The sequence below is a fragment of the Electrona antarctica genome, assembly GCF_951216825.1.
Source record: "Electrona antarctica genome assembly, chromosome: 9".
Classification (NCBI taxonomy): Eukaryota; Metazoa; Chordata; class Actinopteri; order Myctophiformes; family Myctophidae; genus Electrona; species Electrona antarctica.
In genome coordinates, this window is record NC_136790.1 from 7,721,965 (window position 1) to 7,782,912 (window position 60,948).

At 42.9% G+C, this 60,948-nt stretch overlaps 2 protein-coding genes across 5 annotated transcripts in view; one reads left to right on the forward strand and one right to left on the reverse strand.

The window, feature by feature from the left end:
- The window catches only part of LOC306930108 (uncharacterized protein), a 77,616-nt gene extending 58,686 nt beyond the window's left edge, over positions 1-18,930 (forward strand). For all 4 annotated transcript variants that reach the window (XM_079510852.1, XM_079510853.1, XM_079510855.1 and 1 more), the window contains 5 exons: positions 4,223-4,260; positions 6,261-6,324; positions 9,440-9,643; positions 16,511-16,633; positions 17,640-18,930. In XM_079510852.1, coding sequence (XP_079366978.1) covers positions 4,223-4,260; positions 6,261-6,324; positions 9,440-9,643; positions 16,511-16,633; positions 17,640-17,794 — 584 coding nt within the window. In that variant the 3' untranslated portion in view covers positions 17,795-18,930. The remainder of the gene's footprint in view (positions 1-4,222; positions 4,261-6,260; positions 6,325-9,439; positions 9,644-16,510; positions 16,634-17,639) is intronic.
- An 8,748-nt stretch (positions 18,931-27,678) lies between these two features.
- Positions 27,679-60,453, reverse strand: LOC306930107 (dual specificity calcium/calmodulin-dependent 3',5'-cyclic nucleotide phosphodiesterase 1B-like). Its single transcript, XM_079510851.1, has 14 exons — positions 60,305-60,453; positions 54,178-54,291; positions 52,157-52,342; positions 50,770-50,836; positions 50,018-50,134; positions 48,358-48,498; positions 45,891-45,991; positions 42,362-42,487; positions 38,158-38,259; positions 36,809-36,929; positions 34,869-34,950; positions 34,585-34,702; positions 32,870-33,006; positions 27,679-27,941 (listed from the first exon to the last, which is right to left on the reverse strand). The coding sequence occupies exons 1-14, from the start codon at positions 60,355-60,357 to the stop codon at positions 27,844-27,846; spliced, it is 1,563 nt and encodes a 520-aa protein (XP_079366977.1). The 5' UTR covers positions 60,358-60,453; the 3' UTR covers positions 27,679-27,843.
- Between the last annotated feature and the right edge of the window lie 495 nt (positions 60,454-60,948).

A 60,948-nucleotide genomic window follows, 5' to 3' on the forward strand; every position in this document is an offset into this window, starting at 1 on the left:
GTTGGCTATGGATCGTCTGTTATAAGGACAGATGGTTGGCTATGGATCGTCTGTTGTTATAAGGACAGATGGTTGGCTATGGATCGTCTGTTGTTATAAGGACAGATGGTTGGCTATGGACCGTCTGTTGTTATAAGGACAGATGGTTGGCTATGGATCGTCTGTTGTTATAAGGACAGATGGCAAGGCAGAAGTTGCAGATGCTATCTGCTTTTTTCCCCTCTGTACTATGTGCATAACATGGTGCATAGTCTAATCTTGTTTATGTCTGTGTTTTTCTTTGAAATAATATATTCCAGTGGTACATCAGTGGTACATGACTTAAAGGACCACTTCACCACTTTTCAACTTCTCTTCCTATAATTGGTCCTAACTAATGTTCATGATAAAAACGGCAGGCTTTCTTTTCCTGAAAAGTTGCAATGCAAAAGTTGAAGCCATCGTTCTCACGATAATAAAAATCTAAATATATTTTAAAACAAATCTTAAAAAAAAAAAACTCTGCCTAATGATGATGTCACTGGTGGACGGGTGCCCGAACTGCCCAAAGCCCTCCTATGAGACACAGACTGAGTAGGACAAAATGGTGGTGTTATATCATGAACATTAGTGAGGACCAATTATATGAAGAGATGTTGAAAAGTGGTGAAGTGGTCCTTTAATACTTCCAGGAGGCATTAGTTTTTTACAGTGTGTCTGGTCTGGTCTGGACAGATGTTAATAACACAGCAATCAAATTTGTTTGGTCACAACAGAGGAAGAGCTACTATAACACAACACGTCATGCTCTGGATCTCTTTTCATAACATTGCTGTCGGGCAGAAAGCTTCATTTGCTTCTCCGTATTTCAATGTTTTGGGGGAAATGAATGCCCTACCTCGATCATTGTACAAATAAAAGCAGCAAAATTGCCAATCTACAAACTTGCGAATGATGCTCCGCCATGTTGTGTAGCTTGTATTTATTGCTATTTATTTATCGGTATCACAATGAAAACACAACTTTTGTGACATGAAAACAATGACATTTCCTGAAAATTATATATTTTTCCTACATGCTTGCGACGCGTTGTGAGCTGTTGTAGATCGTCTGTTTTCAGCAAAGATATTTAGTGTAGAGCGAAAACAGTAGTGAGTTGAGTTAGGTTTTTGGGGGCTAATAAGCGGGGCCATCTTGATTCCTTCCGCATTTCCATCGCCAACTGCCTGGCCATAGGCTGGTTTACGTCTATTTAATAGTCCAGCTGGTGCAGTACAACAGTGGACACGTTATTAGTGTCCAATTTGTTCCAATTTAATAAGAGGGCGGCTGGCTGGGAATGAGGTATATGTGGTAGTTTTTTGTGCTAATAATGAAGGGGAATGTCATCTTGCCCCCTGCCTGCCAATGTTACACAATTTATTTAGGATTCCTATTAGCTGGCCCAATGCAACAGATAGTCTCCCTGGGGTCCTTGACATAATACAAACATGACAAAGGTTCGGCTGAATACGGTGACCTGCAGGAACTGAATGCTGAACTCAATTAACAACATTCTCTCATATAATGTGTTCTCATTTGACACCAGAATGATACTCTTTTCTCATAATTAGCCACATATAGATCTATCTGCTATAGGCCTGCTGCATCGGATATGGCTTGCCTTAACGCAAGAATATTTCTTACAGATTTAATTTTCAGTTGGAATCCAATCCAATCATAATCCTGTGACTGGAGATGTAACAGAGAGGTTCAAAGCTCCTCCTGCAGCACCAGCAATGTTCAATTTAGAATGAGGAAAGACAGAGTGGCATTACGACGCACCACCATTACGACTATGTGGCTTCCACGCAGTGTTGATTCCGTCGACTGCATACTATAACGAAATATGTTCGTCGACTGTATACATTTTTGACTGACGAAAACTAAATGTAAACTAAATGAAAATAAGATATGAAGACTAAATATATTGACAATTGCATCAACAAATAGCCAATCTACAAAATAGCTGATCTACAAGCTTGGTTTTGGTTAATAGTAAGATTTATTACTGAATTAATTACTTCATTAGTTGAATAATGACTTTGTTATTATTCACTGAATGTTGGGTATATGATTCTTCATAGCCTCTATCCATTACAGTATACTGTGCCTTTCAGATATGCTGTGGTGTGATATGACCCTATAAGGTAAAAACCCTCCTGGCCCACTGCCAGAGCTCCCATACAAGCCTTTTAACAGTTGTCCATCTCTAAATGACACATTTATAGCCCTATCCTATACTATGGGCTGCTTCCACTTATACTTGAAATGCAGTCCAAAAGTGGTCCGTTTTACTGACTAATCTTAGAATTCTGAGCTTGAATGGGCATTGTGACCTCGTGGAATTAAAGCCAATGATGCTGCCGTTAAAATGAAACACAACAGGTGTTACACACCACTCAGATTGTGTTTGGTGCGCAGGGATGATAATGAACAGGCATTTTCAAGAGGCTTGGCGCACATGCACTCTTTAGTGCGTGCGTGCGTGCGTGCGTGCGTGCGTGCGTGCGTGCGTGCGTGCGTGCGTGCGTGCGTGCGTGCGTGCGTGCGTGCGTGCGTGCGTGCGTGCGTGCGTGCGTGTGTGTGTGTGCGTGTGCACACTGCACATTGACACTGTGATACCAGGGGAAATATAGGTTGCCAAGCAACAAGGTGGTGTCCTAGAAAAAAAGTTCAGGCTGAGCACACAGAGTTGGTTCAACAAATGCGCTATTGATCACATTTAATGGATCCATTGTAATTGACTGTTTAGTTTCTCAGCCCCTAAATCCAAACCACACACAGTGCAGAACAGGACACTCTGATAAATGTAGACCACCCCGGTGTGATGTCGTGTCAGGTGTTGTTTTAGTTATATTGTATTATTTCTTGGACAAAGTTTTGATTCTCAGTGAGTTATGATTTATTTTATCTGAATTATTTAATTTCCTTTTGTTTCTGTGTTTGATTTTCACCGAGGAGAACCACTTCTACCATCAACCTTAATGAAATCAAATGGGTCCAATCAATCAATCTGATATGCTCTGGCCAAGTGGGGGGTTCCATCTTGGCACTGACACTGACATTTGTGCTGCAGAATGCCATCTGGTCTGAGGTCACCTTATATCCAATTCCACTCTACTCTGCCCTGATGAACTCAATCTAGTTGCATTAGACGCCCACGTGTCTGAAGCCCAATTGTCCTTTTATACCAAACATCCAGAGTGCATATACTGTACCGTGTCATCATGACATCCACGCATGTGGAAAAAGACACCCTTTGGTTGTACAGCTGTACAGCCAGCCTGTAAATGAGATAAGAGAAACCCAACAGTTTGTGAAACAGTTTGTGAAACAAACTGTTGGGACCCTGACGAAGGCTGAGTGCCGAAACGCGTTGGTCCTTTTTGTAATGTTCTTTGCCATGCCTTAAAGGAGCATTCAGTGATTTGGGTGATTTGGAGAACCACCCAGTCCGCCCCGGTAACAAAATGTGCACATGCACGCTCTACAGTAGGGGGAAGTGCAACAGGCCAACAGCATGTGCACCAAGGCCCGCCCCCACTCCCGCCCCCACTCAATCATGATTGGAGGAAGGCCCCTCTCATCCTGATTGGATGAAGGCTTTGCCACCCGCCACCAAAACTGAAACTAGGGTTGTTTGACCCCAGGGGCTCACTGGGGACAGGGAGGAACTCCTTATATGGTCAGCACACTCTATAGTAGGGAGAATTATCCAGAAAAAAAGAAAAAATAAGTGATATTTGAATTAAGTCAAATCACTGAATATACCTTTAAACCCAATAAAAAAGGCTTTCTTTCACCTCACTGCCTTGGATCCTCTTCTTTTATGTTATTATCTAACCTCGCCAACGAGCACCTGTATTCAGTTCAACAAACAACGGACCACGGCAGCGCTCCCCTCTTCTTCTATTCAAAGTTTGTGAAACAAGCTTCTAAATTATCTGAAACCCCTTGTACTTTTTGTGGTAAAACGCTCAAACTTTCTTCTTTCCTTCCTTGATCTCCTTACCCCCCCCCCCCCCCGCCCCCCCCCCCCCACCCACACTTTCTTCCTTTTCTTGTATTTCTTTGAAAAAATGACACAATGGGAACTATGCACAAAAACTCATTTCACCCACTTTTTTTTTAATTTGATGTGTAACAGACAGACGTACAGCACACCCAATAACTCTTGATCTTTTCTTTATGTCTCTTCCAGAAATAGATGAAGATCGTCTCCCAAACCAGCTATACAAGGTAATCATCTCTATTCAAATACACAGCTCAATGGTAACACTTGAAACAAGGACCACAGATCTAGAATTCTAAGAGTCTAAATGATTTAATTCCGGCTCCCGATCCCGGGTGGCACAGAGGTAAACGATCATTGCCCACCACTTCTGAGATGAAGGGTTTGCATCCGCCATGGTGCCTCTAGTTTGGCCCGAGCGGGACACCTACGTTGGTCCGACGTACTAACAGTCCAACAAGTCCGACGGTTAATACTCACCCGTGGCTCCCGACATTGCTGTTCCAGGGACCCCACAGAAGCAAAGACTTCAGTTAAAAACGTTCGCTGTGACAGAATATTTATTCAAAGATTTGAGCCACATTTTCATGATTTTTCAAAAATAGCAGATCTACAAGCTTGTAGCACAGCACTCGGTGCCGCGCTATGAGCTTGTAGATCTGCTATTTTTCAATAGCTAAAGTGTAACATGGCTTCCGTGTGCGGTTAGGGTTACGTTAGGGTTTGGGGTAGGGTGTCAGACCAAAGATATATGAACAATCGCCCGTGTTCATGGGAGGGAAGTCAGGCTAAGAGGGTGATCTCCGTCGCTCGCTGCAGTAGCGACTCCTTACATGTTAATCAGGGCACAGTCAGAAAAACAGACTTGATGTTACGTGTTAATGTTATAGAGGACACAACATGGTGTTTTGGAGGACACATAATTGTATGTGCTCTCCCTAGAACCAACTGTTATAGTTAGCAGTGACGAGGTATTGGAATACATGGGTGTCCGGATCGCTCGCCTACTGGTACGGGCACCTAGGCTCCAATGCAACCTGACAGCGTGGCACGTGTTCAAATCCCAATCCCTGGTGATGCTAGCGACCTAAGATAGCATCTCGCAGAGCCACAAAAACGGGAAGAATTATTATTATTATTTATTTTTTATCCCACGATTTTGTAACGCATTTTTTCACCCAGTGTCAATAGAGCATCGCAGTCCCGCCCCCTCGAGAGACCCGGAAAAGAAATCCCTGTTCATTTTCCTCATAGTCTTTTCAGAAAGTATTTATTTAAAGACGTTTACGCCGCGGACAAAGACAACTCTTGTCGTGACAAATCATGACAACAAACACAATTTTTCGGGCTGAACAAATAATTAGAAAGAAGAAGAAAACGGCAGGTTACAACACTTTTTTTTGTTGTTTTTCTTCTTTGTAATTATTTGTTTGGTACAAAATATTGTGTTTGTTGTCATGATTTGTCACGAGTCTCACGACAAGAGTTGGCTTTGTACGACGCTTCTTCAAAGCGTCTTTAAATAAACGCTTTGAAATGTCTATGGGAAAAATGCATTGGAAACTATTTCCTGGGCCTGGCGTCGTCATGAAAGGGGGGGACTGAGCGACTGCGACGCTCTATTATCTAATGTAATCGGCTCTACACTCCCTCTGCCAACCTGGGGAGAGCAACGGACTGACCTCATGCTTCCTTCAATGCATGAGGAGTCCAAGCCACTTCTTTTCGCCTGACAAGGGGAGTTTCCCCGGTTGGACGTAGCGCGTGGAAGGAACACGTTATTACAACCAGTTTCGTTCCCCTCCATCAGGCGCCCCGGGGGCTGGCCAGGGGGAGGTAGTTAGAAAGGGGAGAATTATGTCAAAATAATAATAATCTAAACAATAAGGTTCCAGTTCTGTGGGGCATATATCACTGTTTTTCACTGTTCCCTGCTGATGAGCTTTGTGTTTTGTAGGCAGCTTTGTTGAATTCTCCTTTAATCTTTATCTGTGTTTTGTAGGCAGCTTTGTTGAATTCTCCTTTAATCTTTATCTGTGTTTTGTAGGCAGCTTTGTTGAATTCTCCTTTAATCTTTATCTGTGTTTTGTAGGCAGCTTTGTTGAATTCTCCTTTAATCTTTATCTGTGTTTTGTAGGCAGCTTTGTTGAATTCTCCTTTAATCTTTATCTGTGTTTTGTAGGCAGCTTTGTTGAATTCTCCTTTAATCTTTATCTGTGTTTTGTAGGCAGCTTTGTTGAATTCTCCTCGACAGCGGAGGAAAGGGCAGAAAGGAACACCTACCATGAAAGGTGAGTGTTGTCATGGGAATATCACAATTTTATACATTTGTGATGCACTGTGTAGCACTGAGCTCCTTTTAACACCTCAAATGAGTCCCAGTGTGTAGCACTTGTTCTCAGCGAGGGGTCCTTGGGGGGGGGGTTCCAAGGGGTCTCCAGCTAAATAACACATAGTAATAGGATCCAATTGTACTGTGACTGTGAACTGTATGTCTGTAACTTTGAGAGTTAATTTAACTGGGGTCCCAGAGAATCAAATCTTATCAAATGTTGTTACCAATTTTGACCTTTGCTGAACAGTTGCCTCAAAAAGAACACAATGCTCTGCTATACACACGACAAAGACAAACACTACAGCTTCTATTATATTTAACATAGCAAAAAGAACACAATGCTCTGCTATACACACAACAAAGACAAACACTACAGCTTCTATTATATTTAACATAGCAAAAAGAACACAATGCTCTGCTATACACACGACAAAGACAAACACTACAGCTTCTATTATATTTAACATAGCAAAAAGAACACAATGCTCTGCTATACACACGACAAAGACAAACACTACAGCTTCTATTATATTTAACATAGCAAAAAGAACACAATGCTCTGCTATACACACGACAAAGTAAACACTACAGCTTCTATTATATTTAACATAGCAAAAAGAACACAATGCTCTGCTATACACACGACAAAGACAAACACTACAGCTTCTATTATATTTAACATAGCAAAAAGAACACAATGCTCTGCTATACACACGACAAAGACAAACACTACAGCTTCTATTATATTTAACATAGCAAAAAGAACACAATGCTCTGCTATACACACGACAAAGACAAACACTACAGCTTCTATTATATTTAACATAGCAAAAAGAACACAATGCTCTGCTATACACACGACAAAGACAAACACTACAGCTTCTATTATATTTAACATAGCAAAAAGAACAGTGGCGTGCACAGACATTTAGAGGGGCAGGTGCTCAAGTTAAAAAAGGGCACCTTGTGCAGCGCGTGGAACCGGCCGGTTGCCTTAATCCATTTTGGGCGGGAACCCCTTTTGGTGTTAGCATTATGTTATGCTTTAGCTATTGAAAAATAGCAGATCTACAAGCTCATAGCGCGCCACCGAGTGGCGCGCTACGAGCTTGTAGGTCTGCTATTCTTTTTTCAAAAGGGCACATTGCCAAAAGGGCAGGGGGTGCTCTAGCACCCCCTAGTGTCTATCTGTGCACGCCACTGAAAAAGAACAAAACACACAATCACACTGTTACACACTGCACCTCATTATGTAATGCCAGTTATCTTTGGCCCCGCCCATTTACACTGGCAGCCAAATCCAGCCTGAATCAGATCTGAGCCGCATCCAGATTGGAATCTGATTTGTTTAAATGAGTCATGTGACCATTTAAACCAATCAGATTTCAATCTTGATGTGGCACAGATCTGATTCAGGCTAGATTTGCCTGCCAGTGTAAATGGGGCCTTAGTTTCTGCCCCGATCAGAGCCCCATTGACTTTCATTATACAATTAAAATTAAAAACGTATGAAACACTGTCTGTCAACATAAGGTCCCTTTGTGCTCAGAGATAAAATAACTTAAACTGGGTGTCCTAGAAATTGAAGGTTTAGAATCACAGGTGTAAAGTAACCAAGCATATTTTACTCAAGTACTGTACTTTAAAATACCAATTTTCAATACTCTTACTTCTACCCCACTATATCTCAGAGGCAAATAGTTGCCGTTTACTCCACTACAATTATTTGAAAACTTTAGTTACTAGTTCTTTTGAATATTATTACAAAACATTATATTAACCACTTCAGCCCTATAGCCTATACATTTTCTGCCATTTGAAAATAGCCTATTTTCAAAAGATTGTTCTACATCTGAAAACTTGAAATGGGACATTCTGCCTAAAAAGTACTTTCTACTTCTGGTACTTTTAAACTGTATATTTTTATACCAATACTTTTACTCACATATATTTTAAACACGGGACTTACTTGCAACAGAGTACATCTACATTGCAGTATTGATGATTGATTGATGATTACTTTGGGCCCCACCATAAATTTGACATTTCTCAAGATTTGTTTTATATTTTTAGGTTCCCCAGTGTATTTTGAACACTCAGACCTTCATTGAGAATTCTGTGCTTTTCTGAATGGGCGTGCCTGAATGGGCCCTCTCATATTCTTCCCTTGAGTGACGTATGTGCCACAAACCAACATCGACCACCATTGTTTTCACTTGCACGTGAATTCAGTAGTAAAATGGCAAAAACTTTTCAAACGAAAACATTAAAACCCTTTTTCCACCACTGCCTATTGGGCCTGAATGGGCTGTATCAAGGGGCCAGTGAGGCTATTCAACGTTGAAGCACTGGGCCCTAGTGGTAGGAGGAGGGACTACAAGCGGACCCGTGGATTCATGACTGGGAAACCCTGTGCAGCTGGGCTTTAACATTGAGCGCTCGGTTGCACTTCCGCATTTGACCACCAAAATGTGGTGGTCAAATGCGGAAGTAGACGTTCTGAGACGGTACTTCCGGCAGTCTTCCGGGTGCTTCAAAACGCCACTGAGCAACTTCCACTGACATGAATAGCTGGGGGGGCGGAGCTTCGCGCCAGTTCAGTCTCTATCCTTTTATATACTCTATGGGCTCTATGCACACAGAATAACGCTTCCTACTTTCGGGCCGCTTCCCTACGTCCTTCAGAGGTGTTACCAATGATACTAATTAAGGCTCTGTTCCATTTAGTGTGCAGTGGTTCTCAAACGTTTTAATTTCAACGACCTCCATATTCATAACTCTGAGAGTGTAGAAATGGAACGGGTCCATTTGGCCAGACTTACACACCCGCACAGGGGCATTTGGAACCCACTCAAGGACACTTTCAGACCCACTGGTGTAGCAGTGTTCCAGTGAGCCAACACGCACAATAGCAGCACCCTGACTCTGTTTGGCCAGAATTGAACAGAGCCTTCATTAGTATCATCAGTAACACATGTGAAGGAAGTAGGGAAGGGGCCCAAGTTCTTTCCAAAATGGCGTGCGTGCATATAGCCCATTGGTCTCTCTCTCCCCCCATCCTCCTCCTTCAGAGCTGCAGTTCATGGTAGAGCACCACCTGTACAAGCAGCAGCAGCAGGGAGCGGGCGGCGGGGACGAGGTCTCCTCAGAGAGCTGCCTGTCCGACCGGCACAGTCCCGACACCGTCCCCGCTGTGGACGAGCTCCCGCACGACGACGATGACGACGAGGAGGACACCGCCGAAGCCTTCGAAAAGCTGCGCTGCCAAATGGAGGGTACGTATACTGTATACGTATACTCTTATGAGGGAGAAGTAGCAGTAAGTAAGTCTTATGTAGACAGATATGTAGCAGAGTGGCTCAGAGCCTCTGCCTGATGGCCTCAAAAAGTCTAATATCTCCCCTGGTCCAGAGGGATATCCCTTTGGTCTAGTGGTTAAGATGTTGGACTTTCACACGGGAGGCCCGAGTTCGAATCCCGGGCGTTACACATAGCACTCTATAGTTTATACTTATAGCTTTACTGTAGCCTTCTACTGTTAGACAGATGCTAGGTTCTTACAGTAGCGTCCTTATGATTCTTGATGACTATTTTTATGTATTTGATATATTACCATGTGTTGTTCTTGCTTACTGTAAATCGCTCTGGATTAAGAGTGCCTGCTAAATGCCTAAATTGTAAGTAGCTTTGGGATACAGTGGTTCCCATGGTTCCCCATAGGGCACAAGCCTTTCTCCTGCTTCTGTAGCGTGAAGGTTAGCTTGTGATGTGCAAAATACACCCTGTGGACATCCGGTACACCTAATCCAACCGTTCAGTGCCAAGCAGGGAGGCACTGGGTATACCATTTTCATAGTCTTTGGTATGACCCGGTAGAGGGGGATCAACTTTAACAACCATCCGACAGGAGTTTTCGTTGCAATGCACGGGTCAAACTACAGTACGGTGATTACTGTTATTGCCATCACATGGGTGGTTGAGTGGTGTAACTTTCCAGACGTTAAAGGTATATTCAGTGATTTCGCTTCATTCAAATATCACTTATTCTTTATTTTTATTTGGATAATCCTCCCTACTATAGAGTGTGCTGACCATATAAGGAGTTCCTCCCTGTCCCCAGTGAGCCCCTGGGGTCAAAAAACCCTAGTTTCAGTTTTGGTGGCGGGTGGCAAAGCCTTCATCCAATCAGGATGAAAGGGGCCTTCCTCCAATCATGTGTGGGGGCGGGCCTTGGTGCACATGCTGTTGCACTTCCCCCCACTGTAGAGCGTGTGCATGTGCACATTTTGTTACTGGGGTGGACTGGGTGGTTTTCCAAATCACCCAAATCACTGAATGCTCCTTTAAGCTGTGTACTGTATGTGTTCAACAACACAGCCATGCAAAATGACAGCTATGAGGTGACGCAAGTTTACCCAGCATAGCGGTTGCTAACCTATTTGGATTGGCATTGGACAATCGCTTTTTGGGGTGGGGTTTATCGAAGGGCTAATTAGGTGATTTACAATACCAATACAAAAAGTAAGAATAAAATAAAATTGATACGGCGGCTGGGATGAGGATCAGCATCTCCAACTCTGAGGCCATGGTTCTGGGATGAGGATCAGCATCTCCAACTCTGAGGCCATGGTTCTCAGCAGGAAGGATGAGGATCAGCATCTCCAACTCTGAGGCCATGGTTCTGGGATGAGGATCAGCATCTCCAACGCTGAGGCCATGGTTCTGGGATGAGGATCAGCATCTCCAACTCTGAGGCCATGGTTCTCAGCAGGATGAGGATCAGCATCTCCAACTCTGAGGCCATGGTTCTCAGCAGGAAACCCATGGATTGTGCAGTCCAAGTAGCGTCATCGGTCATTCAAAACCCCGATAGGGTTGCGTAAAGACCTGCCCCCACCTGCCTCTTTGCTCCGTGGTTACTACCAGACAGTCCTCTAAGGCAGGGGTTCTCAACGTTTTTGGCCGGGGACCCCCGGAAATGCTTTGGCAATGTCTCGGGACCCCCTCCCCGCCCCCTCCCGACCCCCAATATAAATTGACTGCTACAATAACCTTAAACCATTTTGGGCGGGAACCCCTTTTGGTGTTTTAAGCATTGTTATAATTTAGCTATTGAAAAATAGCAGATCTACAAGCTCATAGCGCGCCACAGAGTGGCGCGCTACGAGCTTGTAGGTCTGCTATTTTTGAAAAATCGTGAAAATAAAATTTAAAAAGAAATCTTTTTTTTTCTTTCTTTTTTGAAAATAATTTGGGGACCCCCTAAAATAATTTGGCGACCCCCCGAGGGGTCGCGACCCACGGGTTGAGAACCCCTGCTCTAAGGTGGAAAGTCTAGTGACACTGTCACTGTCACTGATGCGACATATTGCTCTGTGTTGGCTCTTAATTGTGCCTGACCAACCAAACATGAAACATAATGGTTACATTATGATTGTGCCTGACCAACCAAACATGAAACATAATGGTTACATTATGATTGTGCCTGACCAACCAAACATGAAACATAATGGTTACATTATGATTGTGCCTGACCAAAAGACATTTACAAAAAGCAAGCTCCCATACTCTTAATTCGTATAAATTATACGAACACAATTATTTTTACAACTTAAGCATGACTCAATGTAACATTGCGGAAACTGCTACTCTCACCTACTGTATGGTCATGAAGTGTGGGTCATGACCGAAAGGCGAAAGAATAAGGTCGCAAATACAAGCGGCCGAAATGAGTTTTCTCCGACGGGTGGCTGGCATCTCAGAGTGAGAAGTTCAGTCACACGAGAGAGACTCTGAGTAGAGTCGCTGCTTCTCCGCCTGGAAAGGATCCAGCTTAGGTGGTTCGGGCATCTGGTTAGGATGTCTCTCGAGCATCTCAGGAGGAAGTTACTAATGTTGCTCTGGAGAGGGAAGTCCCCCATGACCAGACTACGGATAAGCGGTTGAAGATGGATGGATGAAAATAAAATTAACAATACACTCTGTACATATAAATGTGCATTTAAAAAAATGCAAGGTTGATTAGGCTTCTCTGAGGCTTATATGAGGCTGTTCCGGGGGCTAGGGTGTGTGCGCCTGTGTGTGTGTCTGTGGGGGGATGTAGACTCATAGGGCTCCAATTTTGTCGCATCCTTTACCCGCAGCGCGGCCCGCAATTCAGCCGCTGCCCGAGAATTACGAATATAGGAGCTTTCTCTGTCCCTTAATGGTATTTTCGTCCCGCGTCACCCGCTATATCTTTAGTGGGGGAACACCCTTTCCCCACTCCTAAAACCCCAAATAGTGGCTTTAGAGAGATGAGACAAAAATGGAGCCCATAGTAGACTTTAGGGCTTGCTGCATGGCTGCAGTTAAATGACGACAGAAATAACATAAGAGATAATGCAGGACAGACACAATCTAGATCTAGATCTAGATCTAGATCTAGATCTAGATCTAAAAACAGGAGCGATGAGATAAAAGGGGACAATAGAACTATGAAGTGGAGACGAGCGTTGGAGGAAGGCGGGGTAGGATACGGGGGGATGCAGACACATAAAGAGTGTGTGTGTGTGTGTGTGTGTGTGTGTGTGTGTGTGTGTGTGTGTGTGTGTGTGTGTGTGTGTGTGTGTGTGTGTGTGTGTGTGTGTGTGTGTGTGTGTGTGTGTGTGTGTGTGTGTGTGTGTGTGTGTGTGTGTGTGTGTGTGTGTGTGGCACTGCGTGCGTGCGCGTGAGAGATTGAAGGACTTTACAGAGGAGAGGGAGTGATGGAGAAGGATGCTAGATGACAGATAAGGAGGTCACTGCAGAGATGAAAACACAAAGTGCATGAGGAGAGAGAGAGAGAGAGAGAGAGAGGGGGAGAGAGGGAGAGAGAGAGAGAGAGAGAGAGAGAGGGGGGGGAGAGGGGGAGAGAGGGAGAGAGAGATGGAGGATTAAAATACCTCTTTTCATATCTTTGGCCACATAGACAATTTCTCCGTTAAATAATTAGCTCTGATTTTAGATGAAGCGTTTGTTTACATTTTCTCCAAAGTAATTAAAAAGCTACTGAACTGAAGAATAATTGAGTTCAACAGCATTGCATGAGGATTAATAATAAAGCATGGGCATTTGGGGAATATTTTTCAGCTAGACCCTTTTTTAAAATTAGCAATCAATCAACACTTTGAAATAACACAAAGGGACTATTTATATCAAGGAAAAGAAGATCACAAAAGGCAAAAAATAAAAGGAGGAGAGAGAGGGGGAGGAAGGATGAAAAAATAATAGAGGGCATGCAGGCATGTATAATGTATGCGTAATGCAATGTAACGGGGTCGGGATATATAGGGGAGGATCAGCGGTGATAAAAGGAGTTGAGGAAAAGACTAAAGGAGTGAAAATGGGATTGCTGACGTGGAGATGCTTAAACCTGGCCAACAAAGTGCCACCTTGGCACTTCCTCACTCGTCCCTGACAGATTCATTACATTTAGCAACGGGAAAAAAAAGAACACACAGCTCAGCACCAGGGCTTTGACCAAGTGATTCCCTTTTAGTGCTACAGAACATGGAGAACATGCGGGTCTTCACATGTACTGTACTGTACTGTACTGTACTGTACTGTACTGTACTGTACTGTACTGTACTGTACTGTACTGTACTGTACTGTACTGTACTGTACTGTACTGTACTGTACTGTGGGCACCTTATTCAGCAGTTGGAGCTGCTGAATGATGCAACAATAATGAAACTAATCAAAAGTGAGCAATGATGCAACAATAATGAAACTAATCAAAAGTGATTTTCTTGGTTAAAATAAGGGATATATTCTGATAACTCAGAAGTTCTCATTGTTATAGTATTTATTCAGTATTAAGAATCTCCACGTCTCTCCTCTCTCCTCGCTCTTTATTAAATAAAGAATGCATTTTCAGGTTGGAATACCAACTCTCCTGATTGGCTGAACATTTATTTTCAGTTTATTAAAGAGCTGGAGAGATGAACACTCTATACAGAAATGATTACCAGAACCTACCTTTTAACAAACGTTTTTGTTTTAACCAAATAATATCATTTTGCTACCTTTAATTGATTATAAAAAAAATTAACTATACTAATAAAATAATCAAAACTCAATTATTTGTTTATTTGGAAAAGTAATTGACAGAATAATCACAAACTAGAAAAAGTGCCCTTCTGGGCACAGGTCTCCACCAGGAGGATATAGGAGTGTGTGTGATGTTTGGCAAAACATACTCTCTCCCCATGCCTTCGGCCTGGTGGAGACAACAATATACAGTTGGAGGCCATCGATATTGTCCTTTTCTTTTTGCTGAGGTTTGCGTGATCTGCGCAAAAGGACAGTCAACCCATTTTGGGCGGGAACCCCTTTTTGTGTTTTAAACATTGTTATAATTTAGCTATTGAAAAATAGCAGATCTACAAGCTCATAGCGCGCCACCGAGTGGCGCGCTACGAGCTTGTAGGTCTGCTATTTTTGAAAAATCATGAAAATATTTATTTCAGAAAACTGGAGGATTTAGAAGGATTTTTTAAAATGTTGAGGTCAGGCCTAAATGGGTCAAATGATAAGGGACAATATCGGTGGCACTGTATATGATAATTTTAAGCAATTTCTTTGAACATAGCCAGCGGCAGCTTCTGAGAAAGCCCCACAGCCCCTTTGATTGCAGGGTCACAAAATGAAGGCTGTGTTGTTTATTTAACTTAAAGGTTACAAATGTAGAGCCACACATTTCGATCCACACGAAAAGAGCAAGCCAGCTAGGTCAAAACAGCAATCAATGGTAATTAACACCTGTGTGGCCGACCATGCACGGTTTCATTTTGTAGACCAGCTTCAGCAGGAAAGTAACATACTGGATGTCTATAAATGTCAAACGCAATCGATTGATGGGATGGAGTGGGCTGGATCGGTCAATACATTAAAAAGGGAAAGTCGTGGAACACCTGGTGACTGGGTGGCTTTGCCTATGAGGGAAAGAAAAGAGGAAAAACTAGAAAAAGTGCCCTTCTGGGCACAGGTCTCCACCAGGAGGATAGGACTGTGTGAGATGTTTGGCAAAATGTTTAGGAGTAATATAAATAAGTAATATGTTTGCCTTTGATGGCAATTGGATGATTTGAGGCATTTTGTTCCAAAAATGTGTTTTGCAAAAATCAACCTGTTGGTGGCGCTATAACAGGCCAATGTGAAAAGGGTGGGATATATTCCTCAGCCTAGTAAGAAAATGTGTGAAAGATTTGACGTAAATTGCATGCTGCGTTCATGATTTGAGGCTTTTGTTCAAAACGGGGCAATCTTGCAAACTGTGAAAGCCAATTATAGCCAATTAGGATGGAATATGAAATATCGGACAGATCCGACTTGAGCACATGACCATAGAGATACTGTGTAACGATTTTTGAGATTTTTGGACAGAATCTGGAGGAGTAATATCCAAAAATGTGTTTTACAAAATTCGGCCTCCTGGTGGCGCTATAAAAGGCAGATGTGGAAAATGCAGGTCAAAGGTTTGTCCTTGGCCTCTAGGGAGTGTGCATGCATGCAACGTTTCACGCAGATCGGTGCAGTTTTAGGTAAACAATGTGAAAAGCTGCCTCATGGTGGCGCTATAACAGGCCGTTCTGGAAAATGCGGGGCAGAGGTTCATCGTTGGCATCCGGGGAGTGTGTGTGCAAAGTTTGGCATCGACCGGGTTAACGGTGCCGGAGATTAGCTGGTAACGGACGGACGGAAGGACGGACGGACGGACACACACACACACGGACGGAGTGCAAAACATACTCTCTCCCCATGCCTTCGGCCTGGTGGAGACAATGACAAAAACTACAAAATGTTTTTTATGCTAAATGTGGCATAATAATCCAGGTCCCCCTGCATTAAAAAGGCTTTAATCAGTGGGCTACAGTATAGTACACGATTAAAAATACACACTCGTGCATATCGGCTTATAGCTCTGGTCTCGCCAACACTCACTTACTTACTCTGGACCAGAGCTAATTTGGGCACAGCCTCCCTCAGGCTGTCTTTGCCTTTGATGTTATCGTCATTCATTCTGCCACAGCCTATCTCAATGTGACCGTCTCTCTATCTTATATCCCTCTCACTGTCACTCTAATTATTTCTTTCTGCTCTCCTCGCCTGACCTCCGACAGAGTTTTCACGGGAGAGCCTTTTAGAAGGCGGACTGGAGTGCCCGCTCTCCAAAGAGGAGGTGGGATGTTCCAACCTCCCCGTGGTAGCAGAGTCCTCGTCGCAACCGAATAGCACTCGAGCAGGTACAGTACTATGCCCATGATTAACCCATTGAGACCATGAGACCAGATTCTACAATTGTCTTTTTGACAGTTTTCTGAAGAACCTATGTTTCTACGATATGTCAGTCGTTCTTAAACTATTTCATGTCAAGGATCCAAAAATGTATTTAATTATTTGGCCGCCGATGCCCATCTGAAAAAAATATGTTGTTTCAGGCACCCCCCCCCCCCCAGAAGCAAAGATTTGAGTTAAAACATTCACTGTGAAAGAATATATATTCAAAGATTTGCACCACATTTTTACAATTTTTCAAAAATAGCAGTTCTACAAGCTTGTAGATATGCTATTTTTCAATAGCTAAACAATAAAATAATGGTTAAAAGTGGTTAAATGCTAAGGTAACATAGATGTGTTCCAGGTATTAATTTAAGCAGAGAAACCCTGTTCAGTACACATCCACATTCACTTCAAGGCCCAAGCCCACAGGGGACCGGCCAGTCATTATTTCACCGTGCTACATTTATTAAGGCCGGTTAAATAGTTCAATGCTTGACGTGAACTCATGTAATCATGGCAAGTCAACAAACATCTGCGGCGGGCTTTGATCTGCACTTCAAAGAGCACGCAAATGAGTGAAATATACCCCGGGAGGCTTCCACATGTGAAAGTGAAGAGATGGAAGCGGCCGGGACGGGACGGGACATACATATACCACTGAGCCCTGCATTCAAAGATTACAGTTTCCCTTTCAAATTATCTGCTCTCAACGTGATCCTTCAAACATCTTTCAAACATATATTTTATTCAATTCAATTTGACTATAGTGCCAAATAGCTGTCTCAAGAGACTTTACATGTACAGTAGAGCAAGCAGAAAGCTCAAACCTGACTCTGGGTGGGCTGTATTCTCTGGGGTGGTCTTTCTTTCCTCTATTTACTCTGTGACGCTGTGCCAATCTGGACAGATTTGCTCAATTGCCACTTCCCTCACCCTGCACCTTTCCCCATCTGTTGTGTGTCATTACAGACACAACAGTGGCAGTGGCAACAGTGGCAGTGGCAACAGCATCGAGTGCGAGTCAGACGCAAGGAGAAGCACTCTGGTCTGCGGACGGGGAAATAGACAAGTCTTCAGGACGCCACAACGCAGCCCAATCTGAGCCAGCCAAATGTAGTGACTGACTGAAGACCCACAGTTTTTCGTAATAGGTACAGGAACATCAGGGTATCTATAGTTCTCTACAGTCAGGCCTTAGCGACACCTTGGCGACAACGTGAAGGTTTCTATACTTAATATGTGTCAAACTTCGTAAGCAAAGGGATGGATGTTCAATTGTAATAGATTTGTTTTCTATATTTTAAAAATATCTGAAAAAGATAGATTAGATATTTCAGCCACCTATAACTGTAGTATGCTTTTTTGAAAATCTAGCCCTGGTTATGAAAGGTCACACGGCACTGGGTTTACAATAACAGTCCTCTCTGAGACCAGGACGCTTATACGGTGCTTTGTTTTCAATGAGAAATAGTATAGTAACCTAGCAACCCTATTCTGGGCATGTCATAATAGGTGAACTTCCGGCGAGAAAAGGCAAGCGTTTGCCGAAAATTGCAAATCTACAAGCTCACCATGTCACAATGTGAAACACTGTTGGCTTGCAGATCGGGTATTTTTGGCAAAGAGGAAAAATATGACCAAGTATAGATCCTGGTCAAAAAGTATATGGGGTTTAAATAGTTCGTTGTGTACAATAAATTAAATAAATACAAAAATCTGTTTTTGAAATGATATAAGTAATAGACACACATTTTAATTATTTTCCTTAAATTATAATTTTGTAAGTCCGACAAGCTGTCATTGTAAACTCATTTTAACTTTTGTCACATTATATATTCCCGTCATTTGTATCACTGAAGTGTTATTATGTGGTTATGAGACAATCCTTTCAAAACTAGAGAAAATAATGAATGGATGTGTCCGCCTTCAGGTTAATTTAATTATTTTTTGAAGGCTTTCTAGTTTTATTTTGTCTGCCACAACACAATTAAAATCCTAGCTGCCAACAAATACTTACATTTATAGTTTGTTGTTCACTATGAACAAAATAACAGCATTCCTGTGTGATCTCGTTTGTTCTTTTGTGGTGTATTTATATACGTAGTAGCCTATGTGGCGTTTGTTCTGTTTTTAATGGTAATCAATGTACAGTATAGGAAATACATCTGGGTTATTTTGGTTCAATTTATTTGGTTAATTTGAATTGATTAATGGTTACACCTGTAATCTAAATTTGTTTGATACAATAAAAATATTTAAATTGGAAGTGTTCCTTTGCACAGATCTTTCTTTCTTTCCTTCCTTCTAGTGTCCAGGCCTCGCGTTAATGTTTTCATTGACACCATGTCCATGTTTGGTAAATACTCCCAGAGAGTCATCTATTTTTAGAAAACCATCACCTTGACTGTGCAGGGAGGAGCAGGCTGGAGGCTGCCTTCACCAAGGGTATATGATGCTTAATTTACACACCACTGTAAGGTGGTATTGTGAAAAATAGCAGATCTACAAGCTTGTAGTTTGCCTGCACCGTCGTATGACAAAGTAGGGTTCTCTCTACTGATTGGATAAAATTGTTATCCCTTCCTGAAGATGTACTTTCTGATTACTAAAGAGATTGACAAACAGGGAGACATACCCCTGTTACTGTGGTTTCCAGCCTGATTCGTTTCATTCCGTGATTTGTTTTGTCACTTCGCTACTCATGTGGTGTACACACGAGGACGTATTTTGAGTTACCTGGGCAAGTAATTAGCCGATCTGCCCTTTCAGTCTGCAGAGTCCCCTATCTACAAGGTAGGCGGGACATGCCAGATTGCTCTGTTTTGCGGGTTGGGACAAAAACACCAGTTTGACACATAAATGCGCAGCTACTGCTGTTGCCCTGCAATGTCCCCTAATCATTCACTAAACTCACCACACACAGCCGGCAGTACTACTGTTTACTTTTTAAGGGGCGCTAGCCCCTCCTATGCCCAGCTTTGGCATAGGAGCTCTGTTTGTGTGAACACAAACACGATGATTGGATTGGCTGATCACCCTATAGCAGTGATTTGATTGGCTGAGCAAAGTACATATTGAGGATAAAAAGTGAGGGCAGAAAAGAGAAGACGCCAAAAGTGATTGGCTGGAATGACATTTGTGAGGATTTGATTGGCTGAGCACGGAATGTGATGTATGATGATAAGAGCACCCCTCACTTCACACAAGTGTGATTTTTACCGTAGGTTTTACTCTTGAGTCTCGAGAGTGAGTAGCGAAGTGACAAAACAAATGACGGAACACAGTGAATCAGGCTGGAAACCAAACCATGGAGGCTACCTGTTACCGAACAAACATTCTATATCAATGATTAAATGGAATGTATATCACTGACACCCCCTTGAAGTGAACAGATGTGATCTTAGAACTGAGATCGTTTTGGGAAACACAATCCAGTACACTGTAAAATCTTGACTTTATTTAATTGTGAATGTGTACCTAACACATGGGGTACAAACAAATGAGTTACATTTCAATATCCATAACTGTTAATAAAGCCATTTCTCAGATGACATAAAGAGAGATGTTCTATTGAGATAAAAAGAGAGGTTCTATTGAGATATCTCTTGGAAATGTATAGCCAGGAGGAGGCTTGAAAAACAACAAGTGAAAGGACTCTGGCTGACATGATTGTACCATTACTCATGTGTAGCGTTGAGGTAGACTTCAACTATTCTCTTAAAATAGCCACCATATCCATAAATTATTCAGTGGACCACCAGGAGGCATGAGCATAAAATTACATTCATATTTCATAAAAGGGCCCCGTTTTCCCCAAATGCATTTTGTAATACTGCAGCAGTGTATAGTAGCCTATGTCTGAAAGACATAAACCTTTGTCTTGTTTAATCTGTTCATTAGATTTTTGCCATAATTCAGAACATAGAGAACATACGGATAGTAACATTATGGAATCTATTTTAAATGATCATTAACACAGCTACCGGTACATAAATACTGTCATGAAAACATAAAACAATTAAGCCCAACAAGTTTAAAAATCGAGTTCCAGAATTTAGATACAATTTGGGCATTTTATTTATTTATTTATTTATTTGACAGGGACAAAGCTCATTAATCAACATGTCAGTTTTCACCTCAATGTAAATAGGCCAGAGTTAGCCAAAGCTAAATTTCATCTGTAGTCCCTGGGCAGGCTCTTAAAAAATGAATGATAAAAAGAAAGACAGAGTGTGTAGTGTGCCAGCACACAGCACCATGCGTTGATGCCATGTGTGCATGTGTGCCAGCACCCAACACCATGTCCATACAAAAACACAATACAATACAGATAAAAGAAAGACAGAGTGTGTAGTGTGCCAGCACACAGCACCATGCGTTGATGCCATGTGTGCATATGTGCCAGCACCCAACACCATGTCCATACAAAAATACAATACAATACAGATAAAAGAAAGACAGAGTGTGTAGTGTGCCAGCACACAGCACCATGCGTTGATGCCATGTGTGCATATGTGCCAGCACCCAACACCATGTCCATACAAAAATACAATACAATACAGATAAAAGAAAGACAGAGTGTGTAGTGTGCCAGCACACAGCACCATGCGTTGATGCCATGTGTGCATATGTGCCAGCACCCAACACCATGTCCATACAAAAACACAATACAATACAGATAAAAGAAAGACAGAGTGTGTAGTGTGCCAGCACACAGCACCATGCGTTGATGCCATGTGTGCATGTGTGCCAGCACCCAACACCATGTCCATACAAAAACACAATACAATACAGATAAAAGAAAGACAGCGTGTGTAGTGTGCCAGCACACAGCACCATGCGTTGATGCCATGTGTGCATGTGTGCCAGCACCCAACACCATGTCCATACAAAAACACAATACAATACAGATAAAAGAAAGACAGAGTGTGTAGTGTGCCAGCACACAGCACCATGCGTTGATGCCATGTGTGCATGTGTGCCAGCACCCAACACCATGTCCATACAAAAACACAATACAATACAGATAAAAGAAAGACAGAGTGTGTAGTGTGCCAGCACACAGCACCATGCGTCATAACCACCAACCAGAACATGTGGCCCAGAGTGGCAGGAAAGTCCTTACAAGGCTTGCACATGGGGGTCCACGTCAGACATCAGGATATATTCTGGAGAGTCCTTGAGGGATGAAGACGATACAACACCTTGAACTGTTTAAGACAAGCATTGTCCTCAGTTGATAAAGCAAGAAGAGGTTATCTTGGGTGAAACTTTATAGTGATTTAAAAGGAGGCTGAGCAGTTTGGAAAATGGGTCACTGCTGCAGTCTGAGCTTTTATTGGCAATAAAATCAGTCAGCTCAATCTCATCGTAACTCATGCTGCTTCTTACAGATTGTGCTAGAAAATACAGCTATTATGTCGGCAGGGTTCCAAAACCTCATTCTAGAAACCTTAAAGGATCCCCAAATGAATATGTATAGCTATACCTGCAAACCCACATCAGAAAATATTTTATCCCAGCCAGGGACCCCCATACAAGTGAGGGGCGCAGCGAGGGCAGTATTTACCGTATATCAGTCTTGTCTTACGTTGTCATTTAATGCCCTAAACAAACATTAAAGTCCATAGACTTGGCTGCCCCGACGTAATTTCGGAAACAATTTACAATTTACAATTTAGGCATTTAGCACTTAGCAGACGCTCTTAATCCAGAGCAATTTACATTAGGCAAGAACAAAAGTATGGGAATACATCACATATATAAAATGCATTTATCAAGAAACATGCGTAAGCTAAAAACGTAACTAGAACATATCTATATAATGACACTATACATATTAACTATACATATATACTATACTATGCTATACATATGTACTATGATGTGCTATGCCTACATACAATGCAATTATTGTGCTGTCTACATGACATGCTATAAGTCTGTTTCAAATGCTATCTAAGTCTAAAAAGTGCTATCTAAGGGGGTAGGATAAGTGCTATGGGCCATGGAGTCTGAAAAGGTGGGTCTTCAGACTACGGCGGAAGATTGGGAGTGATGCTGCAGTTCTGATTGCAACGGGGAGTGCATTCCACAGTTTCACAGTTCCACAGTTCCACAGAAAGCCATGCTTGGAGGGGCTAGCGCCTATTTCTTTCAAGATCTTTTGAAAATACAAGCTCACAACATGTTTAATCTATAAAGGGGTTAAAGTGGTTAAACTGATTTTGATGATCACTCATTGTGCTGGGGATCCCCTGGAACCTACTCAAGGACCCCTGGGGGTCCCCAGAACCCACTTTGAGAATGACTGCCACCTCCCCACCCCAGGCATTCAGTAGTTTCATTTGACTTATTTTACCATCCTTCTCAGGATCCCTATTGAAACTTTTTGATCTAAAAATAAGGATGATGATGAAGAAGCTATTCTTGGTAATAAGTGGGATACTATATTAAACAGGCTACTGAATACTTTATAAATTGCACAGTTCTGTTTTACAATACCTGAAATTTCTCCCTTGGATGTTACTCCAGCATTTTAAAGCCATTCCTCGCATACATCTCTTTACTGCCTTTTAGCCGGTCTACTCGGGAACGATGGAAGTCGTGAACAATGCAAGGGGGTAATGCATATACCCATTGTTCATGTTGTCATGGTAGCCATATTACCCGTCTGTCTGTCTGTGTTCGTTTATGCCCATGCATAAAGGGTTGCTGCCCTGTCTCCAGTCTCCCAATCGCATACAGCCAGAGAGATTAGGAAGAATGTAGATGGAAATGGCATGTGAGCTATAGTGTAAAGCTCCCTGGCCTGATGTCATGCCCATTAATGGGCATGTCGATATCTCCACATTATGCCTACGTTTTATGGCCATATATTATGCATGGAGATCCCTGATGTCGACTCATACGTATATATGCCCAATTGCCCATTATATGGGCATGCATATCAGCCGGTTCTAGACAACTCGATCTCCATAATATATGGGCTTATTGGTTGGGCACGGCCAATAAGCCGTGCCCAACTACCTCACCCCATCTACCTCATTCACAGTATTCCTTTTTTTTAAATTATATTATAGTAGCCAATTTTTTTTTTACCGCCAATAGATCCCTCCCCATACACATTTCTGTGATTTCACTGCTGTACCCAGCACCCTGCACTGCCAGTGAGGAGCCCCCAGGAGGACCGTACTAGGGCTTTCGTTCTAAAAAAGCTGACAAGTCCCTGTTTTTATGGGGCCTGTCGGTAAATGCTGAGAGAGTGGTTGGGAGCAGGCAGAGCAGAGCCATGGCTCCACCACGCACCACCTATCCTTTTATTACTCTATGGAGCCGAGCAGGTGGAGGAGTAATGATAATGTGTCCAATCACCTTGATACCTGCGACCTGCCAGGCTGTCAGTCAGGAGCAGGAGTCGCGATGATGTCAGTTGCCCCGCCCCTTTCAGTAAGAAAAAAATAAATAAAAGAAAAAAGCGCGAGTAGATGAAAGTTTTGATGAAAGTTGACACAAAAAGTGAGCTATAGCTAATAGTAGTATCATCATGTAACATGTTCAAGCAAGCCCAAACATAAAAGCGGTGCGAAAAAGAGGAAGGAAAGAAAGGAGCAGGATGAGTGTAAAGCTAAAGTTACAAAAATTAGACACGTTTTTGTTTGTTTTTTACAACCCAGGCTAAAGCTAGCAGCGTCGGTACCTCTACAAATGAAGCACCAGCCCCACCAGAAGCTATACCCTACTACCCTGGCTTTTATTACTCTAATGTCCCCTGGCCCCTGGAAGTTCTTCCCCGCAGAACAGTCGGAGTCGGGCAGTCGGCCAACGAGTCCGACCAAACCGCCCGTCGCTTCTTCTCCAGGCGGCGAGAAGGAGACTTCCCTCTCCAGAAGGTCCTCGCCACGCCACGGAGGTCAGAGTCGGCGGACTCGGTGACTGTCACTGTCGCGTGGCCATTGTTTGCACTGCATTTGCATTAATGTTACATCTCACCATACCTGGCTGTCACTGTCGCTAGTGCAAAGCGCTCATTCTCCAAGTTCCAGTTGATAAAGACCTTTTTAAGGAGCAGCATGTGCATGGGACAAGAAGACTCGTGGACTGGCTAAGAGGACCTTCTAATGAGTGAGTAACAGCCACATCCATTCATTAATGCTGTGTTTTTGTAAGGCTGCGGCTGATTTTTCCTGATGGTTATGCTTATAGACATTCTGTGGAAGTGGAATATATATTTGTGTAGCTTTAAAAAGTGTCGGCTGTATTTGAATGTTTGATAGTTTGGAGACATCATCAGGCTGTGGTAGTTTGAGCCCAGGTCAGGGCAGGCTGTACTACAACAGCAGTGGCACATGTGATGTTATGTATAATTTCATATATTCCACAATACACAGCCATATAACTAGTAGCCTCGGTCCCAGGCTCACTTAACTGCGAAAAAGAAGAGCCTGGTCACAACCTAGGACAAATAAGCTATCTAAGGCAGGACTTCCGCCGTGTAACCCCCCCCGGAAGTTAACGTTTTTTGACCAATCGCCGCGTTGTGTTCCCGAAAATGTATTCCCGCTGAAATGATCATTGGGTGGGGACTAGTAAACACAGCCGCACCGCGTGACGTAGTTATCTTACACGCAACACTTCCGCCACTTCCGCTGATAGTCTTTTCAGGGTAGGTCTTGCCCAGGGTGTATAACTAGCCACAAAACGGCCTGGCCAATCAGCAGCAGCTATCCCGCCTCTAGCTGCTGCTGATTGGCCAGGCCGTTTTGTGGCCGGACATCAAGTCTGCCTGAGAGTTCCCAGATGGGAGCAGGAGGGGGGACTCTCTGCTGCCCCATCTGGTGGAGTTAGGTTAGGGCCAATGACAGCTGGATTGAATTTACCAAAACCTCCTCTGATCACCACAAACATCACAGGGAAGCACAAATGTTTCGGGCACACAATTGACAGGTGCACTTTGAATGGTGCTGGGTAATTAATACTAGTCCTACACACTTTCACTTCAAAACTCAAACTTGGACATGTTCAGCTGTGGAATCGTGCTGAATCTCATGAATATTTGAAATATTTTGTAGTTTTTCAGGAATATTTAACTTTCACCTGTCACAGTCACCTGTAATGTTAGCCTATACCATTATGGTGACAATAGCAGTTCTCTCGAATGGCCAAGTGTGTGTGTCTGTCACTGGGGCCCATCACCAGGTCCGTACGCCACAATGTTTTCTATGTTTAGTTTGTTTACCTATTTTCTATAAATAATATTGTGGCTGCTGTTATTGTGGATGCTGTTCACTAGGTGTCTATAGTTGTCTCTTTACTGCTTCATAATTCCATGGAATTATGACACAATACACAGCCATACACAATTCCATGGAATTATGACAGCGTTTGGCGTGTTTCTTATCCGAATCTTTCCCTTTTGGCATGGAAGAACTTTTAAAGGGTAGATTTGTGATTTGTGTATGGCTTGTAACAACACACTTGGTTAACGCCTGACTGGTCGCTTGAACTTGACACTTTCCATAGACCAGTGGTTCCCAAACTTTTTAGCCCGTGACTCAAAAGAGAAATTAGTCTTTGCCCGGGACTCAAACTAGTGAAACTAGATCTAGGCCTACAAGATCTACAAACTATCTACAGTTTGTAGATCGTCTATTTTCACTACTTCTTAACATTTGTTTTCTAATTTCTTAATTGAATTTGAATTCATGAAAAACCTAGCTTTTTCGGGAATGTTTTTTGAAAATGTTTTGAAATAATAATTTGAAACAAAATGTGGGAAACACAAAATAAGGGGACCCATAACAATTATGTCCGCGATCCACAAATAGGTCCCGACCCAGTGTTTGGGAACCAGTGCTATAGACGTTCTGGCCCTGCCACTGGTACAGTATATGGTGTGTTACTGTACATACTGTAGCACATGTATAATGGACCCTGCTCTGAGGGAATAATCCTGGCGCTCTAAACATTTACACAATGGTCATGCTTCAAACTTCAGTCTATACAAATATATACACAGAAGGCACTTTCACTCAGGATATGAACAATAACATAGATTATGAACAAAGGTGACATTTATTTAGCAGATCTAAGCACTTTGACGTGTTTCAGTTTGACTTGCAATATAAATCTGCTTACATGTTAGAACTGATAGAAATCTACAGAATACCACATCCTACAGTGAATAAGGCCAGCCTTAGTGCAGGTGAACTGTAAACTACTCTAGTGTCGTATACATAGTACAGTCAGTACACTTTGAAAATCTTTTTCCTTTTAAACATTTGATATTATGATTAAATGACTGATGTACAATGGGTAACATGTTACTTAGGTTTGATCACGTGGTAAATTAAATTACATGACATCTACAGTACTTCAACATGGCCAGCATGTAGACTTTGTATTTAAATTACCATGGTATATATATTCTACATCACATACGACATGAAGACATGACAGTGACGGCAGCGTTCTGTCTTGTGATTGAAACCTTCAACCACCCCTCCTACAGTATGCTACTTCTAAAGGCTCATTCATAGTCTGGATTTCCGGTGGTGAGGTGACCACCGCTCCGGTGGTGAGGTGACCACCGGAGCTGAAATAATGTTGAGCGGTGGTGAGTAAAAACAGAGAGAAGGGCTGGGGCGGTGGCGGTGGTTTGCTCTTCACCGCGGCTCCTGACGTCATGTTGTAGTTCGGTGGTCACCTCACCACCGAAAATCCAGACTATGAATGAGCCTTAACTTTCTAATGTTCTCTCTCTCTGAAAGTGCGTCCACACAGGAGGAGAAGATATATGTTGCTCAAGTTGAGATATTGAGTGAAGACGGGGAAGAGGTGCGAATTGCACGCATTAAGTAATATAATCGCCAGGTTTGCCTCAGGTCAATTCGTGTCTGTCTGTGCGTTTACTTTGTAAGTTTGTACGTAACCGCGCCGCACACAAATATCTTCGCTATATGTGTGAACGCACACACACACACACACACACATACACACACACTCTTTCTCAGCACATTTAACCGCCCTCCACAACCATGTCATCAGAAGGCATCATTAATTATTGTGTAGTGCACACACACACAGTGGATCCATGTTAACCTTAGTTGACCTCTGGAGATTCTCTATTAAATTCAACAAAGGTGAAATCAACCACCCGCCCTACAGTTACTGCCTACTGCTTCATATCATTAGTTAGGGCTTGTGGACGTGCCCCTGGCAGCCTCTCTTGTCTGGATGTCGGCTCTGTTGTGTGTGTGGCATCCGAGAAACCTGGAGAAGAAAGGGTAAAGGGATTGTATGAGCCTCGCGCCGAAGGAAAACCTTATCTCTGGCTCTTTGTCTCTGTGTGATTGCTAGAAGGATGAATGCAGATGGCAAAGAAAGGAGAATCGGAGCAATCATAGGGCTAAGAGGATTTAGCCACTGCCAAATCAATCAAACATTTTGAGATTAAGCCGCTCATTCCCTGCTAACAACAGATAATATCACGCTTATTCACTCAGATCAGTCATGAGCGCATAAAGGCAGCCAAAAATAGGACGCCAGAAGCGTCTCAGTATCTGAAGCTTAATGATATATTTTGAAATCAGCAAAAGCCTGAGGCATGGATTAACCATGGATATAACTGATCTAATTATAACTTAAACTAACCTTTAGCATTACAGTACTTCACACATTGTGTACTTTTGTTTCGTCTTGCTGCAGTAAACACGTATTATTAGTTTTGGCTGTGATTAACTAATAACCACTGTACTTGATGTTGACTCCCAGGGGTTTATCCTTTTTGAGGGGCGCTATCCCCTCCAACGTCATGGGGCAGCCAATTCTATGAGCTTTTAATGTTTACATTTTTGCACCCAAAAAACGGACCCCAGCCGAGCCAAGTCTATGGACTTGTAATGTTTGCTTTAAGCAGTGACGTCATGTGGCAGCCACAGTGGGTGCCCCTCACTTCACACCACTCATTTCCCCCCTCTTTTTCAAACGGTCGCCTACTTTGTCAGAATGTTTGCCCATTATGACTTGCCCAGATTAGGAACACAAGAAGTTGTGGTTAAATGTACAGGTTCCTGGCTAGATCCCTGGCTAGATCCCTGGCTCCTCCCCTGGGCAGATTGGTAATGTACAGGTTCCTGGCTAGATCCCTGGCTCCTCCCCTGGGCAGATTGTGGTTAAATGTACAGGTTCCTGGCTAGATCCCTGGCTCCTCCCCTGGGCAGATTGGTAATGTACAGGTTCCTGGCTAGATCCCTGGCTCCTCCCTGGGCAGATTTGTAATGTACAGGTTCCTGGCTAGATCCCTGGCTCCTCCCCTGGGCAGATTGGTAATGTACAGGTTCCTGGCTAGATCCCTGGCTCCTCCCCTGGGCAGATTGGTAATGTACAGGTTCCTGGCTAGATCCCTGGCTCCTCTCCTGGGCAGATTGGTAATGTACAGGTTCCTGGCTAGATCCCTGGCTCCTCCCCTGGGCAGATTGGTAATGTACAGGTTCCTGGCTAGATCCCTGGCTCCTCCCCTGGGCAGATTTGTAATGTACAGGTTCCTGGCTAGATCCCTGGCTCCTCTCCTGGGCAGATTGGTAATGTACAGGTTCCTGGCTAGATCCCTGGCTCCTCCCCTGGGCAGATTGGTAATGTACAGGTTCCTGGCTAGATCCCTGGCTCCTCCCCTGGGCAGATTTGTAATGTACAGGTCCCTGGCTAGATCCCTGGCTCCTCCCCTGGGCAGATTGAATGTACAGGTTCCTGGCTAGATCCCTGGCTCCTCCCCTGGGCAGATTGGTAATGTACAGGTTCCTGGCTAGATCCCTGGCTCCTCCCCTGGGCAGATTGGTAATGTACAGGTTCCTGGCTAGATCCCTGGCTCCTCCCCTGGGCAGATTGAATGTACAGGTTCCTGGCTAGATCCCTGGCTCCTCCCCTGGGCAGATTGGTTAAATGTACAGGTTCCTGGCTAGATCCCTGGCTCCTCCCCTGGGCAGGTACAGGTTCCTGGCTAGATCCCTGGCTCCTCCCTGGGCAGATTGGTTAAATGTACAGGTTCCTGGCTAGATCCCTGGCTCCTCCCCTGGGCAGGTACAGGTTCCTGGCTAGATCCCTGGCTCCTCCCCTGGGCAGGTACAGGTTCCTGGCTAGATCCCTGGCTCCTCCCCTGGGCAGATTGGTGCCATGTATGTTTTCCTCCACCATGAATGTTGTAAAGTGCTTTGGATTCAAGATGCTATATAAATTAGGGATGTCGCTAACGGATAATTTCCCATCCGGTTAGCCGACGGGACTAACCGGGTCATTAACGGATATTGGTTGATTTTATTTTTTATTTTTTTTAACCCAAAATTAAATATGCATGTACACAGAATTAACGTGGTAGGCGAATGGTACACATTTATTCATGCTCAGAACAACAGCAGTGCAGCATTTAGCATAACAAATATTTGTTAGGCTTCAAACAAACATTGTTAAACAAATTAAACATGCGTCGTCTTAATCGGCGCTCCAACAAGTGCCTGTCTGTCTGTCTCGTTTACAGCTGAAACAAGTGTAATGCTTAATTGGGTCGTCCACTCACAGTTAACAGCCTTTGTATTGAGTTTGTGCTTGAAATGTACTGAAATTCTGCAAACTGTAATACATTTTTCAATCAATCAATCAAGCTGACCGCTCATTCGTTTGTCCACTCTCAAAAAAAATACGTCTTTTAAAACAAAATAAAATGTCCAGATTATTACCTACCACTGGCCACTTAGGCTAACCGTTTTTATTAAGGAAGATCAACATGTCGACATGTTCTGGAGTCAGTCGAGTGCGCAGTCTGTTCACCGTTAGCCCGGCTGCCGAGAAAACTCTCTCGGAGGGAACAGAAGTGCCTGGTACACAGAGGTATCGCCTGGCTAAAGTAGCCAGTCTGGGGAAACGGTGGCAGTTTACTTTCCACCAGTCCAATGGATCCATTTCCAATGGAGCAGAATTCTCTTTCAAGTAGCTCTCCACTTCACTCCTTGAACCAGTGTCCGAGGGCATAACGTAATGCCCAAGGAGCAGTCGCATTGCGCTGCTGTTTGCGTTTTCATCAGGGCCGCCGCCTGGCTCATCTTGACTATCTTCCTCTCGCACAGTGACGACAGCAGCAGCAGCGGCCTCGGCCCCACGGCGTGTAGTTTCAGCTGTCAAATCCTCTACCATTTCATGCAACTTTTCTGTAACGTTAGCTTTTTCTACTGGCGAAAGAAACGGCAGGCTCTTGTGTCTGGGGTCCAACGCAGATCCAATCATGGCCACTTTGGTGATTAACTCGGCTGTGTTAATCTGCATATAATGGATAAACAATTTAAACAAATATTAGTTAAAATAATTATAATGAAAACAAAGCCTATGTTGTTTTTTTTGTAACAAATAAATACTAATGTAATGTTAATATATACCTTCATGCGTTTTGCCAGTGATGTGCGGACCTTTTCTTTAAACTCCAACACTTTCACACTTTCTTCGCCATCCTCCTCTGGCATGAGGTGTTTCTGGATGAGACTGAACGTAATTGGGTAGGTGTTTGAGACGGAGACATTCTGCTCTGAAGACATGACTGTGGTGGCAATTTTAAGTTTGCATAACACTGGTTTCATCTCCTCCATTATTTTCCAGTGGTCGTTGGACAGATCAAGCACTCTCGCGTCCGCCAGTTTAGTGACTCTCCGGTCTGACAGCACGGCTGTGACTGCCCATCTCAGCTCTACGAGTCGCTCGAACATGTCGTATACTGAATTCCAGCGGGTTTTGCAGGACTGGATCAACTTTTTGTGACTGTGATTGTCCGGGTTGCTCATTCCCATTCCCTCCTGCTTCTTTTTCAGCGCTTCTGATGCAGGGCCGCTTTTATTAAAATGCTGAACCAAGCGACCAGCAGCACCAATTACTCTGACCACATGTAAGGCAAAGCCATCGTGAATAGCCAACTGTAACGTGTGCGCGTAACAGGGCACCGAATCCCACTCCACATAAGCCTTGGACATAGCCTTGACGATGTTGGCTGCGTTGTCGTGGACACAAGCCGTGACAAGCCCTGTCAGCCCCCAGTCAGCAACAGCAGTCTTCATAGTTTCTGCCAAATATTCGGAGGTGTGTCGTTCTGATAGGCTTTGTGTCAACAACACATCAGCGTGAAGTTTCCATTCTTGGTCAATGTGATGGCACGTTATGGTGATGTAACTTTCGGTGGTCAAAGCTGTCCAGCAGTCTGTTGTGAGAGCAACATGCTCGGCTGTGGACAAGCTCTTTCTCAGCTCAAGTGACATATCTTTATAACGCTGTTCAATTCGTTTGGTGATTGTTGATCTCGCTGGTATGTGGTATTCTGGTTCGGTAAACTTCATTAATTGACGGAAGCCTCTGTCCTCAACCATGCTGATGGGCTGCATGTCCAGCTCAATCATTTTGCAGACTCTTTGTGTGAGCTCCTCCGCCCGACGACCATCACATCTTCTTGGGACTTGTACAAAGGACGCGAGTGTGTTTTGTTGCATCATGGCCGTGCCCGAATTTTCGTTGACATTTACGAACGGGTGTTTGGCTACGATATGGTTTCGCATGCTGCTCGTGCCACTGGTGTACGCAAGCTCTGCTTCACACAAATTACAAACAACTTTGTCGTCACCTTTCTTTTTGAAATGCTCCCAGACCACACTACGTTTAATTCGTTTCGCCATTTTCTCTCCTAGCACACCTGTCTGTCGCTCATTTAATAACTTTTTTTCTAAAGCTCCCCTTCCGGGCCGGTGCGGAAGTCATTTCTCTCATTCTAGTGTGCTAGGTGTGCTCTCTTGGACATAGACTACACTCTTGCGCCGCCCTGGGTCGGTTTAACGTAACGACATCTCCCCATGACCAAAAAAAATACCATCAGGAAAATGCGGAAATTAACCGTGAAGCTGATAAGAATATTCGGATGTTTCTTAACGGTCGGCTAACCGGTTAGCCGGTTAGCCCCCGACATCCCTAATATAAATGCACCATTTACCACGTAGGACGGGCATGTGATAGGACATCGAAAGTGGGAAATCCATCAGCGTTTGAAAAGTTGTGGTTGTGCGTTTTCTTTATTATACGCTTCATTATGAAAGCTGATGTGAAAATATGACCCTGGGAGGCGGTCCACACAAACCTATGATATCTATGATTCACAGATAAATAATACTGTATCCTACCATTGGCGCCACTTTCCTTCCATTTCAACTTGTTGTCTTCAGTGTGGCGTGTCCACGCGGAGCGGAAACTGACCAGTTCAGCTGTGATGTGAGCCAGACTCCACTGTAGGCCTCTGGAGCTCTCCTTCCAAAGATTACTGCATTGGGGAAAAATTCAGAGAGAGATTTGTCAGATATTTACTTAGAAAACGACATTATGATCTTGGTTACTGGTGTTAATTTAATTATCTTTTGGAATTCATTGTCCAAACTAGCTTTAATGCTGTTAAGGTCTAATTTCACAATACCAGTCATAGTTATTATTATACTATTTTCTGCATTATTTTCCACATTGGTGAATAAGGAAATTGATGACTCAACATAATTCAATAATGAATATAACAAAATGCATTCTAACAAGAGTCTAACCACGGCATGGCTCCCATGTCAATAACTACCTCATAACATAGTCTCGCGAGTCGCGTTGCCAGATGATCAGAGATCTCTTATATTCAACATAGTAGCTGCATTGCAGATCAAATGCAAAGACTTCGGAACGGTACTTCATATTGGGGCACTGACAGTAGTTGAGTATTAGATGTCACTACTCACTAGACATATCTGGAAATATTGATGTCCAATTCACCCTTTGTCAAGTCCTGCCCGTGGTTGTGCCCATTTTCGCACCCATTGGTTGCTGTTTCGTGGTTGGACAAAAATCCTTTCTCTCCATCCACTACCATTGAAATAATTTTTCAGTTGTATTCTGTGTATTCGATTCTTATTTTAAACTTGGTGTCAGTAAAAAGGAACATCACAGGTGCAGCATGGTGACGGAATGCACACGCAGATCCGACACCAAAGGTGTGGACATGCGCTGCTCCCGTGCTTGCAGTTAAGGTTAGGTTAGGGTTTGAGGTAGGTCGTCGTTCTAATGACAGTTATGGTTAGGTTAGGGTTTGAGGTAGGTCGTCGTTCTAATGACAGTTATGGTTAGGTTAGGGTTTGAGGTAGGTCGTCGTTCTAATGACAGTTATGGTTAGGTTAGGGTTTGAGGTAGGTCGTCGTTCTAATGACAGTTATGGTTAGGTTAGGGTTTGAGGTAGGTCGTCGTTCTAATGACAGTTATGGTTAGGTTAGGGTTTGAGGTAGGTCGTCGTTCTAATGACAGTTATGGTTAGGTTAGGGTTTGAGGTAGGTCGTCGTTCTAATGACCGTCGGACCAATAGTGTGTCGGAACTAAAGCCTGTACCCCTCGGCGACTGGGCATATCATGTTTGTTTTCAACAAATTATGTTTTAGCAAATTCAATATAAACAAGGTGGAACCAGGGTGGAACAAGAACCTGCTCAGTCAGGGACCAATCAGAATGCTGACAAATGGTGAATTTTCTGGCAACACAAAACTATATGAACTATATAAGGCTGTGAAACACTTTGGGCAAGGTTTGCCATCCACAATTCCATTATAAAATAAAAGTGTAACAAGAAAATAAATTCGGGAGAGCACAGCTGTGGTATACAGTATACAATGATGCAACACTCCAAAGATGTTATAAACCTTTTTAAGATTTCCTGATGGGCTTTCTTGTTACCATGGTCACATAGATTGCTAATCAGTAAAGTAAACTTGTAAACGTTTTCCTGCAGGCTTCTGCAAAGCTTTCCTCATACAGAGCCTTTGAAATCTTAGACACTCTTTATAAATCACTGCAGTGATTGAGGCTTGGTGGTAACCTGTGTCTGTTGCAGGGGTCAGGTGGACCCGGGTTCTCTTCTACCAGGGGTATAACTATCTTCTCAGCCATGTCTGTTAACAGACAGAATGTAGGATCCACGATGAAATCAATGAACCCTAAAACAGAAAAATAACGTTATTGCATGAAGATTTGGATTTGTGCAAGTTACAAAAATGACTTTAGACTTTGTCACAGAAAAGGAATTTGAATGAGCATGCAGTGTTTTGTTACATTATATATCAGTGTGACTGGGACTTGTGAGGCGCTGTAAGGGAGACATACCTATCTGTGATTCAGCTATGAGGGTGCTATTGCGGTCGCACAGAGGAGAGTAGGGAAGGCCCAGTTCTGCCTCTCTATCGCCCTCACAAAGACACAAAGGGAGAGAGAAGACACCATAACTACTTAAGGCTTTTGTCGTACGATGAATGGTGATAATATAGCTGATCTAAAACTAAAAGCTCACAAGAGAAAATCTTCAGCTATAAATAACGTTTATTGTGGCAGCGGTGGCCGAACGGATTGCGGAGCGGTCTTGATACCGGAAGGTCGCCAGTTCGAATCAGCGGTCCGACACGTTCAAATTACCACCGCTGAAGTGCCCTTGAACAAGGCATTGAACCACTACGATGAAATGTTCTATGAGCAGGGCCTGGCTGGAAACAAGTTCTTGAGCTTAGCCCAGATACCCTGGGTAAATATAGTAATCATTTAATTTAATTTCATTGGTTTTTAAAGGTTGTTTTGACTCAACCATTCTCCATTTGGACATTGCCGTCCCCTTGATGTACAATACCTGTACGATGGAATTGCACAGGAAAGGAATCAGACGAGAGAATGACAGCATGGCGAGTTATGGGCTGGCAGGACTTCAATCCATTTGGTCGCGGTATTGCATAATCTACTGTAAAATGCATTCAGTATGCATTCATGTATTTTATCAGACTCACTGTACTGTACCTCAAACATCACATCAATTGAGCTATTCAGTTTTGTTTCAATTTCATCAAATGGAGAATATTTAATTGAAGGTTCCATTATTATGACCAGTGGTGGAAAGCATCTAAGTACATTTACTTTAGTACTGTACTTAAGTACAATTTTGAGGTATTTGTACTTTATTCGAGTATTTCCAATTTCCAATACTTTTACTTCTACTGCACTACATCTCAGAGGCAAATATTGTACTTTTACTCCACTCCACTACATTTATTTGAAAACTTTAGTTACTAGTTACTTTGATTATTATTACAAAACATACATTAAACACTTCAGCCCTATATACATTTTGTCCATTTGAAAATAGATCTACAAGCTCACATTGTGAGCTTGTAGATCTGCTATTTTCAAAACAAGTACTGTTACTTTCGGTACTTTAAGTACATTTTGATGCCAATACTTTTGAACTTTGAACTTGAATTCCGTACATTGCTGCGTTGATATTTTTAAAACATGCGAGTACTTTTTACACCACTGAATATGACTCTCCTCTAAAGAAGCACATGATGTCACCATGACTCCAGGCTCACTGTATATGTTTCTTTTCCCTTTTTACCTCCTTTATGATGAATTCCTGTTCTGTCTATAGAAGTGTCTATTTGTACGTCTCTAAATGTTTTGATGATTTGAACATGGTGGACCCTATTGGAAACAAGTGTAATGCTTAATTGGGTCGTCCACTCACAGTTAACAGCCTTTGTATTGAGTTTGTGCTTGAAATGTACTGTAATTCTGTAAACTGTTAATACATTCTTCAATCAATCAATCAATCCCCAACCCACAGACTCAATGAACCACTGTAGCCCCATGTAATTTGTCTTACGAGTTACGACAAAAAAATAGCCGGTCTGCTTTTATAGCTGTTTTTGTAATTGTTTACAGTTATGACGATTTTTGAAGAATGTAACGCCTATAATGACATAATCAAATCGGGTACGTACACCATGCAGGTTGAAAGTGGTTAAAAATCGATTTAATTTCCATATTGAAACTACATGGTGGCTCCAATGTGTATCTTGGACTTTAGTGACCAGCCTGTTGTCTATGACTCGTGTGTGAAGATTGACTCCCCATTGACCTCCATTAGTAAAAAATTATAGTGGATAATGTACTTTGGCCTACTGGCAGTGTTTGTAAGATTAGCTCCACACATGCACACACACACAAATGCACGAACATAGACGAGAAAAGATAACCCGAACACACTCAGTGGTCCTGCCTACCTGTCTGAAGAACTCTTCCATCAGAGATTTGGTCCAGCGAGAGTGCAACGCCCAGGGCTTGGACGGATGACTGATGTCAGCCGTATGCAGCAATAGAGACAGAGCCTTGGGCTTGTCGATTCTATCGAGGAAGAGCATACGTTTGTCAAATCATAATGTACAGTTCACCTCAGTTGCATAGTATAGTATAGTCATAGTATAGTATAGTCACACAGCCACAGTGGCATGCACAGACATTTAGAGGGGCAGGTGCTCAAGTGAAAAAAGGGCACCTTGTGCAGCGCGTGGAACCGGCCGGTTGCCTTAATAGTGTGAGATTTATAGATTTTGGGGCCTAAATAATATATTAGAAGCTTTTTTTTATCAAGAATTGATCAATGTCACCATGGTCCACATACTGTACAGTGTACACTGTATACAAAAAAAGGGCAGGGGGTGCTCTAGCACCCCCTAGTGTCTATCTGTGCACGCCACTGCACAGCCAGCTTTTAGGGACTGTTTGTTATGGTGCATTTTGCTCCTGGACCCTATTGGTTCACCGATCTGAGCACCCGCCCAACGTCGGTGTAGGAATGTGTGTGAATGGGTGAATACATGCAGAAATGACATTTGACACTTTTCACAATTCTCTTCACTTTCCCTGATCTTTCCCTATAAAGTATTTCCCCCCCATTGTGCTTGATTTGCCAGGTGTGAAATGAGGCAAATTATTGGCTCTATGCACACGGAATAACTCTCCCTACTTCCCTGTTACCGAATCCGATGATACTAATTAAGGCTGTACAAATGGACCCTTTGGTTCCATTTGTACACTCTCAGAGTTACACACCTGTACAGGGCCATTTGGAACCCACTCAAGGACACTTTGAGACCCACTGGTGTAGCAGTGTTCCAGTGAGCCAACACGCACAACAGCAGCACCCTGACTCTGTTTGACCAGAATGGAACAGAGCCTTCATCAGTATCAGTGCCGGTAACACCTGTGAAGGAAGTAGGGAAGGGGCCCAACTTCCCAAGTTCTTTCCAAAATGGCGTGTGTGCATAGAGTCCATTCATGGGTCCATTTCACACCTGCCAAATGCCTCCCTTTCTCCGTGACAACTTGACAAGGCTTATTGGACCATCACTGATGTCCCACTGAAGTGCCAATGGCAGGCTTTGAAACTTTGAAATGTCTGCTATGACCACTGTAAAGCGCTTCGGATAAAAGGCGCGATACAAACGTGCCATGGCATGTACCATTTTAATCGGTATTGAACCCATAATATACCCACGGTATCCAATATGCTTTCCATTCAACTTCCACAGATCAGAAATGCACAGATCAGCCTGCTGTACTATAACATTACCGTTCTGGTTGTTGTAGATAGGACTTCATGGCTTTAACTTGGAGGAGGTGAGAAGACATGTCTGTAGCCAGCACCATCTCTATAACCAGCGATCGCAACTCCCTGTCAACACGCACGCACGCGTGCACACACACACACACACACACACACACACACACACACACACACACACACACACACACACACACACACACACACACACACACACACACACACACATACACATTGTTGATCTGAGATAAAGATGACTGGCAGTCACACTCAAAAGATGTTCTAAACCCTTTTTACGATTTCCTGATGGGCTTTCTTGTTGCCGTGGTAACAGAGATTCCTTATCAGTCCTGTCCCGTTTTCCTGCAGGCTTCTGCAAAGCTTTACCAAAACATTTACAATTGTGTAAAGCAGCAGTGAGTTGTTATTGTCTTTCTCATCTGGAACCATGGATTAACATGACCATTATAGTAAGGGCATTTTATCAGGTATTTGACAAATCTGGGAACTAAATCGTTACCAAGAAATTTCTTCACCAATGTGTTTCTAAAGGTGTCTAATAACATGTACTAAAAGTTTGAAATTCAACTCCCGTGGGAAATTTGAGTTATTAGCATAATATGTGACCGTACCCTTAACATCCTATATAAGGCAAAAAAGTCAAAATTTCATCATTCTTTAAGTAGCATGTGACATATGCAACTAGGGTGATTTCATGATTCTGAATCCATTCCAAGCATTAGTTTTGCACAAAAAACACTCCTTGGGCTAAATTAGGCCATATCCACTTGACCAAATGTGCTGACCTCATCACGTTTGTGTGGCCGTTTTCCTCCCAAGGAGTGTTTTTTGTGCAAAACTAATGCTTGGAATGAATTCAGAATCATGCAAACACCCTAGTTTAATATGTCACATTACTTAAAGAATGATGAAATTCTGACTTTTTTGCCTTATATAGGATGTTAAGGGTATGGTCACATATTATGCCAATAACTCAAATTTCCCATGGGAGTTGAATTTCAAACTTTTAGTACATGTTATTAGACACCTTTAGAAACACATTGGTGAAGAAATTTCTTGGTAACGATTTAGTTCCCAGATTTTCATAGATTTCTCTTACTATTAGTTAGAAGGTGGCTGTGACTTCATATTGTTTATTAACATGACCATTAGTTAGAAGGTGGCTGTGACTTCATATTGTTTATTAACATGACCATTAGTTAGAAGGTGGCTGTGACTTCATATTGTTTATTAACATGACCATTAGTTAGAAGGTGGCTGTGACTTCATATTGTTTATTAACATGACCATTAGTTAGAAGGTGGCTGTGACTTCATATTGTTTATTAACATGACCATTAGTTAGAAGGTGGCTGTGACTTCATATTGTTTATTAACATGACCATTAGTTAGAAGGTGGCTGTGACTTCATATTGTTTATTAACATGACCATTAGTTAGAAGGTGGCTGTGACTTCATATTGTTTATTAACATGACCATTAGTTAGAAGGTGGCTGTGACTTCATATTGTTTATTAACATGACCATTAGTTAGAAGGTGGCTGTGACTTCATATTGTTTATTAACATGACCATTAGTTAGAAGGTGGCTGTGACTTCATATTGTTTATTTGGTATAGCCTACTTGTTGTAGTTGCTGAATAAACAAAAAAAGAGGCTACTTATGGCTAGAGTTGGGATCTGGAACCGGAGGACCAGGTTCCAGCATTGAGGATCTGGATCCGGAGGACCAGGTTCCAGCATTGAGTTGGGATCTGGAACCGGAGGACCAGGTTCCAGCATTGAGGATCTGGAACCGGAGGACCAGGTTCCAGCATTGAGTTGGGATCTGGAACCGGAGGACCAGGTTCCAGCATTGAGTTGGGATCTGGAACCGGAGGACCAGGTTCCAGCATTGAGGAAGGATCTGGATCCGGAGGACCAGGTTCCAGCATTGAGTTGGGATCTGGATCCGGAGGACCAGGTTCCAGCATTGAGTTGGGATCTGGAACCGGAGGACCAGGTTCCAGCATTGAGGAAGCACAATCACTTCCATCACATTTGGAACCGTTTCCAGAACACCCATAGCGATGATTTGATTGGCTGAGGGCTTAAAAAGTGAAGATAAAAAGTGAGGATGCCTAAAGTGATTGGCCGGAATGTGATGATCTATGATGATAAGAGCTCACTTCACACAAGTGTGATTTATTTTATTTTTTTAGGTTTTGTTGTTTTCAATGGTTTTGTTATTTAGTAAATTCATGTTGTGGGGTGTCGCTAGGCAACCAGCCGCCAGGTGAGCATAGGAGCCCAGACAGCCAGTGGGGAGGAGGCAGAGCGCGGCCAAGGGGAACACGCCTACTTGGCCTCGTCATCGACCAGACATACTACCCCGCCTACCTATAGGCCTATCTCACAGCCCGTTTTTCACGCCCACTTCCGGTAAATAGTGGTGACTTTAACATGGGCATTTACACGTTTTTTTCTCTGGAGAATCTACGTACATTTTCTAATGTAAAAATGTGACAGACCAATATTATTATGAAGCAAACAAGATGGTAAATCAGGTCGAGCAGATAGAACAAACCTTACCTTGAGAAAACAAAAGTTGTAGACTTCTTAAATAACCTCTGTTAACATGTAGCGTCTATGGAGTGACGTCACGCTATCACCACTAACCCCGAAAGGGGGCGTATTTAGGGGGGCGGGGAAATTCTGTGAGATAGGCTTATTGGCTCAAGGCCAAGTGTACGCACCTACGCCAAGGTTAAAAGGGAAGGATTGACTGCCTCTGCTCTCATTCCCCACTGACTACTGAGAGGGACAGTTCGGGCATGCTCGGCGGTAAGCGATACCTCATCCATTCCCTCACACCAGGCTACATCCATATTAATATGAGCACCATATTAAAGTCCGTCTTTCTCTCCTCCTCTATAGGTAAACCGTCGCCCTGGACTATAATTAAATCTATAATTACCACGGAGAGAGTTAGAGCTCCACCACCCCGGGGGAGTACTGACAGCAGTAGGCTACCACTCAATAGTACCTGTCAGACCCGGAGTGGTTTATATTGAGGCGCACTAAGCCCAGTTAGGGAAAAGGACCCTAACTAACCACCATTCCTGCCTGTGCGACTGACGGCAGCGAAGAGGAGGATTTTCCGTTGTTTAGAGACATTCTGTATTCTGAGTTGCATATTAATGCCGCGCGCCTGAGCGCACTTATCACAATAAACGGCCGTGGTGGCCCACTCTGATCCTGCCTTGTGTGTTGGTGTCCGCTCAGTGCTCACACTGTGATGTGACAGGTAAAAGCTAATGACTTTGAAGTGGAGTTGAAGTATTTGTTGATAACTGATAAAAACAGACTGGCTTTAAATTACGTTTGTGCTTCTCCACCGATATAAGTTGCAGTGCCCGCCCAATCAAATAATAAATTGTGCCCGATGTGAAATAAACCACAGCGGGCACTATCTATAAGTATAAAGTAAAGTCTGGATGTGTTTTGCCACATCGTTGCTGCAAACTGAGGTAGGCTACTGTGCTTCAACTTAAATACCCATCATACTGTATCATCACTGTCTGTCTGGTGGAAAGCATGTATGTCCAAAATCGTTACTTTTCAGGAAATAGGGAAAAAGCAACCTGTGTTCCAATGGATCCAATGTAGTGATGTACAGGTAGAACCAATCACACGATGTGTTCATGATTTGCAGCATTTTGTTTGAAACTGAACACTCCTGCGAACTTTGGAAGCCAATCTTAGCCAATCAGGATGGAGTCTGGGAAATCTGAAAGACCCGTTTGGTTGAATGGCTCTAGAGAGACTGTGTACCAATTTGCGTGATGTTTGGACAAAATCTGTAGGTGTACTGTCCAAAAACTTGTTTTGCACAAAGCGGCCTCCTGGTGGCGCTATAACAGGCCGTTCTGGAAGTTTTGGGGCAGAGGTTCATCGTTGGCATCCAGGGAGTGTGTGTGCAAAATGTGGCATCGACCGGGTTAACAGTGGCGGAGATTAGCTGTTCACAGACGGACACACGGACGGACACACGGACGGACGGACGGACACACGGACGGACGGACACACGGACGGACGGACACACAGACGGACGGACGGAGTGCAAAACATACTCTCTCCCCATGCCTTCGGCCTGGTGGAGACAATTAACAGCAAGAAGTGAAACTAGATGACAAGAGTGTTTTTTCCATCTTACATCCATTCCTCTCGTGTCAGGTTGGTGAAGATGTTCAGTCGCTCGTCCTGGAGCAGGCGAAACGCTGCACTCAAATGATGGCTCTCTTGTACCGAGCGGTCATTGTAGATCATCGCAAACTCTGACCTAAGAGAGAGAGAGAGAGTGACATATTCAGTCTGGCTGTATACGTGGAAATATGATCATCTGGCATCGCATTCAACAGTGGTGGAAAGTACAATTTGAGGTATTTGTACTTTACTCAATTTCCAATACTTTTACTTGTACTGTACTCCACTACATCTCAGAGGCAAATACTGTACTTTTACTTCACTACAATTATTTGAAAACTTTAGTTACTAGTTACTTTGTAGATTTGTATTATTATTACAACATATACATTACAAATGATCATCTGGCATTGCCTTCACTGTGTAATAGTCAAAGACTCAAATGTGATAACCGGCGTTCGTCATGGCGCTTGGTATCCAATCACAGGGAACAATGCATGCCTGTGATTATCAATCAATCAATGGATCTATCAGATAACCACAGGCATCGAATGATCGGGAAAACTAAGGTATAAAGGGGTTGATGGGAGAGGGGGGAATGAGAGAATGAGAGTGAGAAGGATTGTGTAAAAAGTGTAAAAATGATAAAATACCCTAGTACAGGGGTTCTCAACGTTTTTGGCCGGGGACCCCCGGAAATGCTTTGGCAATGTCTCGGGACCCCCGCCCCGCCCCCTCCCGACCCCCAATATAAATTGACTGCTACAATAACCTTAAACCATTTTGGGCGGGAACCCCTTTTGGTGTTTTAAGCATTGTTATAATTTAGCTATTGAAAAATAGCAGATCTACAAGCTCATAGCGCGCCACCGAGTGGCGCGCTACAAGCTTGTAGGTCTGCTATTTTTGAAAAATCGTGATTTTTTTTTTTTTTTTTTTTTTTTGAAAATAATTTGGGGACCCCCTAAAATAATTTGGCGACCCCCCGAGGGGTCGCGACCAAGGGGGCAGGCAGACTTTCCAACGTTGAAGCTCTGGGTCCTAGTGGTAGGAGGAGGGACTACAGGCGGACCCGTGGATTCATGACCGGGAAACCCCGTGCAGCTGGGCTTTAACGTTGAGCGCCCGGTTGCCCTACGTCACTCAGGACCTCAAAGTTGAGGTCCTGGGAGGGACTTCCGGCAGTCTTCCGGGTGCTTCAAAACGCCACTGAGCAACTTCCACTGACATGAATAGCTGGGGGGGCGGAGCTTCGCGCAGTTCAGTCTCTATTATATATATACTCTATGGTCGCGACCCACGGGTTGAGAACCCCTGGTGTAATAGTCAAAGACTCAAATGTGATAACCGGCGTTCGTCATGGCGCTTGGTATCCAATCACAGGGAACAATGAATGCCTGTGATTATCAATCAATCAATCGATCTATCAGATAACCACAGGCATCGAATGATCGGGAAAACTAAGGTATAAAGGGGTTGATGGGAGAGGGGGGGATGAGAGAATGAGAGTGAGAAGGATTGTGTAAAAATGATAAAATACCCTAGTAAAGTGTATGGAGAGGGTGAGCTTACTGAGGGGAAATGCCTCTAGCAGTGAGAGTGAAACAGGGTGGCAGAAAGGCTGCAGGGAGTATCCCAACCTATTAAGTAGGTCTTTCATAAATGAATGTAACGTTAATGAATAGTAGCAGATGATTAAAGCTGAGGGCTTTTGAGTGTTAATTACTCAGTTGAGGCTTGATAATAATGACCTAATTTTACTTCCAGTCTACTCTCATTTGCATAATCTGCTTTGTTAGGACTTTTAAAATGGGGAGTACATCATGAAAAGCTTTCCAATTAGCGATTTATTATAACCAAACCACACACACACACACACACACACAACACAGCCCTGTTAAAAATGGCTTTGCACACAGTAAGGGGAAAAGTTATGCTTCTTGAACAGAATGCTAACTTAGGTCTGGCCAATAGGCTACAGTATATCGATATTATACTGATACCATGATATGAGACTAGATATTGTCTGGTATTTTCAATATTGTAATATAGCATAGCTAAGTGGTGTCTTTTCTGGCTTATTGTAGTGGTCTAGGGTCTAGGCCAGTGGTTCACAAACTGTTTCATGTCAAGGACCCCCAAATTGACACTTATTAGCCAGCTGACCCCCATTTGAAAAGATATGCCAGCCAGGGACCCCCATAAGAGAAGCTTTTGACGGCTCTAGCAGTGATTCTCAACCCATTCAATTTCAAGGCGTCAAGGACCCCTAGTTTGACCCGCATCAGGCTACAGACCCCCCCCCCCCCCCCATTTAAGGGCCTTTCTATCTCTGGGACCCCCAATTTCTATTGTAAACATTGTAAAATCAATGTTAATTTAACTCAGAGTGTACAGGTCCGTTTATACAGTTATAGACCCATAACGGTCCATTTGGTTCCAAACTATCATTTAGCTGGGGACCCCCTGGAACTGCCTCAAGGACCCCTGGGGATCCCCCACTTTGGGAACCACTGGTCTATAGGCTAGCTGTTGTTTAAGCGTCTAATCTATATGTAGACGTCTATATTTTAGATGTTTTTTTAAACGTCTATACATAGACTGTCTATATATACTGTAGCTGTTGAAATGACGTCGTAATCCGATTCGCTCAACTCACAATAGGATTCGTATCACGATATGAGGTTCACGATACGATTTTTCACAATATTTTAAACGAAAAATATTTTCCAGAACAATTACCTTTTTTTTTTAATATATAATTTATCTTCCCGCCCGATCTTTTTTTACATTTTTTATTTAACTACATTGCAAAAGAAGTAGCATTACTTTTGACAGTGCAGAAACATAATTGCCTTCCTTGATGTATTAATGAGCATCAACGACCATCACCCATGGGCACAGTCACAGTCACACAGCTCCCCTCGACAGAACTCTACTACTGAAAGCGACTGCATGGGGTCTGTCTCATTTCTGTAAAATTACTTAATTTCTGTGCAACAACTGTAAGCATGCTTTCTTGTTTAGAACTTAGCTCAAGTTAAAATGTAAAAAAAGCTTTCTTTGATGGCATCTTAGGATAGATGTAGATCTATTTGACAGTGCAGAAACATAATTGCCTTCCTTGATCATGTATTAATGAGCATACATACATGCATGTCACAGACACACACAGCTCCCCTCTACAGTGCTCTACTACTGAAAGTGACTCAGTCTCATTTCTCTCCAAAAACACTTGAATATGATAGAATATGATTATTATTATTTATTTATTTTTATTAAACCGATTCATATCGGCAGGATTAATATCGATATATATTTACAATTTAGGCATTTAGCAGACGCTCTTAATCCAGAGCGATTTACATTAAGCAAGAACAAAAAAGAAAAGCATGGGAATACATCACATATATAAAAATGCATATATACGATATATCGTTACATGCCTAGTTATAACGCATTTTAGACGTCTATAATAGGCCATCTGTGGATGGAGTTCATAATGAAAGAATATTTAGCAAAGAACCGTCCGTACTTACTTTGTGTGAATATGGAAGTTGTTTGTGGTTCCTGTGTGCTCATAGTCATGGATAGCTGCAGCAAACAGGGACGCCATCACCTCCAGCTCTGTTAGCCAGTGCTATAAAGACACACAACGTGAAAACAATCAAATGGATCAATCAAAAGGACTGCCTGTTTTCAATTATAGTAAGAGAAATCTATGAAAATCTGGGAACTAAATCGTTACCAAGAAATTTCTTCACCAATGTGTTTCTAAAGGTGTCTAATAACATGTACTAAAAGTTTGAAATTCAACTCCCGTGGGAAAATTGAGTTATTAGAATAATATGTGACCATACCCATAACATCCTATATAAGGCAAAAAAGTCCAAATTTCATCATTCTTTAAGTAGCATGTGACATATGAAACTAGGGTGTTTGCATGATTCTGAATCCATTCCAAGCATTAGTTTTGCACAAAAAACACTCATTGGGAGGAAAACGGCCACACAAACGTGATGAGGTCAGCACATTTGGTCAACTGGATATGGCCTAATTTAGCCCAAGGAGTGTTTTTTGTGCAAAACTAATGCTTGGAATGGATTCAGAATCATGAAATCACCCTAGTTGCATATGTCACATGCTACTTAAAGAATGATGAAATTTGGACTTTTTTGCCTTATATAGGATGTTATGGGTATGGTCACATATTATGCTAATAACTCAATTTTCCCACGGGAGTTGAATTTCAAACTTGTAGTACATGTTATTAGACACCTTTAGAAACACATTGGTGAAGAAATTTCTTGGTAACGATTTAGTTCCCAGATTGGTCAAATACCTGATAAAATGCCCTTACTATTAGGGGTTATACTATGTAGTTTAATTTAAATGATCGGTTTACACTCTCAGTCCTCACTGAGAAGTAGGTCTAGGGCCTAACGATCAGTTAGGTGGCCCTAGACTCTAGGGCCACCTAACTGATCAATCTCAGTCCTCACTGAGAAGTAGGTCTAGGCCCTAACGATCAGTTAGGTGGCCCTAGACTCTAGGGCCACCTAACGATCAGTTAGGTGGCCCTAGACTCTAGGGCCACCTAACTGATCGCTATCGTTGTCGGGCAGAAACCTTGCATCTCCAGTTTTCAAATTATGTTTTGTTTCATGCCCTATACTTCGTTGTACAACAGTGCCGCGCAAAAGTAGCAAAAATAGCAAAATTATGAGCAGTGGTGTGAGATTGTAGCTCTGATATTTTTTGAAAGATTTTGAAAGTGGGCTGTCTGTGGACTTTGTTTAGCCATTGAAAAGTAGAACTAAATAATATCTATATTGGATCCATCGGAGCTCATGTTCTTCTTTTCCATTTCCTGAAAGGTTTTGGACATACATGGTTTCTTTCCACCCGACATCGATAATTATATAAAAGTGTAGCAGCCAATAGATACTAAAACAAGTGGTAACTGTATTGTTCCCAGGTGTAACAACTCATTCGGACAGTCTGCCTTCTCAGTAAAGGGAGCAAACCTATGGAACTCTTTGCCTACGGTTCTAAAACTAGAGACGGATGGTAACGTGTTCTACAGAGGACTCAAACTATGGTTGAAATCAAATCAACTGTGTTCACATGTATAGCTTGAGTTACTAGAGTGATTATGTTTACTTGTGTATTTGAGATTATGTAATGGGTACTGTAATTTTGCTGTAAATATTATTAGAATGTATAATTTTTTGTATTTGATTGGGTGTTTTTTAAACTAAATTGTATTTTTTAGAAAAGTCTCCTGTGGACAAGTGGTGAAAATTAGCACATGTGCTAACACACTGTAAATGATGCATCTACAATTTGTACAACTGTGCAATGAGCAATGCAATTGTTATGTCCATATCAAATAAATAAACATAAACATAAAACAATATGAGTGATGTACTCGGTGCCCTGTACTGTTACTGTACCACTAGTCCGGTGCGTAGGAGCAGGCAGTGCAGGGTCTAAGTGACATCAGCAGCATGGATGTGACTGTATTGTTACTGTACCACTAGTCCGGTGCGTAGGAGCAGGCAATGTAGGGTCTGAGTGACATCAGCAGCATGGATGTGTGTGTTACTGTACCACTAGTCCGGTGCGTAGGAGCAGGCAATGTAGGGTCTGAGTGACATCAGCAGCATGGATGTGACTGTAATGTTACTGTACCACTAGTCCGGTGCGTAGGAGCAGGCAGTGTAGGGTCTGAGTGACATCAGCAGCATGGATGTGTGTGTTACTGTACCACTAGTCCGGTGCGTAGGAGCAGGCAATGTAGGGTCTGAGTGACATCAGCAGCATGGATGTGACTGTAATGTTACTGTACCACTAGTCCGGTGCGTAGGAGCAGGCAATGTAGGGTCTGAGTGACATCAGCAGCATGGATGTGACTGTAATGTTACTGTACCACTAGTCCGGTGCGTAGGAGCAGGCAGTGTAGGGTCTGAGTGACATCAGCAGCATGGATGTGACTGTACGTACCACTAGTCCGGTGCGTAGGAGCAGGCAGTGCAGGGTCTGAGTGACATCAGCAGCATGGATGTGACTGTGGTAAGAGTTGTTGTGTTTACAGTAGCCTCTCTCCAACGCAGATAGGAACTCTGTTAGACAGGAAATGGGGATCTACAAAATACATAGTAGTGTTACATTTCAATTTTTGCCAGTTCAGTCAGGACAACTCAAGGATGTAATAAGATGTAATATATATTTATTGAATATAAGATGAGCAATACAGTAAATGGTAAATGGTAAATGGTGCATTTATATAGCGCCTTTATCCAAGGCGCTTTACATAGATTGTGCATTACATTCACCCATTCACACACACATTCATACACCGATTGCGGCGGAAGCCATGCAAGGTACCAACCAGCACATCGGGAGCAATTTTGGGGTTCAGTGTCTTGCCCAAGGACACTTCGACATGTAGACAGGAGGAGCCGGGATTCGAACCGCCGACCCATGGATCATTGGATGACCTGCTCTACCTCTTGAGCCACAGTCGCCAGTATATTTATTATGGTTTGGCGATGTATTGGATCTGCTTTTTAGGTACTCAGATCAAGCGCATCAGTCCCGACCATAGGGACTCCGAATCCCCCGTACCTAAACAGTAGATCCAAAACGACAGGTGGTAGCTGGGGTGGAGGTGGGTGAGCAGCAGGTTTGTATACAGCAGCACGCTGATACGCAGCAGCAAGGAAGGAAGCAGGAGGAGGAATGCAAACCTCCGGTTAAAGTAGCCGGTATGAAGATGTAGTGAGTGTGTGATTGGCTGAGTGAATCATGTGAATGAGAGCGTGATGCTGAGGCGGCCCAATTAACGGCCGGCAGCAACTGCACTGAGGTTCCCTGACTGAACTTGCTCTGCGCATGTCTACGACAGGCACAAATGCTCATTTGTTTTCCATAGATAGATACAGTATATGGAAAAAAGCTTGATACCTAAAGCTAGACGTGCAAGTGCGGAAAGCACGCTGCCACTCGAGTGACTAAGACCCGCCCGAGTGCGTGACGGTGACGCAGACGTTGTCGCCTGGAAGACGACAGGTCTGCTCATGAGGGGCGCGACTCGCATTGCGTAAAAATAAAAAAAGCTCAACACAATCCAGGTCTATAGTCAGTCGCGGGCGTGTGCACGAAACAAAGTACACATGCGTGACAATTTCACGGCACCGCGCCCACGTAAATGCGCTTGTGGCGGTGTCGCCCCTCGACTTCTCCACGCGTCCAAAATAAACAGTAAACACACACCTCTCATTGAAAACGGGTCCATTTGTACACTCTCAGAGTTACACACCCGCATACATGGGGCCATTTGGTCTTGGAACCCACTCAAGGACACTTTGAGACCCACTGGTTTGTAGCAGAGTGTTTCCAGTGAGCCAACATGCACAATAGCACCTGTGAAGGAACTAAGTAGGGAAGGGGCCCAAGTTCTTTCCAAAATGGCGTGTGTGCATATAGAGCCCATTGTGTTTGCATGGATGCCCGGCCAAGCCTGATCGAGGCACCGCGGAAGGATTCAAACCCCTCGTCTCTGTGGTGGTGCATGCATGAAGGAATCTGTGTATTGCGTTTGCCTGTATCAGTCAGATATTTACTGTACATGCAGTAGTGTGAAAACCAAAGTTTTATTGACCTTGAAGCGGCTGTTCAGCCCATATCTGATGATCAGCTCGAAGAACAGCGCTGACAGCGAGTGGTTGGAGCTGGTGGAGTTCAGGGCAAACACGTCGAAGTTCCAACGGTCAACGTCCTAGAGAGAGTGTATATTTGAGTATATTATTTTGATAGAGATTGAGAGAGAGTATATTTTATATTGTTTTCTGTTTTTTTCAGTTTTTGCTGCATTTGATGCTTTGGCAATACTGTAATTGTTACATTCAAGCGAATTGAATTGGAGAGTAAATGTATCTGTACTTTACTTGAGTGTTTAGATTTTTGGATGCTTATGACTTTCACTCCACAAGCCTATACATTTCAAAGACACGCGCGTGTACTTTTGACACTTTTGAAGTACATGTTTAGGAGAATGTTTATGCATCGCAAAGCATTGTTTCTGGCCATATTGATATGCTAGTTTCACTATTGTTGGACATTTTAAAAATGTCTAAAATGTTAATACAACAATGCAATTGTTGATGTAAAATGTGTACTTTACAGTACACATTTAACGCAAGTATTTGACAGAGCAACTTTGACTTGTAGTTGAGTCATATTTGACCAGAAATGCTGGGGGTTGGAGTGCTTTGTCTACCATGGCTACTAATATGGGTACCAAATGTAAAAAAATATATACTATGTGGACTTTTATACAATTCCTTTTGTGGCGTCCAATTTACAGTGAAACATGCGAAGTGCAAGGCTAGGTTGATATTGACGATCACTCACCCTGAGGCAGTTTACGACGAGCGCAGGTTGGTCTGGCACGGACGCGGTGTAGGCCCTCTTGAACATCCTGGAATAATGATGAGATGTTTACATTGAGTTCAGCTCCAGTTTCGCATGGTGACACTGAGCAGCGAGCGCTAGCCTCGCAAGCTGTTTATATAAATCGTCCCGTGGACAGACATGTCCCCCCCTCCCCTGTCTCCCCTCCCCCCCCTCGTGCAGGATATTTTAAAGAGGAAAGAAGAGGTTTACGTGACTCTGCTCAGTTTTTATTGGCAGTCTGTTCTGTGGCTTTGAGAGATGATCCAGTTACACAGAGCAGACGTGGAAATCAGTAAATCTTTACAGTGGCATATTTATACTTGATACTAATTTATATATAGCGCAGATATTCTGCTATTTATACTATGTGATACCATATAGGCCTAGAGACTATATCCAGTAATAATAATAATAATAATATGCCTGATTATGTTTACAGTCTATAGCTGTCGTTGAGGTGATCCCAGGCGGTGATGTAAATAGGTTTTCAATGTAATGGGGTGGTCTTTTTAGATGGGTCCCAGGGACAATATATGAGTCCTACTTCAACGACAGAGTACAGTACTGAGTACAGTATTACATCCCAGGACTCCCGGACGGAGGGTGACATCATGATTGCATCCTTTCTCAATTTAGTGAGTCTAAGGGCCGATTCATACTCCTATTTTAGAGCCGAATAAAAGTCGGTTCGGCGCTGTAGAGCCTACAATGTGACATAATTTGAGGTTCGGGGGGGCGGGTACTGTCCTGAAGTCGGCTCTTCGGTGCTACTGAAAATTTCTGACGAGCCGAAATCATTTCGGCACTACAGCGCCGAAACAGCGGTAAAATAGGCCCTAAGGATGCAGGATGCAGGCTATTGGCATCCCCCGCCCACATATATTACTGATAGTTAGGAACCAAATGCACCCTTGCGTGTTTAACTTTTACAGTGTAGATGTTTCACAGTGTAGATTCCAGAGATGCCTAATGCATATCAAACTGGGGGTCCTTGAAATGGTTGAAAATCACGCACGTTTGGATCGTCCACACCCAAAAGGCGTTTTTGGCCCATACAAAATGAATCTTTTTAAAAAGTCCGGCCACAGTGTAGATTTTTTTTAAAGTCCCAGAGTCCACTGTGTGGACAAGACAAACGGATGTTTTGGCTGTCTCCGCCACTTTAGCAACGTTGTCGTTGCGTGGACGGAGAGATTGCAAACATATAGACTTGGAAGATGTACAACACGAAAAGTCTCCGTTTATTAAAAAATATAACCATGTACGTGTCGCCGAAGCCTTTTACTTTTAATTTGAATCAGCCATAATTAAAGCCATAAGTAGAAGTGAAAATGGAAAGTGCGACCTTTCCACGAATATCCCAGCCTGCACTGCGTGCACGATGCTGCGGAACTTGGGCTTGTCGTCTGAGCGCCGCACGACGGGCCGCCGCGCTCTCGTGGTGAAGGTGGACGCCAGCCAGTCAGTGACCTCTGAGGGCACGCCTTCCTTGTGGAGCTGCTGAAGGTCATCCTCACAGTCCAGAGACTGTCTGTGAAGACACACACACGTACGCGAACACACAACGCATGTTGCACACGCACACACAGGCTCACTGTCACAATGTTTTCACTACAATGGCAGCATATTGCTAGCATATTGCTACACAGTGGTGGAAAGTAACTAAGTACATTTACTCAAGTACTGTACTTAGAGGTACAATTTAGAGGTATTTGTACTTTACTTGAGTATTTCCAATTTCAAATACTTCAATTACTTCTACTCCACCACATCTTGGATCCAAATATTGTACTTTTACTCCACTACATTTATTTGACAACTTTAGTTACTAGTTACTTTGTAGATTTTGCTTATTATTACAAAACATAGAATAACCACTTCAACCCTATATACATTGTGGTCATTTGAAAATAGCTGATCTACAAGCTCACAATGCGTCGCGATGTGACGCATTGTGAGCTTGTGATCTTATTTTCATACATTTGAAAAAAACAAAAGAAAACATTCTGCACAATGAGTACTTTTACTATTGGCACTTTATGTACATTTTGATGCCAATACTTTTGTACTTTTACTCAAGTACATTTTGAATTCCAAACTTTTGTACTTGTAACAGAGTAGTTCACCACCACTGACAACATGCTGGCATAGGCAGACAAGGCAGTACAGCAGCAGCATGTCAGTGTTTATCAGTACAGTCAACCCCCAGCCGGAAAAAATACTATGAAGACTTCCATCATTTTGCCAGCACAGAAGGCAAGGATTGACATGTTGATGTCCTCAAAACTGAGGAAAAACTGTCTGAAAATATAGAGGGTATGCACGTGACATCATCATCATAACCGGAAGTTATGCGGGAACGACTACTGAGTGGCAAAAAACTACTTTTCTGGCCTTGACAGCCCATACATCCAAACAGAAAGGTCCTATCTGATTACATTAAACAATGTTAAACGACGTTAAACTCACTTTGCCACTCGATTTGCCACTAGATTTCCCATTTACTTTATGCATGTGCATACCCTCTATACATACAGTAACCGTGGAATATGAAGTTCATAATTCTTCATAAAACCTTAATATGGTATACATAATAAGCCCAGAGTGAAGAGTCTCAGAAAGCGGGTAACTTATTGCTTGCCACAACAGAGACGCATGCACCGCCGAGAGGCGTTAACACGTAACTGCAGCCGGGGATGATTCTCTCCTGAGAAAAGGAGATGATCTGTCTTCAGTAACTTTACACTATAATCTCTTTGCAATGTTGATCTTAGATTTGGGTGATATATTTTGTGTATGTATGCATGTTGTGCATACTGTAATGTTCCCTAAACCTTTTCCACATACAGAAGTTTAGGCAGCGTTATTTTTCCTTCTTCAAATATTGAGCTATGATTGTGTAGATGAACAATAAGTGCATTTGTATATAGCGCTTTTATCCAAAGCGCTTTACATTGTGCATTTCATTCACACATGGCGGAGGAAACCATGCAAGGGCAAGGCACCAACCTGCATAACGTGAGCAATTAGGGGTTCAGTGTCTTGCTCAAGGACACTTCAACACTAACTCTGGGGGCAGCCCAAGATCGAACTGGGAACCTTGTGGTTCCCATCGGCTGCTCTACCGGCTACTATACCGGCTCTATACCCCTGAGGCACTGCTGCCTCATTGTGTGACCCCATTGTCCTTTAATTTACTTGACTGACTTTAGTCTGACTTTGCTCATATTATAGCTGTACAATGACAAACCATCATGGAACATGTGATCAAGTGGTGACTATAGTTAAATTCCCCATGACAGAGATGATTGCTGTTAAAATAGTAAACATTATAGCATTTGTTAATACCAGTTCATATGCGCTTACCGTGTTCCGTCAAGGTATACTGCCTCAAGTAATGATGCCGTGAAATCCAAACTCTTTTTGATCTCCTCAAAGTCGACATCTTTCTCTTCCAGTTGCTTTACCATACTCCTCAGCCTGAAACACACATTCATGATCCAGTTGCTTTACCATACTCCTCAGCCTGAAACACACATTCATGATCCAGTTGCTTTACCATACTCCTCAGCCTGAAACACACATTCATGATCCAGTTGCTTTACCATACTCCTCAGCCTGAAACACACATTCATGATCCAGTTGCTTTACCATACTCCTCAGCCTGAAACACACATTCATGATCCAGTTGCTTTACCATACTCCTCAGCCTGAAACACACATTCCAGTTGCTTTACCATACTCCTCAGCCTGAAACACACATTCATGATCTTTACCATACTCCTCAGCCTGAAACACACATTCATGATCTTTACCATACTCCTCAGCCTGAAACACACATTCATGATCTTTACCATACTCCTCAGCCTGAAACACACATTCATGATCTTTACCATACTCCTCAGCCTGAAACACACATTCATGATCCAGTTGCTTTACCATACTCCTCAGCCTGAAACACACATTCATGATCTTTACCATACTCCTCAGCCTGAAACACACATTCATGATCTTTACCATACTCCTCAGCCTGAAACACACATTCATGATCCAGTTGCTTTACCATACTCCTCAGCCTGAAACACACATTCATGATCTTTACCATACTCCTCAGCCTGAAACACACATTCATGATCTTTACCATACTCCTCAGCCTGAAACACACATTCATGATCTTTACCATACTCCTCAGCCTGAAACACACATTCATGATCTTTACCATACTCCTCAGCCTGAAACACACATTCATGATCTTTACCATACTCCTCAGCCTGAAACACACATTCATGATCCAGTTGCTTTACCATACTCCTCAGCCTGAAACACACATTCATGATCCAGTTGCTTTACCATACTCCTCAGCCTGAAACACACATTCATGATCTCTTCCAGTTGCTTTACCATACTCCTCAGCCTGAAACACACATTCATGATCTAAAACAATATCCATTTCAATGCACTCCTACATTACAATGTTGGGCAATCTCCCCCAAAAGCGATTCACACGGAATGCACTGACTTCTTGTATTCTTTATTTTGTTTTACTGAGAATAAGGCTAGGGTTAGGCATAGTTTTACTGGGTTTAAGTTTAGGAATAGGGTTAGGTTTTGGCACCGTTTTACTGAGGTTAAGGTTAGGAATAAGGTTAGGTTTAACGGTAACCGTTTAAGCATAATTTACTTGGGCTACTTTAGGAATACCAGGCTGAGCAGTAACGCCGGCTGTACGCCCGGAGCGAGTTGGTAAAAGGGCGACTTTGTTGGTTTTCCTGGAGAGCATTCCGGGAATATAATGTAAACGAGTAGCATTGACCTTCATAGAACACAGAGCACAAATAGGGTCAGCAATCATTTTCATTAAACATGGCTTTCCTGGGCGCCACATACACTTTGTGTAAAATTATAATGATGGGTGTGAAAATTATCTGATAAAATCATTAAGTTGCACAGAGCTAAGGGTTATACTGTAGTACAGAACATGGAAAAAAGTCGCCATAAACAAAACGGGGTCTGTGTGCGACGTGAGCTTTCTCAACTCTACTTGATGAAATAACTGAAAGCACTTCAATGTTTATGAGTGAGCCCAGTGAGTTGGATCACAACGGCCGAGGAAACCTGCTCCAAGAAAGGGCTTTTGAACAGGTTGAAAACGCCCCACTAACGGGAACGCAGTTCATTTGGAAGTGATTTAAATGCCAAACTGTCCAAAGAAAGCCAATATGGCAAAAGGGCATCGTTAGTGCCAAATATTTCATGAGAGGAAAACTTCCCATGGTCAGGGCAGGGGCTTATGCAACCTAATTTGGTTTCACTGGGCTTTGGTGAAGAATGTGAAAGTCAGTGGCGTGCACAGACAGACACTAGGGGGTGCTAGAGCACCCCCTGCCCTTTTGGCAATGTGCCCTTTTGAAAAAAAAAAACCCCCCTTTTTTTTTTTTTTTTTTTTTCAAAAATAGCAGACCTACAAGCTCGTAGCGCGCCACTCGGTGGCGCGCTATGAGCTTGTAGATCTGCTATTTTTCAATAGCTAAAGCATAACATAATGCTAACACCAAAAGGGGTTCCCGCCCAAAATGGGTTAAGGCAACCGGCCGGTTCCACGCGCTGCACAAGGTGCCCTTTTTTAACTTGAGCACCTGCCCCTCTAAATGTCTGTGCACGCCACTGGTGAAAGTGTTCTGAATTCTGATGCAGATGGACCTTTATCGATCCCACGAGGGAAATGACGTTGTCATGGCGAGCGCAGTATGAAACACAGGACACAAACGGACATAATGAGATACCACTAAGTATAGAACATTGTTTGTGAAAATAAGACTAAACAGGTAGTAATGTAAAAGGGATTAGGACTATGGTACCAAAACCAGGGTTCTTGTTTGGCCCCCTGGCACTTGGACCACCCGTACTTTTCATGTAGTAAGCCTATGAGCTAATAATAACTAACGGATATAAATATAAATATGCATAAACATTGTCTATACTCTGCAGCCTTTATAATCATTTTCTGATGTAGAACTGGTGGAATAAGCAGCAATATGTTATGTGATTCCCACAGGAGCAGTTTGAGTTCCTGCCACCTCCACTTTTATATCTTTGCAATCTCGGTAATAAACTAGATAAAGTGCTCCTCGGAGCACAGGTCTCGGCAAGGTCAGGTAGGTCATTGTGGCTTCCTGGTGGCGCTATAATAAGCCAATGTGAAAAGGGTGACATTTCTTCTTACGCCATTGACGGCAATTGCGCGTTAGATTTGAGGCATTTTGTTCCAAAAATGTGTTTTGCAAAAATCCACCTGCTGGTGGCGCTATAACCGGCCAATGTGAAAAGGGTGGGATTTATTACTCTGCCTAGTAGGAATGTGTGTGCAAAATATCACGTAAATTGCACGCTGTGTTCATGATTTGAGGCATTTTGTTCAAACTTTGTTAGCTAATCTTTGCCAATCGGGATGGAATAGGGAAAATCGGACAGATCCGTGTTGATCACATGACTGACAAACAGAGAGTGTCTGTGTGCACAGTTTCGCGACCAGGCCAAAATGTGCCGGAGATTAGCTGGTAACTGACGGAAGGATGGACACATGGACAGACGGACAGGGGTGAAAACAGATTCTCCGCCATGCTATCGCCTGGCAGAGACAATAAGAAGCAAGTGCATATCACAATACAGTTTGCAACTTTACCGTTTTACAATTACCCAAATCAGCTTATAAGAATTCCTTAAGTTTGTGTAACCGTTTAGTTTTGTGCCTGTTGAAATAGACTTGTTTAGTATGTCTGCAGTGTTTGTCAATTGCGTTACATCACGTCTTTGGAACTCAAATGTTGAATGTTCGCTTCCCATAATGCGCGCCGACTGCTTGACCATTGTGGCTGTTCAAATCACTAAGCTGGCGATGAGAGGCTCACAGCTTGTTTCAAGTGTTTATCACGCTGGCAAAGGCCTTCAAAAGCGGTTGAGTCATAAAAATAGCATGCATCAGAATGCCACAGCTTTTCTTTTTCTTTTTTCACTCTTGAATAATCCCTCTGATAGCACAGTCCTCTCCTCTCAGTAGCCACAGTTTAGGAGTAGCATTAAGGATATGATTACTGTTAATTAAGTCCACTTACTGTAATGTGTATTAATAGTGGCAGTCAATAGTACAATTGACACAGACATGCATACTGTACTTACTATGCATACCTTCTACTTTATATACGGTACAGGAGTTCTGTCAAGGGCACTCAAATTGACACGTATTTGGCAGAGGAATCCCATTTGAAATTAATCTTGTTGTTATTTCGTTATTGGTAACAATTACAAAACATTATGTACAATGAGTCAAATGACATACATAGGCCTAATAAGTACTTTCTACTTTTGGCACAAGTACCTTTTTTATGCCAATACTTTTGTACTTTTACTCAAGTCAAATTTGAATTCCGGACTTTTACTTGTAAGTATTTCTACATTGCAGTATTGATACTTTTACTTCAAAAATACTTTCACATCAAAAATATGTGAGTACTTATTATTCCACAATTGCAGTAGAGAGAGTGAAACATGCAGAATGATATCATTCTGTCACTGAGCTATTAGTCTCGCGTAGCCAGACAACTATTCCACAATCCCGAATGCTATATAGAGTCTGGAACTACACCTCCGACACTTCCGAGTAAGGAAGCTGCCATTTCCGTTCACGAAAATATATTTTAAAATATCTTTAGAGCTTATATATTTTTATTTCCATTTCTGCTAAGCAGTAAGCTATATATGCTTAGATGATTTATTTTTATATTAGGATAAATTTGCGCGACTGTAAAGACGAAACGGAAGTGGCGAGGAGGCTCCACTTCCGCTTTATATTTTACTCATGACAGCTCTTCCGTTGCTCCAGACTGTATATGATGAAAGCATTTTGAAATTGCGAGAGGCAACAGTCTGCATGGCAACGCGAGACTACTGAGCTATAGCTTCTATCCTGTGAAATGATTGTGAAATGAAACTGTTCCTCATATTGCTGGGGACCCCCTGGAAGCACTTCAAGGACCGCTGGGGGTCCCCGGATCCCAACACTGGCATTTTGAATGGGTGCTTTGAGGGGAGAAGAGGAAGGTGATGACATGCATAAGGGTGACAAACAACAACAACATAAGGGTGACTAAGCAGTTTAGCTGCATGGCACTTGTCAACGCAAAGTATTTGTTTATAATAAATGCTTTCCCCAAAGGGTGGCTTCTAGGAATCAGATTGAAAAGAGTGGAACATTTGATATCTACAACGTAAAACAAAAGTATGACTGGGGATGTCTGATCAAATCGGCAGACATTTGGCGATTAGGCAAACATTTTGCGAAAATAGCCACTCTGCATCGCAACACATTATGTGAGCTTGTAGATCAGCTATTTTCGGCAAAGAGAAATGGGCCTTACTTTCGCCAGTGCCCTACCATTTATCCCTAAACTTTTTGAAAAACTTTTAAATTGTTCAACTCTAGCCGATCTTCATCGACACGTTGTAAGCTTCTAGATCGGCTATTTGAACTATTAAAAAATAAAAAAATAAAGGCAAAAACTTTTAGGGATAAGGGTTAAGGCACTGGCTAAAATAGGGCCCCAAATTGGTGCAGAGGCAAAAAAGGAGGGGCTATAGACCCCTGGGGGACCCCCAGTCAGTGAAGTGTCTGGGGGTTCAAGTGGTTAATTTGTGAGGGATCGTGCCAAACTAAGCACAAGAGCATGCAACTCATGTCATTCTGTAACCTGACTGATAAGCACGTTAACCAAAACAAAACCACATGTTCTCTCTGCAGCAGCAGCACCTCTCTCTCTCTCTCTCCCTCTCTCTCTCTCTCTCTCTCTCTCTCTCTCTCTCTCTCTCTCTATCTCTCTCTCCCTCCCACGGCATACATAGATAGCGTGAGAGGGTGAGTAATGACAAGTGTTCACACAAGAATTCGGAGTTAACAAGTGCCTGTTCGCCACACTGCAGAGCCAGAGGTGAAGCAACGGTTAAGTCAAGTCTGATTTATACTTTGTCAACAGAGTAGGAACTATTACCACCAGTTTCCAGTAGTGCCTCGATCTGTTCTTACTGAGTTCCAGGGTTTTGAGGTAGATGATTAGAGGATAATAGTGGATAGAATATTATAATAATATAATAATTAAGTCCAAATAGTCCAAAATTACGACCCTTGTTTTAACTTGTTTTAACCTTAGCAGGCTTGGCGTTATTTTTTTATTATTATTATTTTTTTTACTGCGTTCAGGTGGTCATATCAATATGCTCAGTGTACTCGACCACTTCCCTGTTTTAGGCATGCCATATAATATATATATATTTTTAATCTATTTACAAGCTTGTAGATTGGCTATTCATGTTATTTGTTTGACAAAGTACAGTATAGGGTTTAACTGGTTAATCCACCCTATAGTAGTTTATCCAAACTTACAGCACACGCACGCACGCACGCACGCGCACACGCACACGCACACACACACACTTGTCTTACCTAGAGATGGGAACCTGTAGCCGTTTCTTACGGACTCGCACCAGCTCAGCCATCCAGAATCCAAGCTGGAGTGATGCCCCTCGCACAGACCCAGTTCAACAGAATCCAAGCTGGAGTGATGAATCCAGTTCAACAGAATCCAAGCTGGAGTGATGAATCCAGTTCAACAGAATCCAAGCTGGAGTGATGAATCCAGTTCAACAGAATCCAAGCTGGAGTGATGCCCTCACACAGACCCAGTTCCACAGAATCCAAGCTGGAGTGATGCCCTCACACAGACCCAGTTCCACAGAATCCAAGCTGGAGTGATGAATCCAGTTCCACAGAATCCAAGCTGGAGTGATGCCCTCGCACAGACCCAGTTCAACAGAATACAAGCTGGAGTTATGCCCTCACACAGACCCAGTTCAACAGCAGGACAAACTAACAGAAGGAGAAACTTGAAAAGGGAAAACTTCTGTAGAGGAGCGGTGAACAGAAAAGTTCTCACAGCCACTCACACTGTATCCTGAGACAGACTTCTGTTTCAACAGCTCTCCCACCCACTTCTTAGAGGGACCCACTTCACTCTCATTGGTTAGGCAGGCCTGTGTGTGTGTGTGTGTGTGTGTGTGTGTGTGTGTGTGTGTGTGTGTGTGTGTGTG

What these genes read in the sequence shown, in the direction of transcription:
- LOC306930107 (XM_079510851.1), bottom strand. Translation starts at nt 60,357, where the DNA reads ATGGCTGAGCTGGTGCGAGTCCGTAAGAAACGGCTACAGGTTCCCATC. An exon ending in TCGTCGTAAACTGCCTCAGG is followed by an intron (nt 50,135 to 50,769) that starts GTGAGTGATCGT and finishes CACTCTCTCTAG; the next exon opens with GACGTTGACCGTTGGAACTT. An exon ending in AACTTCCATATTCACACAAA is followed by an intron (nt 42,488 to 45,890) that starts GTAAGTACGGAC and finishes TCTCTCTCTTAG; the next exon opens with GTCAGAGTTTGCGATGATCT.